At 36.2% G+C, this 52,500-nt stretch overlaps 2 long non-coding RNA genes and 1 other non-coding gene across 3 annotated transcripts; 1 reads left to right on the forward strand and 2 right to left on the reverse strand.

The window, feature by feature from the left end:
* Nucleotides 1-5,815: 5,815 nt before the first annotated feature.
* Nucleotides 5,816-6,471, reverse strand: LOC125498343 (uncharacterized). Its single transcript, XR_007275272.1, has 2 exons — nucleotides 6,408-6,471; nucleotides 5,816-6,019 (listed from the first exon to the last, which is right to left on the reverse strand). It is a non-coding gene; the product is annotated as an uncharacterized LOC125498343 (long non-coding RNA).
* Nucleotides 6,472-20,613: 14,142 nt separating this feature from the next.
* LOC130591913 (uncharacterized) lies at nucleotides 20,614-23,166 on the reverse strand. The gene is made up of 2 exons (XR_008969858.1): nucleotides 22,818-23,166; nucleotides 20,614-22,319 (listed from the first exon to the last, which is right to left on the reverse strand). It is a non-coding gene; the product is annotated as an uncharacterized LOC130591913 (long non-coding RNA).
* Nucleotides 23,167-41,607: 18,441 nt separating this feature from the next.
* LOC125499165 (small nucleolar RNA R71) lies at nucleotides 41,608-41,714 on the forward strand. The gene has a single exon (XR_007275884.1). It is a non-coding gene; the product is annotated as a small nucleolar RNA R71 (small nucleolar RNA).
* Nucleotides 41,715-52,500: the final 10,786 nt, after the last annotated feature.

Genomic DNA, 52,500 nt, shown 5'->3' on the forward strand with positions numbered 1-52,500 from the left:
ATGGGAATAGAGTCTGAGAATCAGAGCGTAGTTATAATAGTTAATTTATTTGAATAGAGTTGGGAATTGAGTTCCACACTCTCCGATATAGTTTGGTGAGTGTGATGGTAATAGTCCGAGTTACCTCGACTAGAGTCTCTTTCGTTGTGCTTAATCCTTTGGAAGTTGGTTGGGAAATTCGGGCTGTTACATTTCTCCTCTCACCATCATCAATGGTGGAATCAACACCAGCAACATGCGGCGACCACCACTACCACCGCAATTCTCTCCTCCACCTCCTCCTTCCAATAAGTGATTCAAATTCTCTCTCCTCTAGGTTTCGAAACTGCCACGCAATCATCACCGAAAACCGGTGATTTTGCCTATTAATCAGCCAAACACATTACTGAAAATTAGCTATTTGTCTTCTCGTTATTTGCACAGTGCTCGGCAGATTGTTTTGGCTTCGATTGTATCCGTGGTTAATTGTTCGTCGAATACTTGTGCGTTCTCTCGCCGCCAACCACGTCGACGTCGATCGACCACCACCATCAATGGTGTCCCACTAACATCAACTTTAATTGAAAACCTAGCTAATGTTTTGGATTTGCATTTTATCATGGATGTTTTTGCATTTTATTTTGATATTTTACTTCTATTTTTCATTTGTTGAGTTTTTGTTGATTTTCGTGCTTATGTTGCTTTGTATTTGGTCTAGTTTTAGGAATTTAGTCACATTATCACCATACATGATCAAGATGCAAAATGTATATCATGTTCTAAATTAATGAATATCATGTTCTAAATTAATGTATATCATGTTCTAAAACAATGTATATCATGTTCTAAAACAATGTATATCATGTTCTAAAATAATGAGCAACATATTCTAAAATAATGAGCAACATATTCTAAAACGATGTACATCATGTTTTAGAATAATGTACATCATGATCTGACCTACATCTATTCTCACATATGATATATGTTCTCACATAAGGACCCATGCATTCTCACCGGATCTCAACCCTATATATATATATATATATATATATATATATATATATATATATATATATATATATATTACATATATATACACATATATATGTGTGTGTGTATATATATACATTCTCATTTCTCATGTAAGGAACACACACACATGTATATTTATATATATGTAAACTCATATTTAAAAATTTAGTATTTACAATTATGTTCAACTAGGACACTTTTACCAATGTTTATAACAAAATTGTAGCCATCATTACTTGTCTAATCTACTACCATTTATTTTTAATCTCAAATCTATACCACTCATTTACTGCACTTTTGTAATTAAACTAAACTAAAAGTTATAAATTAACAAATTCATAATTAATCGTTCACTTGATTTTCTGCGTTTTTTTTTGAATGTTTTCAATGTCAACGAAATCGAAAGGTACTTCGATAGGATGAGTAACTAAAAATACCGTACTAAATTTAAGTCATTTTAGAGAATTTTAGCCACTCAAAAAAAAAAAACATCTCATTTAACTATTTTTGTATTAAAGAGCACATATAAATATATTGATAAATTTCTTTAGGCCTAATATAAACCCACATCGGAAGAGATTTTGACTACATAAAAGATTGGTAGGTTTTACTTTAAAATCAATTGAAATAAGTGGAGTAACCAACCAATTTATTTATTAATCAGTCTCTTTTTATTTCTTCAATATGGAATAATTATTTCCAAATTCACATATGGGCAGTGGCGGATCCAGGAATCTGAGAATAGTTGGTCACACTCTAGGTAGCACGGAAACGGATATAGGGACGGCCGGATATGTACAGGGATGGAAAACCTCAAAATTAAAATTTTAAAAATGGGTATGACATAAATTCAGCTAAAAGAAAAAAAACAACTTAACTTGCAATTGCAGAACCAAGGCTAACACCATATGCTAGTTACAATTGCTCTAAACTTGCAATGTACACGATTCCGAGTGAAATCACTTTATCTCCACAAATAGTCACATCAAACAATTAATGTATCAACAAAAATCACAAAATACTCCCAATGTCAGAGCATAGCCAAAACATGAAAAGGCCAAAAATCATAAAAAAAAAAGGATACCAAACAACAAAGTATAGAATTATAAGCAAGAGACGGATCAAAAATACGACGAAAATAAGCAAGTCTGAGATAAGCTCCACCACACCTGCCATAAAAAAATTCAATCAACATCTACATCTTTCTTTCTCTGTCCACTGAATGGGGGATATAACAGAAACCTTCTAGCCTCCTAATAACTGGAAGTAAGAAGACCTTTATTTAATCGAACAGGCAACCCTTGCTTGCGTAGGAAGGGTTCCATCTCATGGTTGAACTCCGTCAGAGGTCCTTCTTTAAGCTCAACCTGCAACATTCAACATTTGTACATTACTTACCATAATTATATCAGACTAAAAAGGTACCGAATCGACAGCATTTTTTCTTCAGATTCTTATCAATGGTGTCACCATGGCTGTCGAATTGAAGTGAAAAGAGATGGATTTTTCGATAGAATAGTTGTGAAATTTCAAAGATTTTCTTTAGAATAACCAAACCAAACTTCAAATACAACAAATCGAAGCATTAATTGAGCGAAAAATCAATGAAAATCTAATGCAAAATCAGAACCCTAAAATCCATGAAACTGAAATTTTGACAAGGCCTCCATTTCATTCAATAAAATCAACAACAAAATCAATTAATTTAACAACAAATCCAAGAATTTTCGAATCAAAATCATCTAATTTCAAAAAAATTACGTAAAACGAAAAACCTAACCTGTGAAAAATAGGAGATTCAAGAGGACGATTCGAAGAAGAAGAATTTCGCAAGTTTCATTAATCACCAATTCACCATAGTTACGACACCAACCCGGCAACACACGAGTTTTTCCCCAAATTCTAGGGTTTTGAATGATAATTTTTTTATCTCTGAAAAATGCAAAACGGGTATCAATCGGTAGATCAAGGCGAGATGATAATTTTAGTTGAAAATTTGAAAGAAAAAAGGATATTCACGTAAACAAAATTCAAGAATTTTAGTTAACAACTTGAGGTTGCAGGAGAGAGGAAGAGAAAGAGACGTGAGAGAGAGAAAGGGGGCAGCGTTAGATTTTTTTGGTCAGTGAAGGAGAGAGAGTTTTAAATTTTTTTTTTCCAAAATAATAGTTGGTCACGTGACCAACAAGAACCACGTATAGCTTCGCCACTGCATATGGGTTAATTCTCTTTTAACACATGTTCTTCAATAGTGGCGGAAATTTGCAAGAATTGCAACGTAGTAGTTAAAACATAAAAAGCATGTTTTGACAAGTCTAAAGTTGGAAGGGCCACTATTTCTTTACAGACTTTTGTTGAAAAATTAGTATGATAGGTTCTTGTCAAATGATGCTGATTATTGATATGGTCGCGTGACCTTAATTTGTATGACTAAGCACATGGAAACGAGTTTTATTAATCATGATATAGCCGCCTTAAATAAAGAAACATAACTTAGATTTCGTGGGTATGTCATGAAACATTGTAGAAGTTTGTCTTTTGAACCTAAATGATACTCTAATAAATTATCATCTTGTCTAAAGTATCCTTAAAAGACAAATGGCACCATTTATATCTATTATTACACGTAAACCTAACGATATTCTCTTAAAGTTTTAACCTTAAGATCAACCTTAACAATCAGTTGCCTTTCCGATTACTAATCAGGACCGTAGTTGTGGTTGTGGAAAGAGCCCTTTTAAACAAGGCCCAATTCAAAAAATATAATTAGTTATATTTGAAAGTGTTCAATTTGAAAAAGTGTGATGCTCGGTAAACCGTAAACCAAACGCTTCACATCTCCATTTTCTAGACTCCATAATTTATGCTATCACCTATCATCTTCCTCAATCGCTTCCACCAAAACTTCAACCTTATGCATCTTTAACTTTCTAATGTCTTCCATCAAATATTGTGATCATTTTTTTTCATAATTATCAAAAATAAATTCAATCCATCAATTAGTATTCATTCTATCTTTTTCTCTCACTAACCTGAAAGAAAGGGCCAATTTTCCTTATAGAACAGGGCCCTTATATATTTCCAAGATAGAACGCAAATGTTGTACTCTACCGAGGTCCTGCTAAGTGCTCAGTACTCACTTCAATTGAAATTCAGGAAAAAATGATTTTAATCAGTAGAAATCTGTTTCAGTCAACAAAAATAAATTCTAATCAATACAAACTAATTAATAAACTACACAAGAGAAAATACATCTAAATAAATAAAACCACTTTTAATCAACAAAAATATGGTTTAATCAATAATAGAATTTTTCTTCTGTGAGATTTTAGTTGAATGGACAACATCTAAGCAACCAATCATCATCTTTCACATGAGTTCGTAGGATATCTGCTTGGTTTAATTAATTAATCATCCAATATATCCCCCTGGCCTCCACACTCTACTTTACTACTCTTATGTTTTCTTTTGTTCTTATTTGAAATATTTTTTGAGAAAAAACTAGTTAAAGTAGGAAAAACATTTGAAAAAGGAGGGAATATCTCACTAATACCACTTTTAGAGAGTTAAATTTCTCTCCTCCCCGTATAAGCGAGTAGCGACTGACGACGACGATGATGGCTAAAGCGTCTATACCTCTCAATTGATGAAGTTCAAGTGCAAGTTGATTGAATGGGCTAAGTCAATCCAAAACTAGAATTTAAGGGCCTTTTTAGTTTTCTCTCTCTTACACACACACTCACTCACACACACACACACACACACACATATATATATATATATAGTGAAATTAATGTTTAACGACTTGAAGGTATGGCAAAGAAACAAAAGATGCTACTCTAGCCGCCTCCATTTTTCCCTTTTCCTTTCATCAGTTAGGGGCTGTCATGGATAATCTCATCCATGGTAAGCCCTTTTCCTTTCTTGTTTTCACTTTCTAGTTTGTCCTTTTGTTTTGTTGAATAAGCTAGTCTCTCTTTATGAGAGTTTCTTGTGCCCTGATATGGGAAGACTAGTCTTCTCTGTTGTGGAGGTCTCCTTCTCCTCTATGGGAGTTGTGAGTCTAGTTTTTTTTATCTGTAGGTATGAGAAATTGTTCTCATTGGTTATATGGATATATCAAGAATGTTGTTCTCCAAACTATGTCAAAATGATAGGCGGTTCCATTAATAGTTGCTTGGGACAACAAATACAAGGGACTTGCGCCACAATATTCGATCTAGTTCATTGTACTTTCATCAAAGACGGAATTGATCTGATCTTGTTTAATTGTATCCTGTTTTTCTTTACTACTTATTATAGATGTCGTTTGGCCTTCAATTAATAATATTTCTCTTTTAAAAAAAAAAGATGCTAAAGTTTTCTAGATAGAGAAAGAGAAAAAAAAAAGAAAAAAAAGCCCCCTCAAGTCCTATCAATGTTCAACTTCTCCAAGAAATCGAGTTAAGTATAGAACTGGGTACTAAACTTTGTCTTTTATTCCAATTAGGGTACTCAACTTTCAATAGTTCTAGTTCGAGTATTCAAAACTAACATATGTTAATTTGGTACTAAACTTTGATAACTTACTGTTATCAGCATCAAAAAAAAAAAAAAAGGTAACATGGCAAATTTTTTCTCTCTACTTTAATTCCTCTCCCCTCTATCCTCGATCTCTCTTTCCCTGCTTAAAATCCACAGCTGATATGGCATTAAAATTATATGGAGTTGTAGTTGATTTAGTAATGTAGTTGTTCTACTTTTAGATTACAGATGCTTTGTATTCATGCTTGAGTAAACATAATTTCGAACCAAAAGGACAAAGTTAAAATGTATATATCTATTATACATATAGCAATTAGATCCTCAAAATTAGATCCACTACCCCCACCCTCATCATGCTGCCATTTTTTCTGGGTGGTGGCAACTGGCAACTGCGAGTTATTAGGTCTAGGTGCATTGAAATCAACCAAGATCAAATTTTAGCTCAAATATATCACTAGCTCTCAAAAGCTCAAGTTTTTACCTAACAATTCACAAAGAAAAAAACAATAACATCATCAATATCAACAAATATCAATAGTAGAGTGATTATCGAATCCTCATCCAACTATCAAACCATTCACTAAATATATGGTCTCGTAAAGAAATAATTTCATCTGAAATTTAACAAATAGAGGAATATATTATTGAATTTTGACTTCAATTGAATCAGCAAGTCTAAGAAAATAAGTTAACAAGAAAAGTATGATATTACGATTCACAACAAAACTCTTTACTTCAAATTTGAATTGCAATTAATATTATGATCACTTGACAGAAATTATCGGCAAAGATTCAATTTCTGGAAACAAAGCCAGCAATATAAAACGAATAGAAAATTTCAAAATGATCTGCATATATTTCGAGCTTACCAAATTTAGAGGAATAACCAAAACTAATTCTCAATTGTTGCTCAATAATGGAACTTTTTGAAGATGTTATTTCCCTACGAACACTACAAGAGGGGGATGAATTGTAGGTGTAGAAATAAATGTAAAACTTAAACGAATAAACAAGCTAGAGGAACACAAGGGATTTTTACGAGGAAAAACTTCTTGGGCCCAACAAGAAGAAACAACCTCGACCACTAGGGATTTTAAACTCAACTCTTTCACTAATTAGGCCAAACAACTTTGTTACAACCTAATTCTAACTCGAGCCACACCTTGAGTTCCTAAACTCAAGTTCCTGAGCCACTGTTCCCTTAACAGAGTTCCTCTCAACTTCACTCGAAGTTTTCTCACCATACAAGCTTCACTCAAAGCTTCCTCTTACAGAACTTCACTCAAAGTTCCCTTACCCCAAAAACCAAAATACAATTGATCGAAATAAGCTTAGTGGAATTAGAGTAAGAAGCAAAGAACAAATGGCTATTATGAGAGAATGAAGGCACTGACACTTAATTAGTTAAACTCACTTAATTACTTAGTCAGACACATTTGGAACTTATTTAGACTTCATATTTATAGTGTAATCACAAAGAACGTGGGAGTTAAAATGATTACTGTTTAAGTCCATTAACCCATGATGTTCCTTCCCCTAAGGAACACGTTCTTCATCATGTCCCATGATCCCATGACTCAATATGAACGTGGATATATTTAGCACATACTCCTAAGATATAGGAGTTCCTTGAGTTTATCCGAAAATCAGTTTATTAAAACATTTTATCTTTAAAACTGAATTTTTAATCTTTAAGAAAATATATCTTTTAAAAATCTTTCTAAAACCGGATATTTATTTTCTTATATTTTCCGAAAAAAAAATCTTTTCCTTAAACAGATTTTCTTTTTAAAACTGATTTTAATTGATAAAAAAAACTAATTTCCTATAATTTAGGCATGACTTACTCAATTCATAATTACCGTTATAACTTTGCACGCCTAAGTCTAGTTCCTTTTATAACAAGTTCCTTTAACAATTCGTTTAGTGCCACTTAGTTTGTTCCTTAAAAGGAACAAACTCTCATTCTCAAATAAACTGCCATGTTCCTTACCATTCTTCTTTGTTCCTTTACATTGGAACTAGAAAATAAAACGCCTAGCTTCTATTCTTCTTGATCCAATGCTTGCTCCAGTATCAACATAGAAACTTCTTTACTTAGCCTTTGAAATCCTCTCTTGACTTCTTCTTGACTTCGTATTCTCCCAGTTCCTTTCATTGATACCTTAAACACATACACTTAAATAACTCATTAGTTCACTACTTAGTTTGTCTTTGTTTCTTTGTCATATCAAAACTAGGGTTCAACAATTTCCCCCTTTTTGATGATGACAACAAAGGTACAAACTAAGGAAATAACAAATAATATAAGTGAATGAAATGATAAAAAATAAAGAAGAAAATGAAAAATAAAACACAATTAGTAAGTAACTGAATTTTGATTTTTCATTTACCTTAACCTATTTTTGATTTTTCATTTACCTTATCCAATTTTTAATTTTTAATTTTTCAATTTTTTCAATTTATGTACAGTTTGTTCCTTAAATCCTTTTCCCCCTTTGTCATCCTCAAAAAGAATAGACTCTGCATGTATTGATGAATTGATTTAACACCTTAAGACCAATATACAAGCACCATTGTGGTTAAGTTAGAATCAAAGAGTAAACTTGCTCAAACATCAATCACATAATACTAGCCATTCCAAGGAAGAAATTATGCAAAATATAGAAACAAGACATAATAGCAAAAGTCATTGTTATTATATAGCACTTGTTCCATAAACAAAACAAAGAAAGAAAGAAAAAAAGGATAAACAAAAGTGTGTTCCTTGAAAAGAAACAGGAACAACAACAACAAAAAACTAAGAAAGGGAAGGGGAATGGTGTTCCTCTACAACTTCTTCTTCAACCACATCCTCTAACTTTCTTCATCACCACCCCATGATTGTGTCCAACTGTTCCTTCAACTCCTCCAAAGCTAGAGCCATAGAGTCCATCTTCTTTGTTGCGCAACACGTATCACTAATCTTCATAAGACTCATCATTTGATCAGTTTTGCATCCAAAGTCCAATGAAGATGATTATAAAATTTTATCATGTGTTGGCAGGAAGACAACATCATTAACCCAGTTACAGTCATCCGGAGATTCTTGTTCCTTACCCTTGGAACTGAGGCAGAGGATTTTGTGAAGGAACTGGAGGGGGTTGATGGAAGGCTCATCTGTTCCGGAATGGAACAGAAGGAGAAGGGTGTAAATGGGGAGAAAGTGGTGGTGGGTGTGGGTGGAAGAGTTGTGGAGGTGGAAGCAAAAGGTTGGTCCTTTTATTTCATCCTTCAACTGCTCAAAACTGGAAGGAACAGAAAAGGTGAGGAGAAATGAGGTCATTTTGTGAAAGGAACAGAGAGTTTGGGATGTGGTGGAGTGGTTCCTTGAGATGAGGGTTCCTGTTCCTCCATTATCCGAAAGGACTAAAGGAGAGTCCTGTTGGAAGGAACAGAAACATAGGAGCAATTTTCAACGATGCTCTTCCTCACTCTCTGAGGAACAGAATTAGGCTTGTGGCAATGTGTTTGCGCCTTTTGGTTTCGGTTCCTCCGGCTTAGGAACAGGTTCTCCAAGATAACATCATTATCTTCTTCTCTAAGTCAACCTAGGCATTTTCTTTTCTTGAGGAACTTGGAGCCATTCTCCTTGAATGAGACCCTTCTTGGACAGAAAGACCAAGTCCATTTAGAGTCTTCTCATTCAAGATGTTCCCTTGTTTGACTCCTATTGTAGTCCAACCACTAAATCTCACTTCAAAGTGATGAAGAGAGAAGTTATCAAGCACCGTACCAATAACACAATTATTTTCAATACAGTGGGTTAAGATGTTGAATAAGAGAGAAGGGAATTGATTGTGATTTGGGTGGTCAAGCAAAACATTAACACATATCAAGAGACCCACTTCATTCCTCTTTTCAGTTCGAGGAATGAGTGCTCTCCAACCAAGTTAAATAGACTTTGTGAAGGGGAGAGAGTAGGTTATGGTTAGTTTTTTTTGGCCAGCAGTTTCCTCCAAAATATTCAAATTTTGTCTTGAGGAAAATTCGGAAAGAAACAGTTCCTTTCCGTTTAAATACAAATCAGTTCCTTTGCAAGGAACTTCCCAATCTTTCCAAGTGGCTTGATTAAACCTTATTTTCTTCCTCTAACCTCAGTTGTGCAAATCCATTAATTAAAAATTTGCACAAAATCTCCATAGCTAAGGAACAAGAGCATTTTAAAGGCGAATTCAAACAAGAATTCCATGCCTTGTTCCTTTAGAATGGAGTTAATTCTGAAATTCAACTTTATTGCCCATTCTAAATCACACAAAAACCCAAGACATACCTAGATTCACTTCTTCGACCCGTTTCTTGGAAGAGAAGAAACAGTTCCTTTGGAAGGAACAGGCGTATTCTTCTTCTTCCCCCTAGATTGTTCCGGGGTTTCTTCTTCATCATCTTCCCCAATTAATTTTCTTCTACGCATGCTCCTTCTGGAGATTCTAATTTTGTTCTCTATGGGGTTTTCTTGAATTATGTCGTTTCAAGGGTTTTGGTTGGAGAGAAATTTTCCATTTTTGAAGGTTTGGTTTTTGGATGTTGGAAAAGGAGAGTTTCTTGAAGTTTTTGCCATGATTTAGGAAGAGTTTGGAGGTTTTTATGGAGTTAAGAGTGTGATGATTTCGGCTATGGTGAAGATGAAGGTTGGAGGAACACGGTTTCTAATAATGTGAATTGAAGGAGGGGTTTTGCATGTAATAGTGATTATTACACGCGGGAAAAAATAAAGCAAATAAAAATAAAAAGAAAAAAAAAACGAAAAGATGATAAATAAGAACAAGATTTAATTAAACTGTTCCCTTTATTTTGGGATTTTTCGAATTTTTCGGATTTTTATAAATTTTAATTTTTGAAAGAAAATAAATGCTAAGGAACTTGTGCTATAGGAACAACTAATGTTACATATCAATGTCCTTCACATCATGCATGTTTCTTAACCTTAGGAACAGTAAGGGGAATATTATGTGTGAGTTGTTTAATTCCTTTGAATTCATGTTTATGTTTTGAACATTCCAATTTGCAATGGTCTTAGGCAATTAAACACAATTATTTTTAGCACACAAAGTCACTCAAATTGATTCAAACATGGGGGAATGACATAGGAACAATCACTTAATTTTTATTAACCCTAACTCAAGCCTTAATTTTTCATATCTATCCTTTGCAAAGGCTTAGTTAGAATATCAGCAATCTGATTTCAGTTTGACAAAACTCAAGTTTAATCAAACCTTTTTCAACATTTTCTCTTAAAAAGTGATGTCTGATATGTATATGCTTTACTCTAGAATGATGCACTGGATCTTTAGAAATACTATAGCACTTGTATTGTCACAATAAATAGGAAACAATTCAAAGTTTATTCCATAGTCACTAAGTTGTTGTTTTATCCAAAGCATTTGAGAGCAACATGCAGCAGCTGCTACATATTCTGCTTCAGCAGTGGATAAAGCAACTGTGTTTTGTTTCTTGGTACTCCAAGAAACTAAACTATGACAAAGGAATTGTGCCATACCTGAGGTGCTTTTCCTATTTACAAGATCTCCAGCATAATCTGCATCTGCATATCCTTTTAGTTCGAATGTATCACTTCTTGGATAGTAGAGTCCAAGATCATCTGTTCCTTTAAGATATCTAAGAATTCTCTTCACAGCAGTAGGTGAGACTCCTTTGGATTTGCTTGAAATCTAGCACACAAACCAACACTGAAAGCTATGTCTGGACGACTAGCAGTTAGATACAAAAGTGAACCAATCATTCCTCTATATTTTGTTTGATCAACACTTGTTCCTATGGAGTCTTCATCTAATCTAGTTGAAGTTCCCATAGGAGTGTGATTTATCTTTGAATTTTCGAGGCCATATTTCTTTAATAGTTCCTTTATGTATTTTTGTTGGTGAACAATTATCCTTTTCAGTTTGTTTGATTTGTAGTCCAAGAAAGAAATTTAACTCACCCATCATACTCATTTCAAATTCATTGCTCATGAGACTTGAGAATTCTTTGCACAATGTTTCATTAGTAGCTCCGAATATGATGTCATCAACATATATTTGAACAAGCAAAATGTCAGTTCCTTTAGATTTTAGGAACAAGGTTTTATCAACCTTTCCTCTTTTAAAATTGTTTTCTAAAAGGAACTTTGATAATCTCTCATACCATGATCTAGGTGCTTGTTTTAACCCATAAAGAGCTTTATCAAGCTTGTAGACATGATTTGGGAGATTATTATTTTCAAAGCCTGGGGGTTGTTCAACATATACATCTTCGTTTAGATAGCCATTGTTTTCATGAGTTCCTTGAGTAGATGAGGAACTCTGATCAATTGTTCCTCTATTAGCCTCGGTGGACTCAGTTTCTTCAATTTGAGGAACAGGAACATCTTCTCCTCCTTGAGGAACAGGAACACCATTGATGTTATTATTTTCTAATTCCTCGTTCCTTTCCTCTTTCACTTCTTCTTCTTCTTGTGAATCTGCATTCTTTTCACTTGGTTGTACCAACCCAATCTCATAGTCATCAACCTGTATGCTTGGATTATATTAGTCAGATTCATCAAAGATTACATGAATGCTTTCTTCAACACACATAGTTCTTTTGTTATATACTCTATAAGCCTTACTATGTGAAGAATATCCTAAAAATATTGCTTCATCACTCCTTGCATCAAATTTTCCAAGATTATCTTTTCCATTATTATGCACATAACATTTGCAGCCAAATGTTCTAAAATATGTGATATTTGGTTTCTTTCCAAAATAAAGTTCATAAGGAGTCTTATTAATGATAGGTCTCATCATGGCACGATTAATTATGTGACAAGCAGTATTAACAGCTTCAGCCCAAAAGTTCCTTGGAAGTTCACTAGCAATAAACATTGTTCTAGACATTTCCTCCAAAGTTCTATTTTTCCTTTCTACAACGAACACCATTTTGTTGTGGTGTTCTAGGGGCAGAAAAATTATGATCTAGGCCATTATATTTGCTTAAGTCATCAAATTTATAATTCTCGAATTCTTTGCCATGATCTGGTCTAATGTGCATTATTTTATGACCACTTAAGTTTTGAACTCTTTTAGCAAAGATAAAGAACTCATCATAAGTTTCATCTTTACTAGTGAGAAAAATAACCCAAGTATACCTAGAGTAGTCATCTACAATCACAAGTACATACCTCTTTCCACTTCTGCTTTGAATTCTCATGGGTCCACATAAGTCCATATGAATTAATTCTAATGGTTTAGTGGTACTTACAATCGTTTTAGATTTGAAAGAGAATCTTGCTTACCTCGTGCACATGCATCACAAACTTGATCAATATGAAATTTTATGGATGGTAATCCTAAAACAAGATCTTTTGATCTAAGTTTTTCAAGTAATGAAAAGCTAGCATGTCCTAGACGCTTGTGCCAAAGAAGTGAATCATCTTCAATAACACTAAGACAAGTTAAATTGATTTGAGGAACAAGGTCTAGATCCATAATGTATGTGTTCCCTTTCCTTGTTCCTTCCAAGATAACCTTCTTAGTTTTAATGTTGATGATCAAGCATTTTTCTTTATCAAATTTTACAGTATTTCCCTTGTCACAGAATTGAGAAATGCTTAATAAGTTATGTTTTAGACCTTCAACTAAAAATACATTTTCAATGGAGTGTAGTGGTGACTTACCAACCTTACCCATGGCAACTATGTTACCTTTCTTATTATCACCAAATGTTACACTTCAACCTTCATAGGTTGTGAGTGAGAGAAACTTAGTTTTGTCTCCTGTCATGTGCTTGGAACAACCACTATCGAGATACCATGTGTTGTTCCCCCTCACTCCAACCTGCAAAAATTAACTAGTTGTTAGTTGTAGGAACCCCATCTTTCGTGGGTTCCTGTTCTTGACTAGGACTTGATTTGACAACCCATTTTTTCTTACTTATTGTCACATTTTTGCCAATCATCTCAGATTTTAGTTAACATTATTTTATGTAATGACCTACCTTTCCACAATACATACAAAATTTATCACTAGGTAGATCAACATATTTCTTTGTTTTGTTCCTTTTCTTGTAGTTTTCAAAACCAAGACCTTCCTTCCTCTTGGTCTGTGGTTTCTCAATCCACTTAGGAACTGCCATAATTTTGCCTATGTTCCTTGCAACAACCAGTTCCTTTTTAAGACTACAGATCTGTTCCTTTAAAACATTTTTCACTTTATTCAAATTTTCAATCTCAGATCTGTATCCTTTCAAAGTAGTTGATCTTATATCAAAGGAACTCAGAACAGGGACAAACTCCTTCAAGTGTGAAATCTCTAAATTAATTAGATAATTTTCATTTTTCAAACTTTCATAACATTCTTTGATTTTCAAGTTTTTATCAAATAAATCAAAGAATTTTGTTTCCACATCTGTTCTCATTTTCTTAAGCCATTCTATGTGTTCCTTGCAGACCTTAAAGGCTTGTTCCGTTTGTTTACGTTTTTCACGTTCATCTCTACATTCAAGAATTGCATCATAAAGAAGATCATATATTTCAGGCCTAGTTTTACAATCTAAGTCTGACTCAAGACCATGTTGACTTACCTCAACTTTTTCTTCATCTTCTTTTTCGTCAGTGTTTGCCATGAGGCAAAGGTTTGCTGTATCTTCAGTTTGTTGTTCCTCTTCTTCTTCCGTCTCTGAATCTCCCCAAGCAGCTATCATAGCTTTGCGTACATTTGCCTTAGAGAAAGGAGCCTTTGATTCTTTGTTCCTTTCAGCAAAGCGTTCCTTGTTCCTTTCTTTGGTTTTGTCATTTTCCCAAAGAGGACATTCCTTGATGAAGTGATCTGTACTACCACATTTATGACAAGCAGCTTTGTTAGAAAATTTCTTAGTTTTACCTTTGAAGTTCCCATTTTTCATGTTCCTGTACATCTTTCGAAATTTTCAAACCATGAGGGCTGCTTCTTCTTCTTCTGAATCCGAATCATCTTCATCATCTGCTTTGAGAGCAATTGATTTTGTTTTGGAGCTTTCACCATACTCAGTATCAAGGTGAAGCTCATGAGTCATAAGTGACCCTGCCAACTATTCTAAGTTGAACTTAGTGAAGTCTTTTGTTTCTTGAAGAGCACTGACTTTAGCCATCCATCTGTCCTTAGGAAGACTTCTAAGAACCTTTCGAACCTGTTCCTCAAATGAAATAAACTTTCCAAGAGAAGCCAACTCATTAATAATGTTAGTAAAACGAGTAAACATGTCTCGGATGCTTTCTTTAGATTTCATGCAGAACAGTTCATATTGATTCATAAGTAAATCAATTTTCGATCTTTTGACTTCATTAGTTCCTTCATGGGTTACTTCTAGTAAATCCCATATTTGCTTTGCAGATTTGCATCCCATGATCCTATTATGTTCATGGGGTCCAAGTCCACAATGCAACAGTTTAATAGCCATGGCATTTACTTCCATTTTTTCAAAATCAGATTTGTCATAATCAGAGAGGGGTTTTAGAGTTACCTCCTTTTTGTCATTTGTAGTTGTGACATCGAAATCACCAACTTCAATGACTCTCCATACCTGATAGTTTTCAGCTTTGATGAATATCTCCATGCGTTTCTTCCAGTAGTTGTAGTACTTCCCATTGAACATAGGAGGCCTTTGAGTGGAATAACCTTCTTTAAGTTTCTCGGTGGTATTCATTGTTCCTTGGATCTTTTTCTCAATAGGGTTTCCTATCTTACGTGAGTTCTAGCTCTGATACCAATTGTTATTTCCCTAGGAACACTACAAGAGGGGGATGAATTGTAGGTGTAGAAATAAACGTAACTTTTTGCGGAAATAAAACTTAAACGAATAAACAAGCTAGAGGAACACAAGGGATTTTTACGAGGAAAAACTTCTTGGGCCCAACAAGAAGAAACAACCTCGACCACTAGGGATTTTAAACTCAACTCTTTCACTAATTAGGCCAAACAACTTTGTTACAACCTAATTCTAACTCGAGCCACACCATGAGTTCCTAAACTCAAGTTCCTGAGCCACTGTTCCATTAACAGTAGTTCCTCTCAACTTCACACGAAGTTTTCTCACTCTTACAAGCTTTACTCAAAGCTTCTCTCTTACAGAACTTCACTCAAAGTTCCCTTACCCAAAAACCAAAATACAATTGATCGAAATAAGCTTAGTGGAATTAGAGTAAGAAAGCAAAGAACAAATGGCTATTATGAGAGAATGAAGGCAATGACACTTAATTAGTTAAACTCACTTAATTACTTAGTCAGACACATTTTGGAACTCATTTAGACTTCAATATTTATAGTGATAATCACAAAGAACGTGGGAGTAAAACTCGATTACGTGTTAAGTCCATTAACCCATGATGTTCCTTCCCCTAAGGAACACGTTTCTCATCATGTCCCATGATCCCATGACCTCAATATGAACGTAGATATATTTTAGCCACAACTCCTAAAGATTAGGAGTTTCTTGAGTTTTATCCGGAAATCAGTTAGTTAAAAACAGATTTTATCATTAAAACTGAATTTTTAATCTTTAAGAAAATATTATCTTTTAAACAAATTCTTTATAAAACCGGATAATTATTTTCTTATATTTTCCGAAAAACAAAATCTTTTCCTTAAACAGATTTTCTATTAAAACTGATTTTAAATTAGATAAAACTAATTTCCTATAATTTAGGCATGACTTACTCAATTGCATAATTGTACCGTTATACTTTTGCACGCCTAAGTCTAGTTCCTTTTATAAACCAAGTTCCTTTAACAGATTCGTTTAGTGCTACTTAGTTTGTTCCTTAGAAAGGAACAAACTCTCATTCTCAAATAAAACTGCCACTGTTCCTTACCATCCTTACTTTGTTCCTTTACACTGGAACTAGAAAATAAAACACCTAGCTTTTATTCTTCTTGATCCAATGCTTGCTCCAGTATCAACTTATAGAAACTTCTTTACTTAGCCTTTGAAATCCTCTCTTGACTTCTTCCTTGACTTCTTATTCTCCCAGTTCCTTTCAATGATACCTTAAACATCATACACTTAAATAACTCATTAGTTTACTACTTAGTTTGCATCTTTGTTTATTTGTCATCATCAAAACTAGGGTTCAACAGAAGAACTCGATGATTTTATCAAACATTTAATTGACAACATCGTCGGACTTTTCGTGCCCAACAACTCTCCAATTGAACATTCAATATTTCAAAATAGCAAATCATCTTCATCGCATTCAGTATTTAAGCTTACTTTCCAAGTTGAAGCAGAGTGATCAATTCGCTGAACTCGCTAAGGTTTGTCTTTTTTCTTTTTGGCAATCAACCGTGATTTTGTTAATCTTTTAGGGTTAATTCCTTTGGGTATAATTTTGATTTTGAGTTTGATTAAGGTGAGGGGAAGTCTGAATGCGTATGTAATCCAGAAATTTGTACCCGATTGCAACTTTGGATACGGAGGGGGTGATTGGTGGGTGGGAGGGAGTGGATTTTGTGTTTGGGTTTGGGGTGGGGGAGGAGAGGGGAAAAAAAATTTGTCATCACTATTTACTACTACATAATTGACCTTAAGTAACATATTTCAGTAACACTCTTCAAATAGTAGAATTTCTATATATTAAGTAACACTTTTGTAACGCTTTAATTATTTGTAATATTTAAGGTAACACTTTTACAAAATATACGTAAAATTTTATAGTAACACTTCTGAAATTGTAACACTATGATTTTTACAATAGGTAACACTTGCGATGTTGTCTTTATTAATTCCAGGGCCCACTTCTCCTGGGAATGACATTGATGTTTACCTCCAACCATTAGTAGACGAGCTAAAAGATTTATGGGAGTTTGCAACAATCATTCAAAATGTATGCAGCTTTATGATCAACGACAAATGATTTTCCAGGATATGCTATGCTGTCAGATTAGAGCACCAAAGGAAAGTTTGCTTGCCCCCATTGCCACTATGAAACCGCCCATAAACATTTGAGTAATAGTAACAAGACGATCTATATGGCACATCGTAGAACGTTGGATGTCGATCATCCTTGGCGGCATGATGAGAAGTCCTTTGATGGGACGAAAGAAGAGAGGACAACCCCCATTCCTTTGACGGGGACCCAAATCTTAAGCTTGCTGAAAGATTGGAAAAATAAGTTCAGGAAGCTACAACCCAAGGTTAATTGGGGAGATTGTCCATGGAGAAAGTTATCCATCTTTCATTCTTTGCCTTACTAGAAAGATAATAGGTGTCTCCATCATTTGGATGTCATGCACATAGAAAACAACATTTGTGATAGTGTGCTTGCAACTTCGTTAGATGTGCCTGGTAAGTATAAAGATCACTACATAACTCAATTAGATTTGAAAATAATGGGGATAAGGCTAGAGTTACATCCTTTAGATTCAAGTGACAATCGGTATGTTTTATTTCCAAAAGCATCATTTTCACTGACAAAGGAAGAAAAAAGAATATTTTGTGGTGTTTTCAAGAAGGCAAAGTTACCACAAGGATGTGCATCGAATATTGCAAGGTGTGTGCAAGTGAAGGAAGGAAAAATATCAGGGTATAAGAGCCATGATGCTCATATTATAATGTAACACCTTCTTCCAGTTGCGATTCGAGACACACTACCAAAGCATGTGGCTTTAACTCTTATTAGATTAAGTGCCTTCTTTAAAGCCATATGTAACAAAGTCATCAATCCAAAAGATTTGGATCGCCTTCAAACAAAGATTAATGAGACTCTTTGTGAACTAGAGAGAATCTTTCCACCATCGTTTTTTGATATTATAGTGCACCTGCCAATTCATTTAGTAAATGAAATAAAACATGGTGGTCCTGTGTGTTATTGGTGGATGTACTCTATAGAGAGATACTTAGGGAAGTTTAAATCTTATGTTAGGAATCCAAGTCGCCCTGAAGCTTCTATAGCAGAAGGTTATTTGGCTGAGGAGTGCTTGATATTTTGCTCTAGGTATTTGCATGATGGTGCAAAGAAGCGTTCAAAAGGATTCAGTGAAAGACATGAAAAAGATGATAAAGTTGATGAGGAATCACCTTTATTCCCTAAAATAGGTTATCCTCTTAGGAGAAAAAAGAAAGGAAATAAAAAGGGGCGGTAGTCAATCTTGACTTGGAGACAAGGATCTTAGCTCATCGATATGTGTTATTTAATTGTGAAGATAAACAAGTTGAGAAATACATCCAGTAAGTTATATTTTTATTATTATTAGTATCTTCTTCTTAATGTGTACAATTTTCTACACTATCTCAGTTACTTATGTTTAATGTATTTATTAATGTAATGAACACAAAGAAGTTGTGAAAAAGATATCTAGGGACATGCAGAAACGAAGGTGGAGAGAAGCTCAACAACATAGATATGAGTTCATGGATTAGTTTGAAGAAAAGGTTGAGTTGGATAATGCCAATGATCGTATTAAGTGGTTGTCCTTCGCGGATCAAAACGCGCTCACAAGGCGCACAATAAGAATAAGACCAATAGAATGGGTCCTTCTGGTGTTGCTAGGAGATACAATGGATATTTTTGCAATGGCTATAAGTTCAACACAAGAGGGCATGATGACAAGTGCAAAACCCAGAATAATGGTGTCTCATTGGCTGCTTTAACTCCAAGCTTTGCAACTAGTAAAGATAGTAATCCCATTTCTGGCAATGTTACTTATTATGGGATCATAAAAGAAATAATTAATATAGACTACTGGAGTGCATTCAATGTTGTGTTATTCAAATGTGATTGGGTTCATTCTGAAATAGATGATTGTGGCTCAAACCGTGTAAACTTTAGGAAATTGTGTTCCACATATGACCCTTTTGTCTTGGCGTCATAAGTGCATCAAGTATTTTATGTGGAGGGCAGCATAGAAGCGGATTGACATTTTGTGGATATAAATTTTCCAAGAGACCTTGCTTACGCTGAGGTGGAATACGAAGCTACTTATCCTGATGAAGTTCGTGAATATGCCGAGAATCTCAATCTGGCTACTGTGAATGATGATGACATCAGTTGGTGTAGAGAAGGTGGTTGTGATGCAGTTGAGGTGCTCCACATAGTGAACAATGGAACAAGTGGGCAATTGCCACAATAATAATAATGATTTAGATGACCGACTGGGATTGGATGGTGTCTTCAATTTGACTTTGCTAGGGAGTGTTGTTCTAGATTGAAAACGGTCCAAGATCGAATGCCACTTTGTGATTCTTATTTTCACATTAGTATATTAGTTACACAACTGATTTTGATTTTATCCTCATATATCATTCTCCTATTTTCCATATGATTGAAGTATTTGATTTAAGGAATTGACACAAAGAGAATATCATGTTCCACTAATTATATTCCTTCTTTTTCTTATAATTTTTGAATGGTTATATTGTTGCAAATATGTGATGTACCTCTACATCAGTGAGGTTCTTCTCTAGGTTAGTTGTCCATTTGCCTTGTCAGATGCTAATGAGTTATCTGAGGAGTCTCTCTCTCCCTCTCCTTTTCTTCTTTTTTTTCTTTCTTTTATCCTAATGTTGCAAACTATATGTTATCATCTGAGTGTCTAGACTCTTTTGTTCGAGAAGCATAAGAAACTTCATCTGAGATATAGAGAACTTACAAAATAGTGGACGAGCTTTTTTGACGAAGAAGGTGGAAATGTATGTAGAAACTCATTTCCTGCTTTGATAATCTCTCTTGAACCAGTACTTATCACAAGAGATACCTCTGTTAATGAAATGGATGTTCGTTTTGTTCAACAATACCATGGTTTAGTTGCAGTTAGACGTGATACAGAAGTTATTGTTATGTTAATTTACATTTAACAGGCTCTAGTTTTTGGCACCTTGATTAATCTAGCCACTCTATTGAATTCACTCAAGTGTATACTTTTGTTGTCCTCTAGTCAGGATGGTTATTCATATGAATAACTTTGAATCGCTCAAATTAATGTCCATTTCAGGTGCTTGCCATAGTTGGAATAAAGATAAAGATTGATATTGGAACTGCTTGATCAGGTGGTGAGTGGGATTTTTTCTTTCATTTTTTTTTTTGCATTTTGTTGTATGAAGCACTGTATTTCTTATTAATTGTTGAATGACCGGAGCTGGGTGACGAACCAAAATACTAGAGCTGGAAAAGGTTATATCTCAATAACAATTCCATGTTGTAGTAACACTTAAGGTGGTAAATCAGTATAATACCCAAGAGATTTATTTAAAAGTAAAAATAGAAACTCTTACATGTTTAGTACTATTTAATGTAGTCTATTTCATTTTTGAATTTGCAATGCCTGTGTTATACTAGCAGCAACTTAAGTCATGTCATTTGATCCAATAAGGAGCACTCTCGTGCTTATTTCAAGGGACTCAAAGTGACTCAAATAAGATGATTATGTGTTGCAATAACCGGTTCAGACCCCAGTCACTGAGTTGGTCTTCAAATCTCCAAATACATGCATTGTGTCAGGAAAAGTGCATAACATTGAGGTCTCAATCTAAAAAGGTGGTACTTAATTTGTGAATTATAGTTTTTGACTAACTTGGTACATTCCTGAAATTAATATGGTTTTCCATTTTACAGATTTTAGCGCAAAAGATAAGTCTTGCTATGCTTAAAGACAGTGCAAGTGACTCTTAAATAGGAATGGCAAGTCTAGTGAAAAGGTGTCATCCAAGCTCGAAAAATGAACATATAGAGGAGGAATCACAAGGGAAATTTACAACACGAAGTAGAAAGCGACCTTAATTGGATTCAATGAAAACCACGCAACAACAAAGAGTATCAATGCAATCTAATCAAAATCAAAGGTCATCTAGTTTGGAAAATCCTCAGTTGAACATAAGCAACTCTATTGTGGAGAGTAGATCCTTGTCCCATGGCCCAAAACAAAATGATGGTGACATTGGTGTCCATACAAAGACGGTGCATAAGAAATCAATGTTTTCTCCTGGTTCACTTGGTGCTTATATGAGACTTAAAGCCATAATAAGAGAAAAAGAACTTCGAGAGCAAATGCAGTAAGGGAAATTCAATTCAACACACCTCAGAGGAGAATATGAGAATTATATGAGCTTAGACGAAATTGATTTGGAACAAGGAGAAGAAGAAGATGTAGATTTGGGAGATTTTGTGCATGCTCATAATGGCAAGATACAAGAACACCTAAATGAAGCACTTCGCAACCAAGAGCAAGAAAGTGAACAAGGAGGTAACCACTTATCTTCTCATCTTTGTCAATTGATGATTTTCTTCATTTTCTTTTGGCTCCAGTAGCTTGTTTACTTCACCTGTATATACTACATAACCATATGACCGAAAAACAAACCATGTTATCAGTATCTATATTACTCCAAGAAAAGGAGAAATTCACCATCATTTTTAGGAAGATGCATACTTAATTGAGATTATTACGAGAAAACCGCGTATTATGAGTTCTTCAAAAAAGAAGAATATAGCAGAAAAGTTTTACGGGAATAGCATACTTTAAGAACAGCCTTGTCAGAGGTAGGTGAGCTGTTATCTCTTTTCACCTCATCAGGGACACTAATGTCATTTACTTATCCAGTAGCAAGATCAAGCAAGAATTCTGCTGGATTCATTGGTATCTCAGGATTAAACATTGAAGAAGAGAAGTAGTCCATTGTTTCCCAAGCTTTGCCATAATATATAGGATATCCTTCTGATACAAAAGCATTTTGTCGAACATATGAAACATGCTGCTTAAAGGCTTGTGAATAATAGTGATTATTGTTCTTCTTGTCTATCATTAAATAAAATGCATCATCAGTAACATATAACATTATCAAATATTAGTTATTCAGTAGAATTCGCAAACAATTAGTACTGGAAAACATTTCAAACCTGAAAAATAAGATTTAACAACGCAAACCTGACCCAACTGACTCATTTAACAAGTTTAGGATGCCTTGAGAGAATATTGCCTGTTAAAGTACTTCTATATGCATAGTGAATATGAAGTATAAACCTTAGCAAGGCCTTGAAGAATTTGAATTAGTCTATTGGCAGAAATAGAATCAAGTCCTGAAGTTGGTTGATCAAGCAACAACAAAGAAGGATCAACTAGAATCTCATAACATATGCTTGTTCGTTTTCTTTCACCTCCTGATATTCCTCTAATTATCCCTCCTCCAATTCTTGTGTGACGGCGTCTATTTATGTCAAAACAATATTTATGTATGAATCATAGAATCAGAATTTCGGTACATCAAACATAGTACATATTAGTCTGAAAAAATACCTTTCAAGGCCAAGTTCTTTGATAATCATTTCAACCCTTTGGTACTTCTGTTTCCTACTCATGCTGCTAGGAACCCTCAAATATGCCGCGAAAACCAATGTTTCTTCAACACTCAGCTGAGGAAACAGCACATCATCTTGGGTCACAAAGCCAATTCTGTAAGAAATTTTTGGGAAATTCTGAAAGAGAACAAGGAGGTAACCACTAATCTGCTAATATAGTCTTGAATTCCCCGAAACAAAAGGTCAGATAGAAACTTAGCCAATTACTAGTAGTATATCTATACTAGTTTCATTTATTCGTACAAAACTGTATATGTCTCAAAGTTTCTAAGCATATGTTCGTTTTTTTCCAAACTTATTAATATGTTTGTAGCATATGCAGTAAATAGACGCGGATCTTTCCTTAATAAAGCTACGAGGAGTTTCCTTGCAGCTTCTGACATGCCATGACACTGACTTCATAACTAATCCACTACTTGATATACGTGAGCTAGTAGTAAATATGAAAGGAAAATTCTACAAAGTTATATCAATGTAGAGGAACTCCCTAAGATAGATATGACTAGCAGTAAATATGTTCTAGTTAAAAATAGAGAAATGTAATTAGTCATGGCATGTTTTAAATTATATTTTTCTATCAATTTTTACGTAGCACCTCCGAAAGGGAAGCGAACTAGAGGACCAACTATGTGCAAAGATGTCCATGAATGGACATTAGAGGACCACAATCCTATTATTCTTAATGAAATGGGGAAACCTATTGGTCTAGATAAATTTTCAAGATTCTTGGGTACTTTAGCTCGTAATTCTTCGCTACCACCATTAATTGAACAAGCTTAATTGGCATCATGTTGTAGTCAAGGACAAGAATTGGAGTTATGTTAACGTATGCACCTCTTGAGATGCCCTTTTTTATTCCCTATTTTCTTTAATAACCATATCTAACACTGTGTCTCATCTTATTGATTGTGCTAGAAAAAATAAAAATATATGGTATCTGAAGAAGGTAAAGACCCTGTGTTGGCATCAATTGGGAGGCTTCGGCGTAGACATGAGTGCACCATAAAGCAGAGACACTTCACTCAATACGACAATGAAATTATAGGAAAAAAAATGCTCTGGATACAATGTCAGCTTCACATTTTAATGATTTGCTAGAATTCTGGAATTTGGAATTACTACAGGTACTTTTATGCCTTTTTTCGCCTTGAAGTAGTGAGTTGGACTAGCTCTTTTTCCATTTAGTAGGATGACCACTATATCGATGAAATCAAAACAATTCAAGCTTTAATTTCTTTTATTTGCATGTGTAAACATACAAAAATTAAGAGCCTACCTTAAACCATGAAAATGCTTATCTTAGATCCATTATTTCCTCTGTTGTCTTGTGCACCATATGTAGGATTGATCCTATTTTGTTATTATTCTCTTTGGTAATGCAACTGAAAATACAAAGTGAAAAGAGTAGAGAAAGCATGTTAATTCAAACTGATAGGCACACTATGGGTCCAACAAGCTTTGCTAGGAAACAACATGAATTGGTAAATGCTTTATACACCAAAAAAATTATATTTTATCTTTCTTTGCTATTGCCAAGTATTACTTATTTTATATAATGTGTTTCTGTGCTAGCAATAACAGGAAGTTGAGAAAAAGCCACTGTCACAAGTAAGCATTATTGTATAAAGAAACTCGAAAAAGGAAAGCAGGCAAAAACTACAAAACATCCTTTGAGCCTATCCAAAGGAACATTGGAAGTAGTTTTATTTTATTTTTGATCCATTAAATCATGCGCTTTTATTTTTAACCTGAAGAGTACGTTTGCTGCACAAATCACACAATTAGGCTAAAATATGCTAATTTTACTCAAATTGTATAATTATTTATTGTATTGTCATTATAAGAGAAGATGGAGGAAATCCAAAAGGAAAGTCAAATTAATGGAGATGATGCATATTATAATGTTATGAATAAATCAAAAAAGTTGAAGAAATGTTCAATCAAAGGAAAGCGTAAAGGAGATTATATGGGTGGTGTAGTCATTCCAGATGAGTTTTTGCAATCATATAAAGACCAAATTGTGAAGGACACTGTTAGAGAAGTAAACGTTCGAGCAACAACTTGAACCAGGGATGTTTGCTGATTTGTCTCATTCACTTGAAAATGTGTCCACCACCATAATATTAGAAAGCATCTTCATGAAGGCACTAGTGATCAAGAGAAGGATAAGGTAATTCGTAGGCTTCTTTACTTCTCAAACATAATTAACAAGCATCTCTATAATATTATTGTTGAAGATTTTATCTTAATATTTTTTTATTAAAGGATGAAGAGAATCAAAATGAGTAATTAGAGCGGCAACACATGAAATCGAGGCCACTAGGAAAATGGATGCATATGGCGAGATGATAATAGATGGAGTACATATCAGATATATGACTATAAGATCTAGTTTTAGATTACCATATGAATAAATTCTTGTTGTATGATTTTGATTTTAGATTGAATATATATTATTTTCATTAGTTTATTATTTGTGAAAGTAGCACTAATATGTGTACAAAATTCTATAATTATTATAATATAATTGTCAATTCATATATTAATTTTAATTTATATACATGTATATACACATATTCCCTAATAAAGAAAAGTGTTACTAATCACCTAGAATGTGCTACAAAATATGACAAGAAAGTGTTACCAAATAACAAAAGAGATGCTACTTAAAATGGTAAAAAGTGATACATAATGTTTAGTGAAGTGTTACTATAGGTTATGGTAACACTACAATATGTTACTAACGATATAAAAAGTGTTACATAATAAATTTGGGGTAACACTTTAAAAGTATTACAATAGGTATTAAAAGTGTTACATAAATGAATCTAAAGTTACATTTATTTAAGTGTTACTATATGCGATCAAAAGTGTTACTAGCATAGGTAACACGGGCAGATATAACACCCAAAAAAGTGTTACTTATTATCTAATGTTACACTTTAAGCACTTTAAATAACACCTTTTAGGTGTTACTTGTAGCTAATTATGTAGTAGCGCATGTCACCTTTTTCCTTTTTTGGGGTGCTGATAACGGTAAGTTATCAAAGTTCAGTACCAAACTTACAGATGCTAGTTTTGAGTAACCAAATTGGAACTTCTGAAAGTTGAGTACCCAATCTAGAACAGAAGGCAAAGTTTAGTACCAGTTGTGTACTTAACTCCCAAGATATCCAACCATAAATGCCAAACTCTCCTGCTCAAATCGATCTTTCGTCTTCCTCTTGCCAATTAAATATAATTTCATTAGCGGAAAAACATCAACACACCATGACACCAGTGTACAAAGATTGCAAATTACTCACTTGACATTAGCTTTAGGAATTGGGTTACTTTCAGCTGGGGGGCTGTCATTATACATTTTGATTTTGTTAATGAACAACCACGAAGCCAATAATGTACAAGGAGGTTGAGTGTGGAAAAGAGAGAAGTGGTGAACAGTATATGGGGAGAAATGATGTCAGTTAAATGGTGAACAGTAACTGTCAAATCAGTTACTTTTTGAATTTTCGACATGTACACTGGATGTAATGGAAATGTACATTAGCTGTCAAATCAATTACTTTTTTGCATGTTGAATGGTGTGTTTCATTCTTCTTGCCTTACGTTTTGGAGTTGGTGTAGGATGCTCATCCTACACCTTGGTCCAGGATCTACTAATTGCTGAGTTTCGGATTATTGAAGTGTAACAATGGTGTATTAAGGGCTTGATTCAAAATCAACTAGCTTTTTCTTGAGATTTGCAGCTACTGCAATAATACCCTCTATAATCTCCTAGCTGATGTTGAATTAAGACTATTCCAGTTGTTTTTTTGGCCACTCACAATGATCTGGCTCCTCCCCTACTACTCAAGTGCAATTATGGCAAATTTGTGATCAGTCCAGGGAAGTTCCTTTCCATAGGCGTGTTTTTATTTCGCGTACACGGTGTGAGTGTATATTTGACTACATTATTGTAAAGGTTTTATTGAAAATGTTTTTGAAGTCGCCAACAAGTTTTTTAAGCAACACTTATAAATCTAATTGGATATGGGAAATCGTAGGGACAAAATATGGGCTTATCCAATGTAGATTTCCCCATCTATACTTTGTAGATGGTCAAAATCGACCAAAGATTGAGTTTGGGGGTGAGGGTACAACACAGTCAGGAACCATATTACCCATTGTCGGCCTCTATTATATAATGATTAGAATATACAAACTATTTTCATCCACCCTAAAAATATTTAGTATAGTTTGATTTAGGAAACACATAAAAGACTATTTTTTAGTGATATGTTATTATGCAATCTACAGAGTTACTAGCAGGTTGTCCAAATTAATATGATTAATATTAGAAAACTTCTTTAGGTCTTGATTAGCAAAAATAACATGTGGTGCTAGAAGCAATAAAGCAGGACAATCATATAATACATATAGTACAATCAGGCAAACATATAATAATGTATGAAAATAAATAAAAAGAAGAAATAAAGAATTAAAATATAATGTAGAACGATTATATATCAAAGATCTACATCAAAAAAGAAACAGTTTCTAACTTCAATATAAAATAGAGAATTTATTTAAGGACCCTCAGGATTATGTCGTGGCTTCAATCTGCGAGATTGACAACCTTCGGGACGAGCAATCGTAAAGCCTGACAATCTAAATGTCTAAAAGATTTGAATGTGTGTATGACAATATGTGTTTCTACGTCTGAAAGTATGAGTTTTTGTAGGGAGATTTTGTAGAGAGGTTCGTAAATATATTCGTATAGTTCGAATGTTTAAGTGTGAAAAACTGTCTTGAAATCTGTACAAATATTAGGTGTATTTATAGAAAAACGGAACTACACTTCACGCACAAAGTGCATCATGCGCAGGTTGATGTGTCAGGCGCAGATCCACGTGACAGGCAGAGATTGGCGCGCTTGACCAGCATGCCCAATAGAAATATGATTAGAGATTTTTGGCGTGTCTTTAGGCACCAAAAATCGCTTTTCAAACAATATTCATAAGGAAAATTGGACAGGATTAATTCCACCTTTGCCCTATCTGCCAAAAATAATCCCACATTTGGATTATTCTGGAATAATCCTACCTTTGCTTACTAAATCGATTTTTTGGCCCTAGGAACTTGTAACTTGGGACACCGGTAAACCAAGTTAATTTTTTATTCAACCTTTCCCCGACTGATTTGGACTACGCCCCAGCCACCGGACCCCGCACCACCCACCAGGCCCCTCTCCAGCCACCAGTTCCCCCACCCCCCCTCTCTCCCCATTGCTGCTTCTTTCTTGCTCCTGTCTCTCTCCTCTTTCTCTCTCTACTCGAATCGTGTGTATATGTTTTGGTGGTTATATGATCTCTCTCTTCGAGAGATGGTTGTGTATGGTGGAGTTGGTCGTAGTCAACAATGATGGAGTCGGGAAAGCTCGGAGAGAGGAAAAGAGAGGGGGGTAAAAAGATACAAAGGGAGAGAAGAGGGAGAGGAGTGACGGGGTCATGGGGCGAAAAGGAGAAGGGGGAGAAGAAGGGTTGGGTGGGTTTTGGATTGGGGCATCAAGGAACTAGGGTAGTGGTGGGGTTTAGATTTTGCAGCGGGCTGGGGTGGGGGTGGGGGTGGGGCGGGGCGGGGATGGGTGTGGCAGCAGGCAGTAGCAAACTGGGGTAGGGGTTAGGTTTTGCAGCGGGCTAGGATGGGGGTGGGTGGGGCTGGAGGTTGGGTATGACAATAGGTAGGAGAGATGAACAGGGAAGGGGGGTGGTAAAAATCGAATAAATGCCATACCTAACTTGTCGTTACAGGTCATTATGTTCCTAGGACCAAAACATCGATTTAGTAAGCAAAGGTAGTATTATTCCAGAATAATCCAAAGGTGGGATTATTTTTTGCAGATCGGGCAAAGGTGGGATTATTCCTGTCCAATTTTTCTATTTATAAAACGGAACAAGCAATTATTAAGAACGTATTAAAGGCAAGTCAGGGTCGATCCACAGGGAAAATGGGATTAATCAAAATCAACCACGTCTAGATTACCTAATTGAGGGATTCTTTTTTGGGGGTTTTGATTGATATGGTAACAGCTAAAACTAACTACTCCATTATCAAAGAACTAGCAAATAACATGAGATGAATATCAAATAGGAAGACACTAGAGTTAAGGTTACTAGGATGGATTAAAATGGACAACGATTGTTAATGCAATTGTGATTCAAAGGCGAGAATTATGCAAGGTTTAGTTTTCCTCTAAAACACTTGAGTCCTTTCTCCAATGGTCCTCGAGAATAATCACTTAATCAATCAGCTAAATCCTCTTTCAAATGGTCTTTAGTCAATTGATTAAGAGATTATAAAAGTACAAAAAACCTCTAATAAAGGATCCCCTTAATTTCTACCCAATATCTTGGCCTAGAAATTAAGTTGATTCATGGGTATGATAAAAGAGTTCATAATTCGATTAAGAAGAATTGAAACTAAAATACCAAAGCTAAACGTGATCAATATCTATCCTAAGGCCTCAAAACACCATATCAATGCATAATCATCATTAGATAATCACTATCGATCACATTAACAAGCCCTAATCCATACTTTCACCCTTACACTAGATAAGAGACTATTCACTAATCATGGTATCTAAACATAAAAACATAAAATCTATAACTAATCTAGGGCTAAACATGATTAACGAATCATAACTCTAACAAAGATAAGCAATTAAGAAACTACAATAAATAAGATCTAATGATAGGAAGAAAAAAGAATAACAATCAAAAGAGAGAATGAAAACTGAAATCTTTTAAATTAATTGAATAAAGAGTACCTTCAATGTGTAGAAATCACAAACTTTGATCTAAAATCTCCAAAACTTAAACAAAACTAAGGTGTTTTTGTCTCTAATGTATACCCTAATAATCCTCTCGAAAACATAGAATAAAGCATAAGTTTCAAAACTAATCCCCCTTCTAATTAAGACACAAATTAATTTATTTTGTTCGAAGATTTAAATGGTGCCTCACCAAAATCAGGTGGCGGCGCACCAAAATCAGGTGGCGGCGCACCAAAATCAGGTGCAGCCGCACCATTTCTTCTATTTTCCAACATGCCTCTATCGTTGTTAATTAGCTGCAGGCGCACAGTTGTGATAGGTGTGGGCGCACCTAAGTGGTGCGGGAATACTACTTGACTGGTGCGGCCGCACCAAAGCTCCTGTCAATGGGGCTTCCGAAATTTCGTATGGCGCAAGTGTAGCACTTTGACGTTCAGGCGCACCGACTTGTGCGCGCACCTATAGAGTGGTGCGAGCGCACATCTGTCCATGCTCAGCCTCTTCAACTCGTTCCTTATGCCGTATCTCCGATCCCAACCCTCGACCTCAGAAAAGGTCATACCTGCAATCAAAGCACGAGAAAACACTGTGAAAGAAAATGTACTGAAAATCAAGTCAAAATCGATCGAAAATCTAGCAAGATGTCGATGTGATCAACAATGTTCAAGTAAAAGAAATAGAGAAGGAAATAAAGAAGGAAGAAAAGGGAGGAAAAAGGATGAAACCAAACTAAAAAGAGCTCACAAAGTGCCTTAGAAACGGACTTATCAAACTCCCCCAAGCTAAAAATTTTATTTTTCCTCAAGTAAACCAAGAATGAGAAAGAAGAAAGAGAAGACGAGAAAAAGATGAAAAAGAAAAATCGTGCAACAAAATAGCCTAAATGCTCTTTATGTGAAGCTACAAACATGACATGCAAGCTAAATGAGTTCATAACAAGATTTAGGAGACCAACCAAACACAAGAGGAAAGATGACTAGGAAGCACAAGAGTGACTCAAGAGATCTAATCCACCGATCAACCGAGTCTCCTTGAAAAATAGGCTTTCTAATGTGATTTCTCTCTCCTCTCCACTTCCATGTCCCGATTTTGACTCCCCCCTAGGGATGCTCAACCATAATAGCTCGCCTCTACCATATTTTGATGACCCTCATCATGACTTGCACAAAATTTCACGCGCCACTACTAAATCGACCAAGTCCAATCTAGAAGTCAAAAGGGACTTTATTGAGGTTGTAACGGGGCTGGGTTAAAGGTGTGGATAATAATTAAGGAATGTGGTGCAAAAAGGGTAAAGTAGAGTACAAACTAGGGGGTAAAAACTCCCCCAAACTACTCTAAACACCAACTCTTATTGAAATCTCACACAACTTTGATTCTCATTTTGATTTTCACTTTTTGAAAACTGATTTTCACTTTTCGAACACATTTAATTTTTTTCATTTTTCTCAACAATTTGCTCTTTCTTTCTTTTCTTTTTAATAGAAATTCAAATGAAATAATACGAGCTTTTTTTCTTTCATTTCTTTTGCCTTTCCTTTCTCACAATTTTCTTTAACTTTTGCAAATATACACGCACATTAATTCACTTTCAACCGTAGACTTAATATTAAAACAACTCAACTCAATATAAACTAGACATGTACTCCACTTTGGGGAAAGTTTGGCCATGATTTATTATGAGGGTTGAGCAAAAATAGGATAGAAAGGCTCAAATGGGTTGAAAAGCGGATAATTATGCCAGTATAAAAGCTTTTTGGCTTTTGAGCTCCTATTTCTAGCAAAAAGAAACACCCTAAATCATTCTTCTATAGGCTCGGTCTTATGCAATCTTGGAGAGCTAAAATACAATTCACAAGTTAGGGGATCATGGTGAAGGTTGTAAAAGAGTCTTACGAGATTCTTGAACCTCCTTCGGGGTTCACCGCACAAGGGACAAGGCAATCCAAATTACCAACTCGCCTAGTTTCAAAAAGACTCTACCAGAAGTTATCGTTTTCAAAGATCACCTAAAGTCACACCAAGGCTTCCAAAACCATCAAGTTGAATGTAGGGAATGTCTTCCAATCAAGTTATGAACCCTCTTAGCCACAAATCATGCATGCGACCAAGCTACCCTAAATGCAGAAAAAGGAAAAATATTATTATTATTATTATTATTATTATTATTATTATTATTATTATTATTATTATTATTATTATTATTATTATTATTATTATTATTATTATTATTATTCAATGCAAACCAATCAAAAATAAACTACCAAAAGTAAGCTAAAAACAAACTACCAAAAACAAGCTATAAAAAGGTGATTTGGAAGAAACGGGGGTGGGGAAAAAGACCAAGTAGATATAACCAATTATCAATTCGTACCCAAGACCGATAGAACCCCACATAACTAACCACCTAGGACCGTAAACTCCAAAAATCATAGGCATACATGCAAGGCCCCAAAGCTTAAGCGAAACTCCGTGCTTGGAGTTACAAAAGAAGGGAGGGGGAGGGGAGGGGGAGGGGAGGGGGGTTCAAAAATAGCACCTAGTAGTTTCCACCATTGCCCCTATCGCACTAGTAGAATGATTGCTTATTGCTGCGATTTTACACATACGCAGCAATATATCCCGTTAAAATAAAAAGAAAAATATAAAATAACAATATTGTTGCGGTTTCGGCCGAAAACGACAGCAATATGATTTAAACGGAAATTTTTTGAATTTTTTTTACTATTTGACCAAACATATTGCTGCGGTTTCTGAAAATAATCCCAGCAATATATTAAAATAATATTATTTGAACCTATTGTTGTCGTTCTTACAAAAAATCGCAGCAATAGGCTTTTAAAATTAAGTATAAAAAGATTGAACTAGGGTTTCCTTATTAAGTTAGGATTTCACCCCCTCATCTTCTATCTCTCCTCTTACCACTATCAACTATCACGCCTCTCCTTTCCTCCCCCCATCTTCTCTCTCCTCTTGCTTCCTCTCGCTCCCTTTCTCTTCCTCTCTCTTTTTCCTTCTCTTTTTCGCCCACAATTCGGCCGCCTCCTCGTTTCCGCCCACAATTCTGCCGGAGCCTTTCGCGAGATGCAGCATGTAAAACCGCGAGAAGCAACGACGGCCGAAGATGTTACGATTTCTCCATCGTTCGTCTCGAGTCATTCGCCGTCTCCTTAGTCCGGACCAGATCTTTCGCATCTTTCCACCACCTAGTAGTTTCCACCATCGCCCCTATTGCACTAGTAGAATGATTGCTTATTGATGCGGTTTTACACATACGCAGCAATATATCACGTTAAAATAAAAAGAAAAATATAAAATAACAATATTGTTGCGGTTTCGGCCGAAAACCGCAGCAATATGATTTAAACGGAAATATTTTGAATTTTTTTTACTATTTGACCAAACATATTGCTGCGGTTTCTGAAAAGAACCCCAGCAATATATTAAAATAATATTATTTGAATCTATTGTTGTCGTTCTTACAAAAAATCGCAGCAATAGGCTTTTAAAATTAAGTATAAAAAGATTGAACTAGGGTTTCCTTATTAAGTTAGGATTTCACCCCCTCATCTTCTATCTCTCCTCTTACCACTAACAACTATCACGCCTCTCCTTTCCTCCCCTCATCTTCTCTCTCCTCTCGCTTCCTCTATTATCTTTCTCTCGCTCCCTCTCTCTTCCTTTCTCCTCCTCTCTCTTCCTCTCTCTTTTTCCTTCTCTTTTTCGCCCACAATTCGGTAGCCTCCTCGTTTCCGCCCACAATTCCGCCGGAGCCTTTCGCGAGAAGCAGCGTGTAAAACCGCGAGAAGCAACGACGGCCGACGATGTTACGATTTCTCCATCGTTCGTCTCGAGTCATTCGTCGTCCCCTTAGTCCGCACCATATCTTTCGCATATCTCCGTCAACGTCGTTCGTCTCCACCACCGGCGTTCGTCTCCACCACCAACGTTCGTCGTTCAAGTCATCTGTGGTCGTTGGAATGAGAAATTGTTTCTCTGTACTCTGTTCCTCAACGTCGTTCCCTTTTTTTCTTTAATTTTTAATTTTTTTTATTAATTCTCTGTATTTCTGTTCGAATGAGAAATCTGTTCCTATTTTTTTCTTTTTCATTTTTTTAAAAATTTTTGTTTTTATTTTTTATATATTTTGTAATTAGGTTTCGAAAAATATTATTTTTATTAAATATATGGCAGTTTGGGTTAATTACTTTTGTGTTGTTATGTATTGTAATAGTCTCTTTGGATTTAAAAATGTTTATATTATAAGTGTATTATAACTACAACAAATTTACGTCTTGAGTAATGAAAAAAAAATTACCTGCCATGCATATATTGCTGCGATTTCGGGAAGAAACCGCAGCAATATACTTGTATTTTTAATATTGAAAAAATATCTATTGCTGCAGTTTTGCCCAGAAACCGCAGCAATATATTTAAACATTGATGCGGTTTAAAACCGCCAGCAATATATTAATTACCTATTGCTTCCCCCTTAATTGCTACGCGGCCAAAACCGCCGCAATAGGGCATTTAGTGACCGCAGCAACAAGCATTTATTTTACTAGTGTCCGGAGGGGGTTAGGAGATAAAAATACACCCGAATACCCGTCTGGGAAGTAAGACGGGTAGTGGGGGATAAGGGTAGAAAGGAGGCTCCTTAAATGGTCCATCACGAGGGCAAAGGCAAGAGGGTAGTAGGAGTGTTTAGGGTAGGGTGGCTCATGTCCGGAGTGAACATTGGCGAGATTAGTTCGCCAAGCTACCCTAGACACATGGTCAAGGTCGGTGCGGATATTGTCAAGGGTAGCAGTGACCGCACGGTGATTGGCCACTTAAGAGACTTGCATTTGGGCTATGACCGCCATGACGGAGGCCATATCAAAGGAGTGGGAGGAAGGAGCGTCGGCTAGCTCACTCACGGGAATGTGGTGGTCGGGTCTCGGAACCCTTGGTACCCTCTCCACATAGGTGGACTGAAGGTAAGCCATAAAAAAGCAATCATGAGGGTCAATAGGGCTAGGGGGAACACGCCATCAGTTATCACAGTCAGCGGGTGGGTTCCAAATGAACTCATTGTTCATATAAATATAGGGTCTCCCCCCACAAGCCAAATGCAACGGGTCGTCGTAAAATGACGCTTAAATTTCTTCTGCTGTAAGGCCGCACCATCCAATGAGTTGGACTGACCAACAGAAGGCACACTTTCTTCTAAGCGGGCCAGGTAGTCGTCCAACTCGAGGTAAGACGATAACCGGGTGATCATTCCACCACAAACAACCTCCCCGAATCGATTAAGGAAGAGAGCTGCAAAATTAATTTGGGCTCCATGGTGGGCCCCACCAGAGAACCAAAAGCTCTTCCTTTCTCAATTTTCCTACTTCTTGCTTAGGAAATATGGTATAAACCAGGATCCTATGAAAGTAGCAGAGAGCGGGATGGATTATCTCATAAGCTTTGGACGAGTTTGTCCGAAAAGGTGTGGTGCCATCAGTAATCTTTGTCCACCACTCATGCTCATCGTACCCCTTCCAAATTGCTCCTAAGAGGGCATCACACGGGGAACTAGAGTCCCTCCCAAATGCGTCGCAGACCTCGTCAAAATACAGTGTTCTAACTTGATTGAAAAGACGAGCTCGGATAGTGAAAGAACCAGATTCCGGCTCTCGACTTAAGTCCAACGTACTCAAGATCTCAAGAGCGAGTTGATCATAAGTCGGCTCACGGACGTTTAGGAAGTCCGACAACCCTAGATTAGCTGCCATCTGCCTTACTATCGGGTCGATATTAAGGTGATTGCAAGTACTAGAATCGTAGAACTTCATGGGACGAAGTGTTCGGCCTGAAAGCCGTGTAAAAGTCTGAAAAGAAAATCTACCAGCAACAAATCCCACAATCAATAGCAATGAAGTTGCTAACAATCAAGAACTTGAATCTACTCCAATATATCAACCAAACTTACAAAATTATTAAAGTCACACAATCAACAATCCTAATAAAATGTTCATCAAAATTTTCAAAGCAAATCACTTCAAGTAGTGCAACGAAGTTCACAAAAACCCAATATACTATAAGATTTCCACTAAGAACATACTAGTTCATCACAACACCAACCACAAATTTGGGCAGAATTCATGAACAAACCAAAGATAAAGAAGAAAAACAAGCATGCAATCAAAAAGAAAACAAACTTGTAGTTCAAATAACAAGATTATAAATGAAAAACAAGAATGTGGAAAGATATTACCAACTTGGAGATGAAAATCCCCAATTTTGAAACCCTAGAAATCCAAATCTTGCAAAAACCCCCAAATTGTTGTAATTGAGTGTTGTAGAGATGAAGAAGATGAATATTCTAGTGAGGAGGTGGCTGGAAGTCTCCGAAAAAGTGTGGTGTTGTCGGATCTATTGAGGAAGGAATGAGAGAAAGTGAGTGAGGGAGGAAAAATAAATGGAAAATAAGAGAGGTTGAGTTTGTGAGTGCCGAAAAATAGAGGGGATTTTGCATTTTAAGTGTTGTCAGTGTTTGGTGTGGGGGCACTAAAATTCTTGCCATATTTTGAAGATTGTAGGAAAAGTGGTGCGGGCGCACTATTCACAATTTTCGATAAAAATTTTCAGACGGTGCGGGCACACACAAGTCTTTGACTTCTTCTCTACAACAAGCAGAGTGGTGCAGGCGCACCGTTCATAATTTTAGAAAAAAACAATCAAACGGTTTGGGCGCAACAAACTTACTGTCAAAAGTAGACAAATTTGGTCTGGTTGGTGCCGATGCACCTCTTTAGGGTGCGGGCGCACCAAACAGATTGCCTAGTAAATTTTAGTTTGTAAATTCGACTTCTTATATGAATCAAATCCTCTTAAGCTCAATTTATCTTTCATGGCTAGTTGGTAAAACAAAAATGAAGACTAAAAAAAGAAAAAAAAAAAAAAGAAGAGAAACAGGTTGCCTCCCGTGTAGCGCTTGTTTAAAGTCATTGCTTGACTAAAAGGATATTTCCTTCAAGAGGTGCGTTGGGATGAGCGAAGGATCAAACAACCAAGAGAACTAATGTCTTGATTATCGTGGTTAGCTTCAGTCTTTGACCATTCACCAAAAAAACGAACCATTCTCGCACAAAATCTCATAAGCTCCATAATGTGTAGTTTTCAACACTTGGAAGGTCCCCGACCAATTGGATTTTAATTTTCCGGGGAAGAGCTTTAGCCTTGAGTTAAACAACAAGATTTTGTCTCCAACCCAGAATTCTCTTTGTTAAATCCGGTGATCATGCTATTTCTTTGTTTTCTCCTTGTACAATCTCGAACTCTCGTATGCATCAAACTGTAGCTACCCAAGCTCAACTCGCTTTTCCTTACGAGCATCTCCCGCCAAATGAAGATCCATGTTGGGCTCTTTAATTTCCCACCAAGCTTTGTGCTTGAGCTCAATCAGCAAATGACAAGCTTTGCCATACACGAGGCGGTAGGGAGTGGATCCTATAGGCGTCTTGAAAGCCGTGCAAAGAGCCCAAAGAGCACCATCAAGCTTCAAAGACCAATCCTTCCTTGTCTTATTTACCACTCCCTTAAGGGTATTCTTCACTTCTCGCTTGGAGACTTCAACTTGGCCTTGGGTTTGGGGATGATAGGGAAGACTGGCTTTGTGATTCACCTCGTACTTCTTCAAAAGTGCTTCTAATTGTTTCTTGACGAAGTGTGAACCACCATCACTTATCAATACTCGGGCCACTCCTAACTTTGGGAAGATGATCTTCCTAATAAGTTTGGTTACAACATTGTGGTCATTGGTGGCGGAGGCAATGGCTTCAACCCACTTAGTCACATAGTCAACCACAACAAGGATGTACATGTTTCCTAAAGAAGGGATAAAAGGACCCATGAAGTAAACTCCCCATGCATCAAAGGGCTCAACCTCGAGAATATTTTGTTGATAATCTCATGTATTTTCATAATGTCACCACTCCTTTGACATCTATCACGGCTCAAAACAAACTCACGAGAATCTTTTTGCATTAAAGGCCAAAACATACCACATTGGAGCACCTTAGCAACAGTTTTGCTTGCTCCACCATGCCCTCCACATTCCAAGGTATGACAATGATTCAACATCGAGGTTACATGATTAGGCACACATCTTATTAACACAACATCAAAGCACTTCTTAAACAAAAGGGGGTCATCCCAATAGAACCTCAAATCTTCCTTGAAAATCGGTTTTTTTTGTTGAGAACTGAAACCATGAGGTTCAATCCCACAAGATAAGTAGTTCGCAAAGTCGACGAACCATGGAATCTCATTATTCATAATGTCTAAAAGAGCTTCTTCTGTAAAATCTTCTTCAATAGGGGTCTCGTCAGGATCTAAGACCTTCTCATCAAGAAAGAGATGAGAAAGATGATTAACTACCATATTTTTCGTCCCTTTTTTCTCCTTCATCTCAAAATCGAACTCTTGAAGAAGTAGCACACACCAATGAGCCAAGGCTATGCATCTTTCTTACTCATTAGATAATGGACCGTATAGTGATCCGTATACACAATAGCCTTATTACTGGTCAAGTATGACCGAAATTTGTCAAAACAAAGACTATGGCCAACATCTCTTTCTCCATAGATGCATAATTTTGTTGAGCATCATCCAAGGTCCTACTTGCATAGGCTATGACATGTAGTCTTCCTTCCTTTTGTTTCCCAAGGAGAACGCCCACTATAAGATCACTAGCATCGCACATTAGTTAAAAGGCAAGCTCCAATCCGGAGCTTGCACGATGGGAGCAGAAATGAGGGCCTTTTTTAAAAGTTTCAAAAGCCTTAATACAAGACTCATTAAGCTCAAAATCAACATCCTTTTGAAGTAGATTCGTCAACGGTTTGACTATTTGAGAAAAAACCTTGATGACACGCCGGTAAAAACCCGCATGTCCAAGGAAAGCACAAACTCTCGTCACCGTATACGGTGGTGGAAACTTATCAATAACCAAAACCTTTGTCGGATCCACTTCAATGCCCTTATTTGACACTTTATGTCCAAGGACAATGCTTTCCTCGACTATAAAGTGACATTTCTCCCAATTCAGGATGAGGTTCGTCTCTTGACACCTTTTCAATACACATTCAAGATTAACAAGACATGTATCAAAAGACTAACCACACACACTAAAGTCGTCCATGAAAACCTCAATAGAATCTTCAAGCATGTCGGAGAATATTGCTATCATACACTTTTGAAAACTAGGTGGGGAATTGCATAAACTAAAGGGCATCCTTCGATATGCAAATGTCCCATACGGGCTTTTAAAGGTGGTTTTCTCTTGGTCATCTAGACAAATAGGAATGTGAAAGAATTCGAAATAACCATCAAGAAAACAAAAGTGTGAATGAAGAGCAAGTGTTTCCAATATTTGATGAATAACGGGAGAGGGAAATGGTCCTTGCAAGTGGATTTGTTTAACTTCCTTTAGTCAATGCAAACCCTCCACCCGGTGAAAGTTCTAGTAGAAATAGTTTCTCCTTTCTCACTCTCAACAATAGTCATGCCTCTTTTTTTTAGGAACTATGTGAATCGGGCTCACCCATTTGCTATCTGAGATAGCATAGATGATTCTCGCGTCATGTAATTTCATAATCTCTTTTTTCAACCGCTTTGAGGCTGGGATTGAGCATTCTCTGATGCTCTATGGGTGAGGTGTTACTATCAATGAGAGGGATACGATGCATAGCAAGAGAATGACTTCCTTAAGGTCATCAATCGAGTACTCGATGACATCTTTATATTTTTTAGTATCTCAATCAATTTTGATATAGAGATATGTCATCAAGACTCGAATTGACAATAACAGGTAAAGTGCATGCATCATCAAGAAAAACATATTTAAGAGAGCAGGGAAGAGGTTTGAACTCTATCTTGGAAGGAGGCTTAGAACACTCCTCTATGTTAATGGATGTAGCTAGAACCTCAAATGCTTCATCTTGTGTCTCCTCAATGGTAGTGTCAAGAAGCATGGCATATTCCTTCACCTCTTCCATGTCAAAGCTCAGGGCTTCGGTAAGAGAAGCATACAACTCATCCCCGGTGTGAACCTCTCTCTCAAAATCCTCAATCTCATGCTCCACTAGATTGACCCGGCGAATTCTCTCTATCATAGGCTGCTCAAAGTTTTAGAGAACTCAAATACAATCCGCTCATTGGCTACCTCAAACGTGATTGTATCATTTTTGCAATTTATCACGGCATACACCCAATGTCTTTAGAGCCTCTCTTCCAAGAATAAGAGGAGTTTTCAAATCTTCCTCCATATCCATCACCGCAAAATTACAAGGCACAAACAAATGCCTAATTGGGATTGACATATCCTCCAACTCACCGTGGGGGACTCTCACTGTGTTGTCCGCCAATTGAATAGTTTTTTGCGTGGGAAGGAGAGGAAATTTGAGGTGCTTAGCAATAGACAGTGGCATCAAACTTACACTCACTCCTAAATCGGCCAATGCACCCTTTGGTTCCAAATCACTTATCTTCACCGGCAAGGTGTAGCTCCCGGGGTCCCTTTGCTTCTTGGGCATAGCACGTTGCACGACAGCACTCACTTGGTATGACAAAGTGATGAGCTCATCTTCAAGCTTATGTTTATTTGAGAAGATCTCCTTTAAAAATATGGCATAGGCCGGCATTTGAGACATAATCTCAAGAAAAAGAATGTTTATGTGAAGGCTTTTAATCACATTTAGGAACTTGGTGAATTTGTCACTTAATTTTCTCTCCACCAACCGTTGAGGGTAGGGAACCGGTGGCACATATGTCTTAGTTGGTGGAGATGATGGCCATAGAGCTTTATCACCAACATGGAATTGTAGCTCCTCTTTTTCCATATTCTCTCCTTTCTCACCCTCCTCAACTTCAACCTCTTTCACAACAACTTCAACTTCTTCATCCTTCTCTACCTCCTCATTAGGCATCTTGGCACCCTCATAATTTATTTTCGACCTCAAATGGATGGCTTTGGCTTGGTGGAGGTTGGGGTTAGGAATGAATTGGCCCAGAAGTTTATTTGTGGGAGTAGATGGGTTTTTCTCGGCTACTTGGGCAATTTGGGTTTCAAGCATTTTGTTATGGGATTGTTCATCCTTATCTACCTCCTCATTAGGCATCTTGAAACTTTTGCTCATGGTATTGGAGAATTTGGTTCATGGATTGGAGTTGTTGGAGAATATGGTCCATGGACTGGAGTTGTTGGAGAATCTGGAGAAAGGTTGGATCGGGAGATGGAGTGGGTTCGGGATTTTGCTTGGGGAATGGAGGGTTGGAGGGAGGTTTTTGGGTGTTGGCTCTTTGATGTGGAGCTTGGTAGACATTGGACCCTTATGAGGATGAACCACCTTGATTGTAGTTTTGGTTATACCCTTATTGAGGTTGATTCCATCCTTGTTAAGCTTGGTTGAAGCCTTGATTATAGCTTTGTTGAGGTTGTTTCCAACCTTCTTGTTGATTGCTTCTATATCCTTGGTTTTCCTTGGTAACCATATCCTCTAGGGTTTATTGCCGCCACATGCTTCGAATGGGTGCCTCCACAATAAGAAGTATCATCGTTAGTACCACAACAAATATCACAAGAAAAAGAAATTGCCTATGATGGATTAGATGATGCAAGGTGGATCCTGAAGAGATTCTTGTCAAGTTGATCCATCTTAGCTTAAATTTGATCCATGGGATCTAGTTCAAAGTTAGCACCCTTCTTAGGTTGAGCACCACTTCTTCTTCCATCCCATGAATAGTTCTTGATCACTTGTTCAATGGTGAAATCAAGTTGATCTTAAGCGATATTATAAAGTTCACCTCCCGCTCCAACATCAAGATTGGCACGTGATATAAGATCAAGGCCATCATAGAAGAATCACATGAGTAGATTTTGTTGAACTCATGGTGAGGGCACGAACGGGCCATCTCTTTGAACCGCTCCCAAGCTTCCCCAAGTGTCTCATCATTTTCTTGTTCAAATGAGGAGATCTTTCTCCTTATGTCTGTTGTCTTCTACTCTCGAAAGTATTTCTTCAGAGCGGCCATTGTGACTTCCTCCCAAGTAGTGATGGAATTAGCAAGTAAGATCTTGAGCTATGATTTTGCTTTTTTATAAGAGAAGAATAGAAGAGACGCATCTTAATATAGTCTGGAGAGACGTCATTTGTGGTTATCATGGCACATATCACTACAAGAAAATGTCACATTTACAACCAACTATAACGACCATACGCGTTTCTGGTCGTAAAAAATAAGCAATTGCGACCAGATTCTTATAACGGTTGTAAATAGTTGAAATTATTTACGATCGGACGCAAATCTCATTGTGAAAGACAAAATCTGGTCGTAAAATGATTTTTTTGGCCGAAAAAAAGAGCGGAATAATTCGCGGTTTACAATCAAGTTAAAATTGAAATCTAAAATCACTCAACCTATTCGTTTACCGAATACTCTCTCTTATCTGCCCTTGCATTTTCTCCTTCACCCTCCACCATCAATTTCAACCCTAATTTTTTTCCTAAAAAAAAAATTTATTCGATTCTTCACTTCAATTACATATCAATTGCCCCAAACTCAATCTCATATACACAAAATCCTAACTTATTCTTCTCACAACAAAAACAATTAGGGTTAGCTTTTCTCAAATCCAGTGAAACAACAAGTATTGAAGAAAATCGGCGGATTTGAAGATGAATTTTCCGAAAGTCGACTATCTGCAACAGATTTTAGAGAGAGAATAATATGGGATGAAATAGGACTTGAAATACGCCTGCGAAAGAAAGTAGATGGTGGATCTGGTAAAATTAATGTTCTCTGACTTCTCTCTGAAATCTTCTCTGTCTTCTTCAATCCATCCCTTCATATTCAAGTAATTTTCTTCTCCTTCCTTTCTTATCTTTTGATTTTAGTCATATATTATTAATTTGTTCACACTCTTTTTTATTGGTTGAAATATGGGGTGAAAGATATATTTTTTTGCTTGTGTTTCATTGTTTTCCACTTCTGATTTGGTGTGAGTTTGTGTTTCAAACTTTAAAGTGATATTTGCTAGTTGATAAATCACTGTAATTTTAATTTGTTAATTATTATCATTTTCTTTTTGGCTGAATTACACAATGTATAATTAAATCTGGGCATTTGGGTAGGTAATTGTTGCCCTTATGTGTTCCGGTTGATCTACATTTCTTCTCTCTACTTGCAATGATAATTACGAAATTATGTCTTCTTCTATCTGAATTTTTGTCTTCTGAAAATCTGGACAGAAGAAGATTCGAAGTCTAAGTTTTTAAAAGGCAAAAAACGAGACTTTTATGGGTTGATGCAATTATAAACATCTAACGTCGATGGAAATTCTTAATGAATGGAAGTAAATTATTATCAAGCTATATAGTTTCAAGGTGAAATTATTTAGTTGATAAGAAATACTTATCATTAATTTTATATTATTTTTGTGTATACTTGTAGGTCCATGATAGTAGCAAACTAGCAGCAGACTAGCAGCAATAAGTTCGTGGATGAATGTGCAAGTCCAAGCAGCAAGGGAGAGAAGGGAAGAAGGGGCTAGGTGGGGATGCTACCAATATTTTTTAGTCATTGTATACCTTAAGCTAGAATTTTCATCGATGTTATTATTCCTTGTAAAGACATACTACCTCCGTTCTCTTTTAGTTGCAACGTTTGACAAATTGCACTATTCATGTTCTCTTATTTGACCACATTTATTGATTTATATGTTAAACAAAATATAGTCGTGTGGGGTCTTGTTTGATTTGTTTCGATGTAAGCTTTCATAATATCAAATTTTTATAATTTTTACTTACATACAATTAGAGATAAAACGATTTGAAATTGTACATTGGCAAGCGTGAAAGTCAAAACGTTGCAACTAAATAAAAACAGAGGTAGTATATATATATATACATATATATATATATATATATATATATATATATATATATATATATATATACATTATAATAAATTATTACTTTTATGATAATTGGTACATTTCACAAACATATCTTTTCGTTGGCAAACAAAAGTAAGTTCACAACAAGAATATGATCTCCAATGGGATTTGAGTTAATATTTGATATAATTTCAACAAGAAATGTCCTCACAATATGCTAACAAAAAAATAAGTAATAAATAAGTAATTAATTACAACGAGTTTGTATAGTAGCAAGAAGAAATATGGTTGCAAATGCACGGAATATGGTTGTAAAAACATGGTTTCAATTTTTAGTGTTAAACATTTACGATGAGAAACTGGTCGTAAAAACATGTGAATTGCGATGAGAATGGAATCTGGTCGCAAAATAATGTTTACGACGAGTCAGAAAAACTGGTCGTAAAATTATTTACGACGAAGCCTTTTGCGACGAGTGACGACCACACGCGAATCTCGTCGTAAAAGGCTTTTTACGATGAGATTTTGCTTTTTTACGACTAAAAATCTGGTTGTAGATGACACTATTTTCTTGTAGTGTATCTCAAGAAACCTGTCAATATGGTCAAGAAGATCTTCATCCGACCCTCCACAAAAATTTTCTGCTTTCACCATCCGAGTAAAGAGAGGATGAATGCTGAAATTAGTAGTAGTAGTGGGGAGTCAACTACCACCTTGAAGAACATTGGAACCCGAATTTCCGAAAACCTTAAAGAGTAGTGGATTTGCTTCACCCATTTCTGATTTAATTTCACTTGTACTTGAAACCCAAAGACAATTGTTCCAGATTTTTACGAAGCTTTCGCAAGGTACGGTCAATTTCTGGATCTAGAGGCAAAGTGGGTGAACCATGATATCTTCTTCTTATGTAAGACAACAAAGCTAAGTAGAGGATTAGCAAATAATAACCACAAAAAAATCAACAAAGCAACACTTAACTTAGAAAACTTCAATTAATAGCATGTGTTCCCCGACAATTGCGCCATTTTGGTAAGAGATTTTTAGCTTTTCAAACAATATTTATAGAACCTAACAAGTAGTTACCAAGAACGTAGTAAAGGCAAGTCAAGGGTCGATTCACAGGGAAAATGGGATTAATCAAAATCAATCAAGTCTAGATTACCTAATTGAGAGATTCTTTTTTTTGGGGGGGGGGGGGTTTACAACTAAAACTAACTATTATCAAAGAACTAGCAAATAACACGAGATGAAATATTAAATAGGAAGACGCTAGAGTTAAGGATACTAGTATGGATTAATGTGGACAACGATTATTAAAGCAATTGCGATTCAAAGACAACAATTATGCAAGGTTTAGTTTTCCTCTAAAACACTTGAGTCCTCTCTCGAATGTTGCTCAAGAATAATCACTTAATTAATCAACTAGATCCTCTCTCGAATGGTTTTTAGTCAATTAATTAAGAGATTTTATAGGTACAGAAAACCCGTTCTTGGGTTTCCACGTAAAATTCTTATGTGTTCTTTCTTGCTTTGTTATTTGTTGTTCTAGTATTGTTTGCTATTATTTCTAGATTGATAGTCAATAGAACTTACAAGTGGTATCAAGAGCTAGGTTGGTTTATTGTCTAGATCTAGAATAATTAACCATGGAGGATGCAAAGATCAGAATTGAGAAGTTTGATGGAACAGATTTTGGATGTTGCAAGATACAAATAGAAGACATCTTATATCAAAAGAATCTGTATCAACCTTTGTCTGCAAAGCCAGCTGACATTGAAGAGGCTAAGTGGAAGGTACTCGATCGGCAGGCACTAGCGGTGATGCGGTTGACATTGGCTTGGACTGTGGCGTTCAATGTCAAGGATATCAAAACAACGGCAGAATTAATCAAAGCCCTGTCAGATATGTATGAGAAGCCCTCGGCAATGAATAAGGTATATCTGATGCGCCGTTGATTTAGAGATGAATAATGGTAGTTCTGCTGCTGGCATATTAATGAATTTTATTCAATAATAAGTCAGTCAACTTCAGTTAATATTGTCTTTGAGGATGAAGTGAAAGCCCTAATTTTGTTGTCCTCTTTACCTACTGCGTGGGAAACTGTTGTAACTGCTATAAGTAATTCCTCTGGTAAAGAGAAATTAGTATGTGATGTTGTCCGTGATCTGATTTTGAGTGAAAGCATTCGGAGGAAGGAGAGTGGAGAATCATCTGGAGTTTATAGTGTAGAGGGTAGAGGGAGGGGAAAACAAAAGGGAAAAGGGAAGAGTTTTAAGGGGAGATCAAAATCAAGGGTTTGAAGTAAGTCAAAGGGTAGGACTGGTTTTACCTGTTAGAATTATGGTGAGAAGGGTCATCCAAAGAGGGATTGTCCACATCCCAAGAAGAAGGGTGGAAAATCTGACCACAGTGAGAAACAAGAGGATAGTGATAACTCATTGATATTTTTTGCATCGTGAGGTTGAGGATGCTCTGATTTTGAGTGTTGATAGTTCTATAAAGTCGTGGATCCTAGATTCGGGGGCATCGTTTCGCTCTTCACCCATGAGGGAGCTGTTTCATGACTTCAAAGCAAAGAAGTTAGGAAAGGTCTATCTTGCTGATGATAAGACCTTGGATATTATGGGGAAGGGAGATGTGGTTGTCAGGACTACGAACGGAGGGACATTAAAACTGCATGATGTTAGGTACATTTCAGGCCTAGCAAAGAATTTGATTTATGTGAGTCAATTGGACTCATGTGGCTACAGAACTGTGTTCATTGAGGGAAAATGAAAGATTTCCAAAGGTTCAATGATTTTGGCTAGATTTACTAAGATGAGAACCTTATACACTATTACAGGGTGTACAGACATGATTGTTGCAGCTATAATGGATAAACCAAGTTATGGCATACTAGACTTGGTCACATAAGTGAGAAGGGGATGAAAATTTTAGTTTCGAGTGATAAGTTGTCAGCGTTGAAATCAGTTGACATGGAATTTTTTGAGAGCTGTGTTTATGGCAAGCAGAAAAAGGTGACTTTCACAAAAGCCAAGAAAGAGTTGAAATATGAGAAGCTAGAATTGGTGCACACTGATTTATGGGGTCCTTCCACAGTCAGATCCCTTAGGGGCTCACGGTATTTTGTTACTTTCATTGATGATTACAGTAGGAAGGTATGGGTCTATTTCATGAAGAAGAAATCTGAGCTTCATGAAACCTTCAAGAAGTGGAAAGTTGAGGTCGAGAATCAGGATGGAAAGAAGATTAAGTGCATTAAGTCTGATAATGGATGTGAGTATTAGTTGGCAGAGTATACAAAACTTTGTGAGGAGAACGGCATAATTCTGAAGAGGACAGTTCCAGGGAAACCTCGACAGAATGGAGTTACAGAGAGAATGAACAGGACACTGACTGAGAGGGCTAGAAGTATGAGGTTGCATGCCTCTACCTAAGACCATCTGGGTAGATTCAGTTAGTACAGCAGATTATTTAATCAACAGAGAACCATCTGTTCCATTGGAGTTCAAGTTGCCAGAGGAGGTTTGGAGTGGAAATGAGGTAAATCGTTCTTTTCTAAAACAATTTGGTTATGTTGCATATGTTCAGTTTGGGAAACGTGACAAGTTAGACCCAAAAGCCGTTAAATGTTATTTTATTGGGTATGGTTCTGTGAAGTATATGATGTTGGGAACCAAAGGTAGGAAGATTTTGAGACACTGTGATGTTACATTTGATGAGACTAAGCTGTATAAGGATGTATTTGGTGATAAATCTGAGAATACTGAGATAGTGGGAGTTCAGGAGAAGGAGTTTGTGGAGATATGTGGCATTGATAGATAGGATGTCATTGTTCCAGAATGGGTTGAGCAACATAGAGATGAAGTTCACACTCTTGCAGGGTCTGATTCTAATGAGTGGTCTGATTCCGATGAATCGAATATCTCACAGCCTGGTAATTCAGAGGGTGCTATTGTCATACAACCAAGAGGCTCCAGTTCTAGTACAGGGAAAATTGTCTCTCAAGTTGACTTGAGAAATTCCGCAAGGGTGTCCAAAACACATGTTTGATATTCACCTTCTATGTATTATTTGCTACTAACTGATGCAGGTGAACCAAAATCATATAGGGAAGCAATAAATTGGGCTGATTCATCTAAGTGGGAGCTAGCCATGAAATATGAGATGCAGTCCCTGGAAAAGGATCAGGCATGGGAGTTGTCTGCATTGCCTGCAAGTATGAGAGCACTTAGCAACATGTGGATCTTCAAATTCAAGAAAGAGCCTGATGGAAGTGTCAGGTATAAGGTGAGATTAGTAGTAAAGGGTCCCTACAAAAGAAGGGTATATATTATAATGGAATATTTGCTCCAATTATGAAGTTGACTACTATTCGTATTTTGTTGGCTATTGTTGCTGCTGAAAATTTGTTCTTAGAACAGATGGATGTTAAGACTGCGTTCTACATGGTGATCTGGATGAGGAATCTTCATGAAGCAACCAGATGGTTTTAAAGTTCAGGGAAAGGAGAACTTGGTGTGCAAGCTCAAGAGGAGCTTATATGTATTGAAGCAGGCTCCTATACAATGGTACATAAAGTCTGACACTTTTGTGTGTAGCAGTGGGTTCAAGAGAGCTGATAATGATCATTGTTGTTATTTTCAGAGGTATGTAAATGAATATGTTTACTCACTTCTATATGTTGATGATATGCTGATTGTTGGTACAAGTATGGAGGTGATAAATGGTGTAAAGGGAAAGTTGTCGCAAGTATTTGAGATGAAGGATTTGGGTGAATCTACACAAATCTTGGGCATGAAGATTTTCAGGACACTAATCTGGCATGTTGAAGTTTCGCAGGAGGATTATATTCTTAAGTGCTAAAGAGGTTTAATGTAGAGATGCTAAACCAGAAATTCACCGCTTCCTAGTGATTCCCAAATTGACAAGGGAGCATTCACCAACTATAGAAGCAGAAAAGGAGCGGATGGCCACTTTTCCCTATGCTTCAGCTGTTGGTAGCTTGATGTATGCCATGGTATGCACACAGCCAGACATTGCTTTTGCAGTGGGAGTTCTGAGTAGGTTTGTTTCTAATCCATCAGGAGAGAAACATTGGGATGCTGTAAAGTGGTTACTAAGGTATTTGAAGGGCACTTCAAGTATGGGGCTTTGTTTCTGGCATAAGGGAGTAAAGCTTGAGGGTTATGTTGATATTGATCTCAGTGGAGCTATCGATACAAGCTAAAGCACGTCAGGATATGTCTCTACTATCGGGGGTACTGCAGTGAGTTGGATGTCCAAGTTACAGAAGTGTATCTCTTTGTCTACTACAGAGTCTGAGTATGTGGCTATGTCGGAGGCAGGTAAGGAGATGGTATGGTTGATCAGTTTTCTTGAGGAGATGGGTATTAAACAGCAAAAGGTGATACTTTATAGTGATAGTCAAAGTGCAGTGCATTTGGCTAAGAATCCCATGTATCATTGTAGGACTAAGCACATTCGTATGCGTTTTCACTACATCAGGAGTTTAGTGGAGGAGAATGAGTTGAGTCTGGAGAAAATGTTGGGTGCTAAGAATCCAGCAAATATGCTCACTAAGAGTGTGAGTTGTGATAAACTAAGGTTGTGCAGGACCTTAGTTGGCCTTCGTTGATTGTTAGTGAAGGTGGTGGATTAAGAGTTGAGATGAAAAAGAGGATGATGAATGTATGAAGTTTTCTTCACTTACACCTATCTCCAAGTGGGAGATTGTTGGGTGTATGGTTCATATGAACCTCATGGAGGTGTATGGGGTGTGGAGATAAGGTTGTGTCGAAGAAATGCGTCAAACGAGCTGAAAAGGGGTTCGCTCGATCGGGTCGGACAAGGCAGCCCGATCGGGCCCGCAATAGAAATTGTCAGCAGCGTTTAGTGTGCATCGCCCGATGGCTTCGGGCCACTTCGCCCGATCGGGCGAGACACCGAATTATGTCGCGGGCGTGTTTCGCCCGATCGGGCCCGAGACTGATTTTCCTTCGGCATTAAGTGTCCGATCGGTCGTGGGTCGCCCGGCCCGATCGGGCGGGGTATCGTTTTGTGCGGTTTTGTTCCGACAACATGTTTTTTCTAGGAGGAGTATAAATAGATGCCTTAAAACGTCATTAATTGAATTCTTCTTCATTATTCACATATTAGAGAGAGAGAGAGAATGTTGAAGAGAGAGTTCTTGAGCGCTGTTGTAATCTTTCTTGAACATTCATCGATTCCAAGTGCATATTCGTGGTTTTTCTCCCAGTTCTTGGGTTTCCACGTACAATTCTTGTGTGTTCCTTCTTGCTTTGTTATTTGTTGTTCCAGTATTGTTTGCTATTATTTCTAGATTGATAGTCAATAGAACTCACAATATGATATCCATTAAAAAACAAAAAATGGATTATTAACCATATCCTGCTCTTTCGTAGCGATGATGGATTGGCAAGCCAAAGATTGATGAAATTCTCAGTTACTCTATGGAGTCTGTGGACTCATAGGAATGACAATATGACTATTGTCCAAAGATTGTCCCACTACACACATTCATGTGAAATGGAATATTCAACAACGTTTTATGGGGCTGAGTTTCCTTAACCCTCCAGAAGACAACTTGGTTTCGCCCCTGGTTTTCCTGCGGCTGCTTTAGGGATAAATTGTGCTGGTAGTGCAAGTAGGATTATTGCTTTTGATGGAGCATAGCCTCACAAATACAACAATATGGATACTGAGTGGTGTTTTATTTCTGTACTACTCCTCCAACTTCCAACACCTTGTCTAGAAATTATATAGGAGGTACTTTTGGTTGGGCCACCTCTGCACTGCAAGATGAAGCAATGGCCTGCCTTCATGCGAAAGAATGGGCTTCTGTCAACAACCTTCAACGTATTTCTCTCCTATCGAATTTATCTAATCTTGTTTCTATTTTGCAGGGAACTACACCTCCTATATCAATCACCTGGACCATTAGAAAAATTAAAGAGCAAGCCGCCCTCTTCTCGTGGTGTATATGGTTACTAAAGTTACAATGAACCAAGTAGCAGATGCAAATTATATAGCGAAACGCTCATGAAATCAATAACCACATTCGCTACCTAATTAGCTTTGATGTTTTAATAGTTTTTTCTTGTTGTTCTTTCCTTTCAAACAATGTAAAAAAAAAAAAAAAGTAATATGCCATACTAATATCTATGTTGTAAGAGCTAAATCTTGTAGTTCCCTTATAACCAAATACATTGGTCATAATATTGCAAGCACGATGGAAGACATTGATGTTCATTTCGATATATAGAGAAATGTTTCTTCTTATTACATTAGATAATAGGATTTTTCCTTGAGAGAACGATTTTCTAATTATTATTAATACCTTTTCAGAAAATCAATAAAAAAAATTCATCGCCTTCCTTTAAAACAATGTCTCCACATCTAAGGTAACATAAGATAAATATTAGTTAAAAATACCCATCTACTTTTTTATCATTCTCATTAGTCTGTACGAGTCTCTCAATGCACTTTTTTTTACTTAAATATCTTTATTATATTAGTAAAATTTTAACTAATTGAATATTAATAAAGTACTAATTGAGACAAATCAAACTAAACCCCACATGATTATATTTTTTCCTTTAAATTGAGAAGATTCTTTCTAAATATAAATAGTGTCAAGATTTCAAGTGAGAAAGATTAAAAAAAAGGAATATTGATGTAAATCATGACTTAAGGAATCAACGTCCCAAATTATACTAGTACTAAAAATAATCAATCACTAATTTGTCCAAGTATCATCCTCCATGACTAAAGATCAATTTTCTAACAACAACTCACTTCTTTTATAACCTAGTTTTGCATGGACTTGGTCCACACTAAGATTATTGTGGACCAAAGCCGTTCATATGACGTAGTGATCCCTTTTTTTCTTCATATAATGATCTTTTATAAATTAAGTTACACTAATATACTATTATCTACCATAATAACATTTTTTTATATATAATCACCCTTTCTTATACTACCTCTGTTTTTTATTTTAGTTGCAACGATTAGACATAAAGTGTGAGTAGAAAATGTCTAATCGGTGTAACTAAAAAAAACAGAGGTTTTAACATAACGAAAATTTTACTTTATGACATAGTAATCTTTTTCTCATATAATCACCCTTTACAATTAATATCTACTCCTTTTCATATCTATTTTTTTATATAGTAACTTTTTTTTTAATAAATTATATGTAATAGCGTTAACTTCATACTAATTTAGTGTAGACTTAGTCCATATAAATTTTTTACTTGATAGATTCTCTTTTCATTTTTACACTTATTGATCTCATTTGAATATGTACTAAACTATACTAATATATTAAAAGGCGTTTCTAAGTAAGGAACGACGCCACGTGGCGCCTTTGCTTGGGGTATTATATGCTATGTGATACACATACACTGAAAAAAATAAAAGTTGCATTATGTAAGATTCAATCCCGAGATCACAAGCATATAATGTCGTAACCGGTAAACCAATTTCAGAGTAAATTATCATTAAATAAAATATATAATTATCTAAGGCGTAACCCAGACCTAAAAACTAGATAGCTTCATTAGACAACCCGGCATAGATAACTGATCTCTAACTAGCTTACGCAATAAAAAAGTTTGGGCCCTCTTTATCTGGGCCTCATTGTCTACGGAACAAAACATACTATGCCAAAATCAACCTAATCCCCATAAAGCCATAATGGCCCCACAACGTCAATCAATTAGAAATCATCGGTATGCCCAGCAGAATTCTACTCTTTCTAAGCTTTGATCCTCATCTACTCATCAGTAGTCCCTCGGTTTTTTTATACTAGAATTTTTTACACGCGATGCGTGCTTGAATTTTTCTCAAGATAGA

This window comes from Beta vulgaris, chromosome 6 (assembly GCF_026745355.1).
Source record: "Beta vulgaris subsp. vulgaris cultivar EL10 chromosome 6, EL10.2, whole genome shotgun sequence".
NCBI classification, from domain to species: Eukaryota; Viridiplantae; Streptophyta; class Magnoliopsida; order Caryophyllales; family Amaranthaceae; genus Beta; species Beta vulgaris.